The sequence below is a fragment of the Camellia sinensis genome, chromosome 11 (assembly GCF_055761805.1).
Source record: "Camellia sinensis isolate YWXY chromosome 11, ASM5576180v1, whole genome shotgun sequence".
Taxonomy (NCBI): domain Eukaryota; kingdom Viridiplantae; phylum Streptophyta; class Magnoliopsida; order Ericales; family Theaceae; genus Camellia; species Camellia sinensis.
In genome coordinates this window covers 138,133,862-138,205,950 of record NC_138971.1, presented here as the reverse complement: position 1 = coordinate 138,205,950, position 72,089 = coordinate 138,133,862, and the positions used below count along the sequence as shown (strand labels likewise).

General features: G+C 40.4%; 1 protein-coding gene and 2 long non-coding RNA genes across 14 annotated transcripts; 1 reads left to right on the top strand and 2 right to left on the bottom strand.

Annotated features, from left to right (window-relative positions):
• Positions 1 to 52,627: 52,627 nt before the first annotated feature.
• LOC114289585 (uncharacterized) lies at positions 52,628 to 59,675 on the top strand. Of its 4 annotated transcripts, none has more exons than XR_014344649.1 (3): positions 52,628 to 52,990; positions 55,439 to 55,486; positions 59,263 to 59,675. It is a non-coding gene; the product is annotated as an uncharacterized LOC114289585 (long non-coding RNA). The 4 variants fall into 4 exon arrangements; XR_014344651.1 differs by having other exon boundaries at positions 52,629 to 52,973; positions 59,430 to 59,675; XR_014344650.1 differs by having other exon boundaries at positions 52,629 to 52,973.
• Positions 59,676 to 60,638: 963 nt separating this feature from the next.
• Positions 60,639 to 63,287, bottom strand: LOC145802846 (uncharacterized). The gene is made up of 4 exons (XM_082895635.1): positions 62,485 to 63,287; positions 61,407 to 61,516; positions 61,125 to 61,221; positions 60,639 to 60,815 (listed from the first exon to the last, which is right to left on the bottom strand). Exons 1-4 carry the CDS (start codon positions 62,559 to 62,561, stop codon positions 60,737 to 60,739), a joined length of 363 nt encoding a protein of 120 aa, XP_082751761.1. The 5' UTR covers positions 62,562 to 63,287; the 3' UTR covers positions 60,639 to 60,736.
• Positions 63,288 to 63,306: 19 nt separating this feature from the next.
• LOC145802847 (uncharacterized) lies at positions 63,307 to 66,813 on the bottom strand. 9 transcript variants are annotated; one of them, XR_014344646.1, is made up of 5 exons: positions 66,655 to 66,813; positions 66,455 to 66,496; positions 66,217 to 66,302; positions 65,294 to 65,354; positions 63,307 to 64,006 (listed from the first exon to the last, which is right to left on the bottom strand). It is a non-coding gene; the product is annotated as an uncharacterized LOC145802847 (long non-coding RNA). The 9 variants fall into 9 exon arrangements; XR_014344640.1 differs by lacking the exon at positions 65,294 to 65,354; XR_014344642.1 differs by lacking the exon at positions 66,455 to 66,496.
• Positions 66,814 to 72,089: the final 5,276 nt, after the last annotated feature.

The window sequence follows — 72,089 nt, the reverse complement described above, 5'->3', positions numbered from 1 at the left end:
GTCCTAATTTCGTCAGGAGCTAGGGGTTTGCTATGCAAGCAAACGGTTTCAAACAACCTACATTCGGGTGAGCAACCTGTCCTAGTTTCGAATGGTCTCTATGGCTTCCGATATACAACTAGTCGATTGGTCAAAAAGGGTGCCTCGGTGGTGATCCTAATCCGAAGTTTGTGTTCCCATCGAGGCAGAGCCCACAACCGGTCAGCCTTGTGGCACGCTTTTCGAAGCAAGCCTTCGACAAACCGTTCATGAATGACAGATGGCAAACACTGTGTCTTAGGTGCATCAATGCACATGCAATGCAAAGAAACACATAAGTGTAGATAAAACAACATATCATGAGTTCGAGTCAAGTTCTCTAAATCCCCAGCAGAGTCACTAGAAACTATAGACCCGACTTTCTCCGCGCACCCCCCTTTTTGGAGAGGGCGCGAATTGGTTCATGCTACTACAGTTCGGACTCCTGTCACGGTTCTGTATCTAATCTCACAAAGTGCAATGTAAGACTGATAAATCACCAAAGAGTCCAAATCCGGCAAATCGTTTTGAAAAATTGATTTTAATCAAAAAGCACCAAATATGAACTGCTTTGCCAGCTAACAGAGTCGACACGTAAATATTTTATTTTTGGAAAATTTAGGAAACTCTAACTCATGCCAAAGGCCACGTGTTCGTCATCACCAAAGTTGTCTCGGCTCAGGAACTTGGTATGAGGGGGGAAGGTCATAAAATGAGCACCCCCGCTCGCCCGATCAAAGGATCGGCCTCTACTAAGCATGATATGTTGTTTTTGAAAGCACATGTGTCCTTATTCCGGTTATTAGCTATATTACTATGTGATGCGCACAGCATACAAGTATAGACTAGATCGCCTAAATTAGAACAAAACAATTCAATGTTTGTTTTCGAAAATGGTTTGAATTTGCCACCCTCAAGTGGGCTTAGAAATGCGGATTTGCCACCAAACAAGGTGGACTTAGAACATTATGATTTGCCACACCAAGTGGCCTTAAAACTCACATTTCGATGAATTGTTCCAATTCAAGTAATGAAGCCTTCATCCACAGGCATTCAAATAGTTAATCACTTAAGCAAGTAGCCTCGTGGCAAGCATGCTGTCATGGCAACACTTACACTCATGCAAGTATGCTAAAGCGTAACACTTACAGTATACTCTAAGCCAAAATAGAAGCTAGTTAGAAATCAATGCATGATCCTAATTATGTAGAATGCCTAATGCAACACATGCAAAATGCAACTAAATAGGCTCGGCTATCTAAGATGGCATGTGAATGCAACACTTGATAACATGCTTTGAAATACGTATTCAAGTAAGTGTATTGAAATACAATGCAGTTTGAATAATGCGCCGAGCCCGGTGCATGCAATACAAATGAATGATGCAAACATGCAAAGCATAAGGTATGCTAATTGAAACATGCCCTAAAACTAACCATTGAAAGCGGTTAAGTAAAAGGGAGAAAAAAGTGGGGTTGGAAGACATGCACACACACATACACGCTTATTACAATAATACGCCCTCTCAAGGAGGGTCCGAATAAATAAGCTAAGCTAATCAAAGCTAAGCTACTTATTACAAGTAAACTAATTAACTAACTCTAGCTAATTAAATATTACAATCCAAATTGAAACAAATAGCTATGCTAAGCTAATTAGAATATTACAAAACAAATCAAATGACTAGTTACATGAACTAAACATAAGAAATGAAATGGCCTCGCGGGCGAGGGAGAGATGCATGCTCGGTTGGCGCCATCCCGGAAATCCATTGCTTTGCCGTCAATTACCTCTGTTTGCACTCACCTCGGTTTTTGAACATTGAACCAACTTCCATATTGTGGTTGTTCCAAAACAAGGTCACTTCTGCACAAAATTGAACTGGTGGCCAGTCGGCCACAAAAAGTGGATGCCGACCACCTTAACTGGCCAATCGGCTAGTGAAAGTGGCCAGTCGGCTACTTGAACTGGCCGGTCGGCCACCTGTTGTTCCAGGCTTTTGGTTTTGCTACAACAGAGGACAATAGAGGCACAACAATGTATTTGCAAGAAAATGTATGTACTGCCACACTCCTCATCATGTCTCAAACTCAAAGGAGCGTGGCACTTGGTTCTCAAGCCACCAATAAAGCATCTCAATGCATGATGGCCAAAGGACCAAGCTTGCACAAGCTTAGTGAATGCGCACATAAGACTCAAAGTGCCTCCACCCCATCATGCATGTATGAAACGTGATGAGTTTCATCACTTCAAGTATGAAACATCCCACATTCCTTGTGTTTGGATTAACGTCCGATCCAAACACGTGCAATGCAACATGCATGTTATCTTGCTCATGTTTTACTTGGTCCAATTTTGTTTACACGTTTTAGCTTACCAATTAATCCCTTAACTGCTTAAGTCCAATGTGAAAAAGTCCTTTAATTGGAGAAGATGGCCTAAGCCACAAGCACCTTGAGCATGAAAGAAGCCTCATGCTTTTGGTTAGTAGAAACCCTCAAGAGAAGGCTAAAACCATTAGGCATGAGAGCCTCAATTCCATGCTCATGCCAACAAAGGGCTAAAGACCTCTTTCAAAGAGAATGAAAGAGCGAAACAACGGAGTGCAATGGCATATATTTCAGCATTGAAATGACATGCCAAATGACTTAAAATCATGCAAACAAACCATACACAACATGTTAAGAGTCATAAAGCATCGAAGCTAGTGAAGTGTATTACACTAGAAGCATGCAATATCAATTTCAAGGGATTAAACCAACTCTGGACAGACCTCAAACATGTCAAAATAAAGGCCAAAACATGCTGAGATACAAGCCCATGAGGCAACAAAATCATGCTCAAGTAGTGGCTCACAAACAAGGCATAAGGCACAACTCACAAAAGCTATGAAAGAGTGGAAAATGTGAGAATGTGACTATGCTATATACACTGAAATCATGTGAGAAATGAGGCTAAAGCATGCAAACAACTCAAGCAAAGCATGCTAGAGACTTTGAAACACAAAACTAGTGAAGCTACCTTCACAATGGCAATACAAAGCAAGGCTCAAGAGACCAAGACCACTCAAAACGGTCCTCAAGCATGCTAAATTAGAGCCAAAAGCATGCTAGAATCAAGCTAACTCATGGTAGAATGATAGGCTAAATCATCACACATGCTAGGCTAATAAGCAAGATTACACTACAAGTGCAATAAGCATGCAAGAGGTGACCCAAACCAGCCAAAAACAGAGTTATAACATGGAAAATCAGTGACAAAAACATGCTTAAACCAAGCTTCAAAATGGTATAAAAGCAAGCTCACTTTGTAGGCCATCAACACATGTACACAAGAGATGAAGAGGGGGGGACCACCTCCTCCTATTTTGGACCTCAAAACCACCTTTCCACCACTGAATTCCAATTCCTCTGGAATTCAGTGGTTTAACGGCCAAGAAAAGATTGTTTTAAAGGCTTTAAAAGATGGCAAAAAACTTAGAGAGAGAGACTGGAAGAGAGAGAGGTAGGGGTGCATGGTCTAGGGTCTCTTTGCAAGAGTGTAGGAAATTCTCACTTCTAAGCACAATATAGAAAGAGAGAGAGGCTGGAATTTTGCTCACAAAATTATAGAGAGAGAGAGAGGTGTTTCCAAACTTGTTAAGCTTTCAAAATGTTCTACCCTTGCAATATGAGAGATATTGCCTTCATATATAGCCAAAAAGAGAGCATTTGGTCGAAATATCTAATTATAGAGACAGCTTGAGCATTTGGATGACAGCTGGAGCAAAAGATTTGCAAATTCTGAGTTTTCTGGGCATTTTTGGTCGACCGGCCACTTCCGTGGCCGACTGCAAATTCTGCTCTGTAGGTCCAACTTCAAACGGGCATGACTCTTTCATTTGGACTCCTTTTAGGTCATTCTTGTGTCCAAATTGAAGCCCTGGAAGTAAGCTTTCCAATGGTGGCAGCGTCATATCAAAATTCCAAGCGTGCTAAGAGATATCTTTCTTTTAGTGATGACTGCTCAGTTTCAGCTCAATCGGATTGATGCCTAACTTCAACCAACCATATCTCCCCCATCCGGACTCGGCTTTAGGAGATTCTTGAGTGCAAAATGAAGCCCCGGAAGTCCTATTTGCAACACTAGTGGCCTCATAGCTGAAATCCAAGTGTACAAAAGGGTAGGCCTGATTTAACGAGGGCCGCTCGATTCTCTCTTAATAATTCATGCCTAACTTCTTCCCCAACTTGGTTTCTTCCCTCCTCTCCTCTTTTCTTCAACTTCAAACCCCTAAACAAGGTGTTTTGAAATATTTTTTCATTAAGTTCACCTCTCTTTCATTTATTCCCACTTTGTCCTTGCTCAGTTTACCGAAAAGTGCAACATTTAACAAAATGCGAGCCTCAGAACATCATAGAAACTTTTTTTCAAAAATGTTTTGAAAGAGAGGGTTTTAGGGTCTAAAAAAACATTTTGTTCAAAAAAATTTTGGCCCAAAAATGGGGTGTAAGGTTGGGATTCGACTCTCTCCTTGCCGAAGAAATTGAACCTTTGCACTGCACACCTCATCACCAAATAAACAATCAGTGGCACCCAAGTCTTAAGGGCGATCAAAAATGAGGTGTCTACACCCCTCATCGTTCGATTTTGACCGTCTTCATTGTCTGATTTCGGCGGACACGAGTCCAGTGGCCATTTCTTCAGCTCCATTCTATAAGTCTGATTTTTTTCCTTCCAATTTCTGCCTTTTGCTTCTGAACTGTTGTATTCATATCAATTTTCCACCCATGGCTGAGAAATCATCCTTTATGTATTTTTCATTTTTATTATTCTAGATTCACTGTATTGATCATATCTGTGTTATTGAATGTGTAGCATTGTTCTTGTGTTTCTGTTTTGTTTGGATTTTGAATCTTGTTTTCTCTGTTTTTTTTTGGGGGGGTCTATTTTCTAGATTTTTGCCCTTGATTCCTGTTCTTGTAGCTTTAGGCTTGGAATTTGTTTAGAAATCACATATATAGGGAAACCAAAACAAAACCTCCATTAGATCCCCAAAACCCTTACCCTAAAGCTTGCTAGGGTTCTGCCGAGGTCTTCAAACCCACACTAACCACCTTTCGCCGTGATCCAGTATTAAATACCCCAATCCAAAGTCATGGGAATGTTCAAATGGAGGGTTGATTTCCCAACCAAGGTAGAATACTTTCGCCAGGGGTTCTCTATCCCAACCGACGTTCAACTAAGGTTGGCTGGGAAGGAGGACTCCATTATGCCGAGAGAGGACTACATGCCTTTCCTAGTTGTATCCATCATAGAGGTTGGGATTAGATTCCCACTTGACATCATTTTGTAAGAAGTCTTACACTTTTACAAACTCAACCCCATGCAATTAGCCATCAATACATTCAGGGTTATCAACGGAATTGCAGAGTTGGCACGTCGAGAAAGAGCTAGGATCACCCTCGCCAATATGCAGTTTTCTTATACCATGTGTAGCCTCAAGTCTTCTAGTGGTTACACTTACTACCTCAAGCCTAGATCCACCGCATACAAACTCATAGCCGACCTCCCAAACTCCAACAAAGGTGCTAGAGATGACTACTTGATCGTCTCAGGCAATTAGGAATTTGCACCTGATGATGATCTTCATCTCTTCCCTCTGCGCCAAGGAGTTTTTAAAGACGATGTGGGTAAGAACTTACTACAAATGCAATTCTTTTTGCACTTATGGATCTATTTCTTATATCTATTATGAAGTTTGGTACTTTTTCTTGTTTTTGCAGCTCTTCCTCAACCGAGCAAATCATTTCGGGAGTCTTACATACCTAGTAGTGATCTCAAACGGCTCTTGGACCTTCCCATCCTCAAACGAAAGGCTCCGCTACTGTTGAACTACGTGCCAACCTACCGCTCTCCTCTCCCCGACACCCCTAGACGTAGCAGGGTTACTGCATCTATCTCAAATCCACCAGCTGCCTATTCTCTATGGCCAGACTGGGCATCTAGTTCTGATCCTATAGAGCTGCCCTCTACTTCTACTGCTGCTCAGCTCATTCCACTAGTGTAATGCCAACACCAAAGCCAATGCCGCCACCGACCTCCCAATGCTCTCACCGATAGGATGCGTTGTAGAAGGCATCGAGATTTGGAGGCATTGGTCTACGATCCCACAAATCCTCTCATTGCTCTACCTGCCATCAACTTCGACACCAGAGTTACATTGCTACAACCGCCAAGGAGATGGGCCGAAAACCAGCTGTTGCCGACGATCTCCTTTTCGACATTCCTGGCGTTATGACGGTCCAGTCTTCCCCTTCTGAATCCTAGCAGAAACCCAAACAAAAAAGAGTAAAAAAGGCTATGGCAAAAGCCAAGGTCACTGCTATCGCATCTGACTAAGAAGATACACTGCCAATCTCGAAATTGGTTGAGGCTGAAAAAGGGGCTACCGATGTTGAGAAGAGGCTTGCTGAGGCTAAATCAACTGATGTGCCAACACCAAAAAAGACGAGATCCGAGGGCGCAGAAAGCCTAAATGGTTCCCATCCCGAGGAAATCTAGGCACCAACAGTAATGGTCAGGGATCGATCTATGAGAGCCAGTGACAACGCCATTGACAGCTTGGAAGTTAGCGCCGCTCTGTCTACTTGTAGCTCGAATTTTTGTGCTCCCTTCGGAAGACGACTTGCCCTACAATATCGAACTCCAGCGGTTCTGAATCTAATCCCACAAGTGCAATGTGAAACAGATAAACACCAAAGAGTCCAAATCTGACAAATCTTTTGGAAAATCATTTTTGAATCAAATTGCCAAAAATGGATTTCTTTGCCAGATACAAAGTCACCACCTAAATATTTTTTGAAAAATTTAGGAAATCCATGACCCGTGCCAAAGGCCATGTGTTCGTCATCACCAAGATTGTCTCGACTCGGGAACTTGGGTACGAGAGGGAAAGGTCATGAATTGAGCACCCCCGCTCGCCCAATCAAAGATCGGCCTCTAATAATCATAATGTGAATCTTATCTACATTATATGCTCTTGTTCCGATTTATTAGCCTAGCATTACTATGTGATGTGCACACAAGTATAGACTAATTTGCAAGAATTGAAACATTTGATTTCATGTTTGTTTGCAAAATTGTTTCGAATATGTACCACTTGAAAAAGTGATTGCATATGAACATGACTCAAATTATTCTAATTCAAGCAATTAGCCTTCATCCACAAGCATTTAGGCAATTTATCACTTAAGCAATTAGCCTCATGGCAAGCATGCTCGACATGGCAACAATCACACGGATGCGATATGCTAAAGCAAAAAAATGCTCACCTCGTACTCCAAGGCAAGCCAAATGAAACAAAAGAGTTAGAAAAATGCACGATCCTAACTATGCAATGTGACTAATGCAATGCATGCGACATGCAAGTACTAGGTTCGACTACTAATATGGCACATGAAGCAATTTGATAGCATGCAGTTGTAGACACCCCATTTTTGACCGACCTTAAGACTTAGAAGTCATCAATCGAGCGCTCGGTGATAGTGCATGTTGTGCTCATTTCGAGTTTCCGGAGTTTTGGCCGAGTGCCTTGCCTCCGGGCCTCTGAACTCTTTGTGCCTCGGCTCGGTTTGCAGACCAAGCCTTGTTTTCCTTACCTGAGGGAAGGAGAGGTCTTGTAAACCCCTTCTTGTGGTCATAGACCACTTTTCATGGACGTAGGCCACTTTTCCCGTTTGGAGACTAGTTTCTAGTTTTCGGAGCCTTCGGCTGCACACCTTGTCTCGGGATCGCTTAACGTTCTCCGTTTGGCGTGGTTTTTGAACCACACCTTGTTTCCTTGGCCTAGAGGCCCACTGTGGTTTAGGAGACCACTTTTGTGGTCGTAAACCACTTTTGGAGCTTGTCAGCTAGTTTTCGAGGCTCCCAGCTGTGCGCTTTGCCTTCCGAACTTTTGTATTGCATCCATTTTGGTTTGTTTTTGGTACAAACCTTGTTTTCCTTGTTTGGAAGGTGGTACAAGGGTAGGAGACCAGTTTTTCTCCCTGCAAACCACTTTTTTTCCTGCCAACCAGTTTTCTGGTCTGACAACTGGTCTCCTTGGTCTTTGGGCCATTTTTTCTGGTCGGCCACCACACCATTGCATTGTTTTCATGCTACTAACCATCTCCCACCATGGCCGACCAGTTGTCTTCTTAGAAGACCACTTAAAGTAGCTAGCGACCACTTGAGCTTCAAGTGGTCGGCTACTTTTTGTCACCTTTTTGGAAACATTTTTGGCCAGCTGGCACAGTTGGAGAGCACAAGAACCATCCTCCATACATGTGTATGGAGGGATGGCCTTGAGCCTTAGCTTCTTCAAGAAGCTTGTACTTTTGCTTTCTATAAGAGGGAGGCTCCCCCTCCCTCCTCCAGGTTCAGCTTTTTATGTTAGGGAGTGATAGATACACCTTTATCTCTATATCTCTCTCTTTGCTTCATTTTTGTGCCTTAAAGTGCCCTTTTGTCATACTTTAACACACAAACACACACTCAAACACCATCTCTTTGTTGATGAGGTGCTTAGGAGCTAGTTTTGGAGTTTTTGGTTTGGTTTAAGCTTGAAAAAGTTGCTGGAGTTGCAGCATTGAAGGTGGTCTTCAAGGGTGAGTCTCTAACTCCTTAAACCCCTATTTTTGCTTAAGCTTTTAGCCTTACTTGCATGCTATTTTAAGCTTAACTCTTAACTACAAAAAGTTCTAAATTTTTGTGCTTAAGATCTTTGTTTAAGGTCACTTTTGTGTTTGGGGTTGTTTACCCCCTCTTAGGCCTTGTTTGGCCTTGCTTTTGTGCCTTCTTTGTGAGCCTTTGGGACCACCTTGTTTTAGCCTTCTCACCACTGAAACTCAGAGGAATTTCAATGGTAGGAAGGGTGTTTTGAGGTCCCAAAAAGGAGAGGGTCATCCCCTCTCCTTGTGTCTTCAATACTTGTCTTGAATGCCTCATGTGTGAGCATGTTTGTTAAGTTTATGTTGGCCATAACTTAGCTTGTATTTGAGCTTATTTTAGCATGGCATGCCACTGTTTTTACTTGGTTTTGTCACTCCATGCAGGCCTAATACACTTGTAGTGTAAATCACACAAACTAGCTTTGTATGCTTCATGAAGTAGCATGTCATTCTAGCTTGTTTTGTTTCCATTTCAGCATGTTTTTGGTGATGTTTTGCCATGTCATACCTTTGTTAGGGTTTGGTTTGCTCACCTCTTGCATGCCTCATGCACTTGTAGTGCAATTCCATGAAATAGCCTAACGTGCATCATGCTTTAACATGTCATTCTAGCATGCTTTTGGCTTAACTTCAAGAAGCTTTTGTCCATGTTTTAACATTCTTTAGCTCTGATTTGTGTCTTTTTGGCCATGCAAGACTTGCTTTGTATAGCTATAATGCATTCTAGCTCGTTAGCTTTGTGCATCAAGTCCACTAGAACATGTCAAAGCATAACGCATATGGCAATGGCAACCCAAAACAGTCCTAGAACATGTCAAAATGATACTAAAACATGTATGGAAGGAAGCCAAAACAAGCTAACATGAAGGGCATAAGGCATGATGTATACAAGGAAAATAAGGTGGATTACACTACACCTATTAAGACCAAGCATGGGATGACTTAATCAACAAAAATCAGAGTTATATCATGGCAAAATAACCCCAAAAACACATTGAAAGAGTGAAAGATGTGAGTGTATGACCATGAAAAATGAACTGAAATCACATAATAAATGATGTCAAATCATTCAAATAGTCCAGGTAATGCATGCTAGTTTAAGCTTTGGTTTGTATCTAATTAGTTAATGCGTTAACTATTCAATTTGTTTTGTAATAGTTAGTTAACTAGGGTTAGTTAATTAGCTTATTCGTTGTGTAATAATTAGTTTAATTAGTTTAGATTATCTAGTTAGCTTCTTATTCGAACCCTCCGTCGAGAGGGTCAACTGTTGTAATAAGCGTACATGTGTGTGATACATGTCTTCCAAACCCCATTTATTTCTCCCTTTTACTTAACCGCTTACGATGGTTAGTTTTAGGGCATATTTCATTTAAGCATACCTTATGCCTACATGCGTGCATTCATTCATCTGTGTTGTATGCATCGGGCTTGGCGCATCATGCTAACTACATTGTATTTCAATTCCTATTTGAATACATGTACCAAGTTGCATTTCACATGCCATTTTAGGATAACCGAGCCTGTCTAAGTTGCATTTTCTCATGTGTTGCATTAGCTATCATAACATGAACTAGGATCATGCATGATTTCTAACTAGTTCTTTGTTTGGGCTCGGAGTACACCGTGAGTGTTTATGGTTTAGCATACTGCATGTGTGTTATTGATTACCATGAAAGCATGCTTGCCATGAGGCTAACTACTTATGTGATTAACCGCCTGAATACCTGTGGGTGAAGGTTGGATTATTTGAATTAGAACAAATCATTAAATCCCCGATTTAGCCTACTTGCGAGTAGCAAACTCCAAATCATTTTTACAAACAAATAGGCAATGTTTGTTCCAAATAAGGCGATCTAGTTTATACTTGTATGCTGTGCGCATCACGTAGTAAGATTAGCTAATTAACCGAAATAAGAGCACATGTGTTTTCAAAAACAAAATATCATGCTTAGTACAGGCCGATCTTTGATCGGGCCAGCGGGGGTGCTCATTGCATGACCATCCCCTCTTGTACCCAAGTTCCCGAGCCGAGGCAACTTTGGTGATGACGGGCACGTGGCCTTAGGCACGAGTCAGGGTTTCCTAAATTCCCCCAAAATAAAATATTTAGGTGGCGACTCTGTATCTGGCCAAGCAATCCATGTTTGGCACTTCTTTATAAAAATTAGTTTTCCAAAACGATTTGCCAGATTTGGACTCTTTGGTGATTTATCGGTCTCACATCGCACATTGTAAGATCAGATTCAGAACCGTGACATTGAGTTTGAACTGTAGTATCCTAGAGAACAAAACAAGATTCGCGCCCCCATTCGCGCGCGGATATCGGGGAGTTCTCGCGGGGCCCGTCTACAGTTTCTGGCGACTCCGCTGGAGAGTTAGAGAACTTGACTCGAACTCTGATATCTTGTTTTGTTTACGCTTATGTGTCTCTTTGCATTGCATTTGCATTGGTGCGCCTATGACACCGTGTTTGCTGTATGCTATTTTTGAACGGTTTGCCGAAGGCTCGCTTGGAAAAGCGTGCCATAAGGCTGATCGGTTACGAGCTCTGCCATGACGGGAACAAAAACTTCGATTTTTACCAGGGCACCCTTTTTGACCATTCGACCTAGTGCATATCGGAATCCATAGTGACCATTCCAAGCAAGGACAGGTTACTTACCCGATGATAGGTTGTTTGAAACCGCTGCGTGCGTAGTAAAACCCTAGCTCCTGACAAAATAGGACAAGGAAACCCTACCCCAACATAGGGGTGTTTTGGCTCTCATTTGCTTGATATTTGCTGTCAGAGTGTGTCTCTACAGGGTTGCGCATATCAGTTTGCAAGTCTGGGTATCAGGCCTGAGGGCATCAGTGTTTGGGAATCAGTTTTATCCGAGGATATCAGATTTGGGGCACCCATTTGGGCACAGTAAACATCGTTTGAGAACAGTGTACTCAGTTCACAAATGCCAACTACGTGTTGTCATGTCAACTGTGTGTTGTCTTTAATTAAGCCGTTATGCTGTCTGTTTTGCTAGTTGTATGTTTCCTTATTATGCTTTATTTATCTTTTTGCAAGGTAGTTTAGCACAATTGCATCTGACCAGGCAGACATTTCCCAAGCACTCTGGGTTAGAGGCCATAGACTTCATCGATCCGAGGATCAGATAGACGGACAATCAATGTACCACTTATTACCCCCGGTTACTAGACGGAGGGCAGTTAGGCAGAGGATATCTGTTCAGTAGTCAGTTCAGAGGGCTTTGTCTACTCCATCAGAGTACAGTAGGAATCTGAGTTCTGTTTCTCCTGTATAGAGGGAACATATACCGGTTATTCAAATAGATCAATACAGTATGGTAGGCATGGAAGAGATGATGTGTCAGCTCCAGGAAAGTAAGCAAGGCATGCAGCAAGATGCTGCCCGTCAGGCAGAAGTATATGCACGTCAAGCAGAAGTAGTGACCCAACAGGCAGAGTTAATTGTCAGGCTACAACAGCAAACCGGAGCATCTGCTTCACACCCAGCTCCTCCCCCACCAAGAGTTCCAATACTCGGAGAGACACCAAACGCCCAGGAAAATACGAACATTCCAACGGGGCCAGCTCCGCCCTCAATCCTACCCCAGCTATCTAAAGCGCCCACCAATCTAGTTGATTCACCATTTGAGTTCGAGGTGGATCCAACGGCGCTAAAAGTGAGCAAGCTAGAAAAGCTTTTCAGGAAGTCTCAAGGTGTGAAATCCATTCCGGATATAGAGGATGGATATACCGACTCGGCCGTGACGCTGCCAGACCAGTTTAAAATACCGCACATAGACTGCTTCGATGGGTCTGGAGATCCTATGGTGCACTTGCAGCTGTTTTCAGACATCTTAAGGCTAATAGGCCTCACTAGGTTGCAGAAGCTTTCCCTGTTTGGCCGGACCCTATCAGGTATAGTGGCCATTTGGTTTACAAAACTAGAGGACTCCGTTAAGAGAAGTTGGGAGGAGATGGCTGAGGCCTTCATAGCTCAATACTCCTATAACACTCAAATCGAGGTCACAACTCGTGATCTCGAGACCACCAAGCAAGAGCTGAAGGAGAGCTTCTCCAATTTTGTGACCCGCTGGAGGGCTAAAGCCTCGATGATGACCATCAAGCCCGTTGACAAAGATTAGATTCAGATGGTTGTGCGCAACCTCCAGCCCAAGCTCATGCAAAAGATGATCGTTCTTCCCCTCCCCACCTTTGCAGATCTACATGAGATTGGGGTGCAGATTGAGGACGCAAGGAAACAAGGTCTGATTGACCATGAAAGGGAGCAGCCCAAGAGGACGTTCAACCGCAGTACAAATGCAGGCACAAGCAGTGCTGCAGCTGCTAGATCTTCAAACGTGGAAATGGTCACCACCACCCCTCCCAAAACCCTTGCAGCTACACCCTTTACTGGTATGTCCGGAAGTAGCTCGCAAACAACCAGATATGTGCCCAGAGGCCAAAGAACCTTCACCCACTATACATGCCCATGTCCAAAGCTTTGGGGGTTTTAATCAAGAAAGGACACTTGAAGCCCCTAGAGCCGCGGCCCTTACCAGAAAAACTTCCTCCCTCACATAACCCGGCGAAGTACTGCGCCTATCACCAACAGTATGGTCACGAAACCGACCAGTGCTTTCGATTGCGTCATGAGATTCAGGATCTCATTGACAACCGGGTGATCGTACCTTCGGAAAAATCGAATGTCACAACCAACCCACTCCCACCACATAACCAAGCTCCACCTCCCAAACGCATTAACTTAATCCAAACTGGGGTTATGTCATACAACCCTAGCATATATGTCATCCATTCTCACCTACCCAAGCCGGAGGTGTTCATTCCTAATAGCACTGACTTATGCGTGTTGGACATCTCCTAAACCCAACCAGAACCGGTGGTGGTGACTACCGAAGGTAGAGCAGGGATCATTGTGGGAGCAGAGGAGAATGTGGATTCAGAGCCTGAGGGAACTGTGAGTTTTAAGTACAACCCGAGCGGTTATATCACACCAACGGATCAGCCTAAACCAAAGGTGGAAATGCCGGTGGGGAGGAAGATTTGTGTAGTTCGAGAGGATGGACCTAATTAGGGGCTAGATGACCTAGCGGAACTGGAGGAGGATATCGCAAATCTGTAATTTTTCAATGAAAAGGACTTAGGGGACGTGACTGTGAACTGGTTTGATCTGGAAGGGTCAGCAAAAGCTACTGGGTGGCTCAGCGATGAGCCGGATGTTGTTGAGCAGTCTCAGCTGAAACAGGGTCCGTTAGAAACAGGGACATTAGTAGTGGCCGGATTGGCCGAAGAACAGAGAGAACAACCATCAGAGAGCACCGGTGTTAAGAATTTTGCTTGGGATCAGAGTACTATGAGTGCAGAGGATACTGAGCAGCAGGCTACACTAAAACAGTTTGAGCAGGAAAAGATCGAAGAATTGGAAAGGGCTAGAAAGGCCAAAGCCCCTGTGGGGACAGAATGTGATGTAGGCACAGGAACAATTGTAATAGAACCAGATAGCTACTTGTCGATGGTCGACGGAATGTGGTGGGAGAACGATGGCTTATGTCTTGCCCACACAGACGAAGATTGGGGGAACAACCAACCGGATGATACTTGGTATCTTGGAGAGGTGGATTACATGACCAGGAGTGGGCGGTACTTCAAGCCCCCACACCTAGATCAACCAGAGGCGTCCGGGAAGGATAAGGAGGTAGAAAGGCAGAAGGAAAAACTGCTCGAGGACGAGGCTGTGCTGAGACAGCTTAAGAAGATACAAGCAGACATCTCCATTTGGGGACTGCTTATGGCCTCAAGAGTTCATAGACAGGCTGTCCTTTCTGCGATGGACAGGGCCAAGCTATCAATTGACACCACGCCTGAACAGCTGGTAGGGTTAGTCTTTCCGAGAGGAGCTTCCCAGATGTTAACCTTCACTGACAAGGAGTAGCCGCCTGAGGGTGCAAACCATAACAAACCTCTCTACATCTCTGTGAAGTGTAAAGACAAATGGATACCAGTAATTCTTGTCGATACAGGATTCACCATCAACATATGTCCATCAAGGATGGCATATGCAATCGGGTTAAAGCCCACAGACTTCGTACCCACTGCCCAGGTGATTCGGGCATATGACAATACTAGCAGAGAAGTGATAGAGACTGTGTAGATTCAAACTAAGGTCGGTCCAGGACAACACGATATCGAATTTCATGTCTTGGACATTCCCGCGACCTTCAATCTACTCTTAGGGAGGCCGTGGCTGCACCAGGTGAAGGCGGTCTCTTCTACCCTGCACCAGATGCTTAAGTACCCCCACGGGAAGGGGGTGGCTATCGTTTTTGGGAATTCGTCAATCCATCCGCCGCCAGAGGTGTCTACACCGGTTCTGGAGATCGAGCATGGTACGGAGGATGTGTTCCTATCAAGATTTACCCTAGCCGAGGCCCGGGTTGTACAGAACATTTTAGCCATTGATGAGGGGCTGTACGTCAGCGCACAATCAGTCTACCTTATGAACAAGCTCCAGCGCATCCCAGGGATGGGATTAGGGCGCAGTGGCTAAAAAGGCGTTATAATATCGGCCGAAGTGCCACATAACCCACATACCTTTGGTTTAGGTTATCTGCCTACCAAGGACGACTGGATGAGGAAAGGAAAAGAGATGGTCGGAAGGGCCAGAGCTAAGCAGGCTGGGAAGCCTTATAAGTTGGAGCATCGGCCCATCCAGGGCACCCTGAATGGACGCTTTGTTCGGGAGGGAGAAGACTTTCTATTCTGCGGCTTCCCAGAGCCATGGCTAAACACAGAGAGGCGGCGGTTACCGGGATTCGAGATATTCTTTGACTTGCAATTGTCTGGGGATAATGTTGCCGAGGAGCAGACAGACCCACTGGCTGAGGCTGAACAGTGCAAGAAGGAGGATTCTGAGGGTGCAGAGATTGAAATGGGGGTAGCACTGGCTTGTCTACTCTCAGATCCTCAAATCGTACATGAGTGCTTAGGGGATAACCTCTCAGTGTCCATGATTGGGAATGAAACGGTTATGAGCCCATCTTCAAACATTCTGGATGCATCCATCGCACCCTCCCTCATTTGGCAATACGAGGAGGGATTCTTATCGAGCAACATCGGGTTAGGTAGTGAGCCGGAATCTGATTCCACTGAGTCCGTAGAGTCGGAATCAGGTTCCAACTCGTCTGAGTCTGAGTCCGGTATTCTTGAAGGTGACAACCCAGATACCACAGTCCTGTCTAGGTTATCTTTTTCTTTTTCCTTTGAGTCTGTTGTAACAGAGGAATCAGGCGACTTGGAAGTGATTAATGAGAATTGTGCGGCTGTGGCCTTCAAGTACTTTTCTGTGCCCTTAATCTATTGCATTAATCAGGACTTTCAAAATTTTGATGAAAACGACGAGGAAGAAATCCCTCCGATTTTGAAATTTTTGCTTGATAAAGAGCAGGAGAGGTTCATAAAACCCTTGGTTGATGAAATCACCCAAATTAACGTTGGTACTAAGAAGGACCCGCGGCTGGTCCAGATTGGGTCCACATTGTCTTCGGAGGAGCGCGAGCGCTTAGTCACTTTGTTAAAAGATTTCAAAGATGTTTTTGTGTGGTCCTACGAAGACATGCCTGGAATCAATCTTGAGATTGTACAGCACCGGATCCCTCTTGACCCAGAGGCCTGACCTGTTAAGCACAAGCTCAGAAGGATCCGCCCTAACTGGGCTCTCAAGATCAAAGAAGAGGTCACTAAGCAAATTGACACAGGGTTCCTGCTAGTATCTGAATACCCAACTTGGTTGGCCAATATAGTTCCAGTGCCAAAGAAAGACGGTAGAATTCGGGTATGTGTGGACTTCAGGGATTTGAACAAAGCCAGTCCGAAGGACGACTTTCCTCTGCCACATATCGACGAGTTAGTGGACTTCACTGTGGGGCATGCATTGCTTTTGTTCATGGATGGGCTTTCAGGCTACAATCAGATATTGATGGCACTCGAAGACCGGGAGAAGACCACTTTCACCACCCCGCGGGGAACCTATTGTTATAGGGTGATGCCGTTTGGGCTGAAGAACACTGGGGCTACATATCAACGGGCTGCGACCATAATATTGCATGACATGATCCATAAAGAGGTGGAGGTGTACGTGGACGACATGATTGTCAAGCCCAAGGAGAGAGAGGGCCACTACACCGCCTTGTAGAAATTATTCCAACGGATCAGAGAGTATCGGCTGCGGCTGAATCCTCAGAAGTGTACGTTTGGTGTTACAGCAGGGAAAATGCTGGGGTTCTTGATTACACAGAGAGGTATCGAAGTCGACCCTTCCAAAATCAAGGCCATCTTAGAATTGCCACCACCGAGGACTGAAAAGGAGGTGAGAGGCTTTCTGGGTAAAGTGCAATTCATAAGACGATTTATTGCTAAATTAACCTTGACTTGTGAACCACTCTGTGGTCTCCTGAAGAAAGGAACGAAGTTCCAATGGGACGGCCGATGCCAAGCTGCTTTTGAATAGATCAAACAATATTTACAGAACCCACCTGTGTTGTCACCGCCTGAGCTAGGGAAACCGTTGATTCTGTATCTTTCAGTGACTGAAACTACAATGGGCTGCATGCTCGCACAGGAGTCTGAGGACAAAGTGGAGAGAGCTATCTACTACCTGAGCAAGAAAATGCTGGAGTACGAGACCAGCTACACTCCGCTGGAGAAGGCTTGTTTGGCCTTGGTATGGGCTACCAGGAAGCTGTGGCACTACCTGTTAGCTCACTCTGTAATACTGGTTTCGAGATTAGATCCCATCAAATATCTCTTCGAGAAACCAGCACTTACGGGTAGGCTAGCCCGTTGGTTGCTTTTGCTTTCTAAATTCGATCTGAAATATGTGATGCGCAAGTTAGTGAAAGGGAGAGCGGTAGTGGAGTTTCTACCCGATCACCCAGTTGAAGGGGATGAAGCAGTTGAGTACCTATTCCCAGACGAGGCCATTCTGCATATTGAAGAAGAGACATGGACGATGTACTTTGACGGAGCATCAAACCAATACGGGTATGGGATAGGGGTCTTGCTGATAGCACCCGACAATTCTCGCATACCTCTGGCATTCAAACTCTGGTTCAGAGTATCGAACAATGAGGCAGAATATGAGGCATGTATTGCCGGTTTAGAAGCCTCCCTAGAACTAGGGGCAAAACGGTTGGACGTCATCGAGGACTCAAACCTTGTTGTATCTCAAGCTAAAGGAGATTGAAAAGTGAAAGAAGAAAAGATGAGAATCTATCACCAAACCTTGGACGTGCTAATTCCTCGATTTGAAAAACTGAACTTCGCCCATCTGTTAAGAGAGAACAACAGGTTCGCAGATTCATTAGCAACTCTATCTTCCATAATAGACATCCCTTTCGGAGTCCGGATGCGTCCGATCATCATCGAACAGAAATTTGTGCCGGCTTACGAGCTGAGCGCCGCCATAGATGAAGTACAAGATGAGAATCCTTGGTATTACGGCGTTTGGAACTTCTTGGAGAAGGAAGCGTATCCACCAGGGGCAAATGCCAAAGATAAGAGGGCAATTAGAAGAATGGCTACTCAGTTCATCGTCTGCGGAGGTAAACTGTACAAAAGAGGTCATCTCGGGATGCATAAGCTGTGTATTGATGCTGAAGAATCCAAGCGCCTGATGGAAGCCATCCATGGAGGAGAGTGCGGAGCGCACATAAACGGGGTGATGCTAGCCCGGAAGATCCTTAGACAGTATTATTACTGGTCCACCATGGAGGAGGATTGTATTGGCTTTGTCCGGCGATGCCATAAATGTCAGATCCATGCAAACCGCATGAACATTCTGCCGTCGAAACTGTACAACATGACTTCGCCATGGCCATTTTCAGTCTGGGGGATTGATGTGATTGGGGCTGTCACTCCAAAGGGGTCCAATGGGCATGAGTACATTCTGGTAGCAATAGACTACTTCATGAAGTGGGTTGAGGCCCAATCTTACACGGTGTTGAAAGCATCGCACGTTGCCAAGTTCATCAGGAACAACATCATCTGTCGTTATGGGGTTCCGAATGAGATCATTTCAGATAATGGTTCCCACTTCAAGAAGGAGGTGGTCGACTTGTTGGAGAAGTACAACGTGGCTTTTCATAAGTCATCTACATATCAGCCGCAGACCAACGGAGCAGTTGAGGCCGCCAACAAGAACGTCAAGCACATTCTGCAGAAGGTGGTGGAAACCTACCGGGACTGGCCAAATAAGTTGCCATTCGCTCTGTGGGGCTACCAGACTTCAATTCAAACTTCTACTGGGGCGACTCCGTATTCTTTGGTCTATGGGATGGAGGTCGTTTTGCCTATCGAAGTTAAGGTTCCGTCGTTACGGGTATTGACTGAGTGTCAGATAGCTGAGGCAGATTGGCAGCAAAGTAGGTTCGAAGAACTCATGCTCTTTGACGAGAGGAGGCTGAAAGCACTGTATCGTGTTCAGGGTTATCAACGAAGAATTGCTAGGGCTTTCAATAAGAAAGTTAAGTCCAGGAATTTGAAAGAAGGGGATCTTGTGCTCAAAGACAACAGAGCTCCCATTCACGACCCTAGGGGCAAGTCCAGACCCAATTGGACTGGTCCCTACATCATCAAGTCTATCTGGTCGGGTGGAGCTATCGTTCTGATAGACCTAGATGGCCTAGAGTTCTCCCAACCGATCAACATGGACAAGTTGAAGAAATACTATCCCTGAGTGGCTCGCTAGGCCAAAAATCTGAAAGGGCGACCTAGGCAAAAGTTAGAGCACAGTAAATTTGAAATTATAAAAACTGAGCTCGCAAGGTTGAAAACCCAAAAAGGGCGGCCTTGGCAAAAGTTAGAGCGCAAAAGGAGAGAGTCAATACACGAGTGAACCCGAGCCGAACTACGTAAGGCTTGATTCCCATCTTTGGGATACGTAGGCAACTTCATTTCAACGTCCAGCCATAAACACTTCCCCGATCAACTTTGTCCGTGTGATCATGTTGGTCATCTTTGTCTATTCAGCATCCAAGAGCTCGGTTGTGATCTCCAGTGCAGTGCTATTCAAACTAGAGGCAACTTTCCAGTTGCCGGAATCTGGGGTTGTACATCTTAGTGATAGATCTCGGGCATGTCCAGTTTTTTATCCATATTGAAAATGGTTTTGAAAAGTTTTAGTAAAAGTTCATTTTGCTCAAATTAATCTTTTTACAACTTAGACCATTTTTGGACCAAACGGGAAATTTTCAGTACCCACAACCTTCAATTTCATTGATTTCAATACAGAGTTCTCCTACTCTTGAATACAAATTGAAGTTGTTTTTTATTACATTCATAGAGAAAACTTAAAAGTACTGATAAAGCAATAAATTCGGGGCATGGATAAGTCAGGTGTTCCTGCGCCCCCTCCTAGAGCTGGTCGAAGCCTCTGTATCAAAGTGGCCCTGATCTGCGCCTCGTCATCAAGCCAAGCTATGCACTCATCAGAGAGGGTGCAACTGAAAATGGGAGCGGGGGCCAGAAGCTCTCTCGTCCTCCATGCCGTGGCATACCGAGCTAGCTGTGCGCCTCGGACCAAAAATGCAGTAGGGTACTCAATCCCCTCTTCCGGGCAAGTCTGATCATGTCCAAACTGGCTCCGGAGTCGGAACGGGAGGTAAAGTACACAGTGTGTCAACCCGATCAACTGAATCCTAGGCTGGTGAGTTATGTTGTAGCTCATTGCTGATAGATTAAGCCAGGGGCAGAGCCAAGCAATGTCAAGAGCAGTCAAACTGCACATCCACTCGTACCACCATCCCTCATCAAGGGCATCGACTAGACGCCGCCGGAAGAAATAGCCACGAGCTGAGTATACCGGGCATGAGCCCATAACCCTTAATTTGTCCATCAACCATATCTGGGGAGGGATGAAAAATGAGAGATTAAAGAATAGAGAGGTGTATGTGGAGAGAAAAGTGAGAAAAGGGTTTTGTGAGAAAAACTGAGCCTGAGGGCTGAGTGTTGTGAGCAATATATGTGAGATGGGATGGGAAACATTACCTGCAGCAGTAGTGGACTTCCCACGAATCTAGTCGTCTCTCGGCGATGGAAAACGTCCAAACCCATCAACGTCTCAGCTAGTGTCATGGCGATACAACTCTTGCCCTCTTTCAAATGGGCGCTAAACCCACCGGAGCCTGGGGCAAGCAAGAAATGTGGCAGCATGCACAAGCAAATCGCATGTCGCTGAAAACCTTGCCAATGATGGTCGCCATCCAAGGCTGCCAAGTAATCATTTCATACCTTATTTCAGTGCATTTAGTCACCTCGTGCATGCCTCATGCCAAGTAATCATTTCATACCTTAGGGTTTGGTTTGGTCACCTCTTGCATGCCTCAAGCACTTGTAGTACAATTCCATGAAATAACCTAACATGCATCATGCTTTTACATGTCATTCTAGCATGCTTTAGGCTTAACTTCAAGAAGCTTTTGCCCATGTTTTAACATATTTTAGCTCTGATTTGTGTTGTTTTGGCCATGCATGACTTGCTTTGTATAGCTATAATGCATTCTAGCTCGTTAGCTTTGTGCATCAAGTCCAATAGCATGCATTACTTGGACTATTTGAATGATTTGGCCTCATTTATTATATGATTTCAGTCCATGTTTCATGGTCATACACTCACATCTTTCACTCTTTCAATGCGTTGGAGGGTTTGCCCCTTTATGCCTTAACATGAATCATTGCGTATGTCTTCATGCCTTAGCTTGCGAGCCATCATTTCAATGTGTTTTTGGGTTTATTTTTCCATGATATAACTCTGATTTTTGTTCATTAAGTCATCCCATGCTTGGTCTTAATAGGTTTAGTGTAATCCACTTTATTTGCCATGTATGCATCATGCCTTATGCCCTTCATGTTAGCCTGTTTTGGCTTCCTTCCATACATGTTTTAGTATCATTTCGACATGTTCTAGGACTGTTTTGGGTTGCCTTTGCCATATGCTTTATGCTTTGTATAGCTGTAGTGCAATTGGCCTTGCTAGCTTTGTGTTTTAATGACTCGTGCATGTTATCTTTGAGCTATTTAGATGATTTGGCATCATTTAATACTTCATTTCAGAGCTTATAGCATTGTCATGTTCCCACTTCTTTCATGTTTTAAATGCCTTTGAGTATTGTGCATTGTTGCCTTGTTTATGGCCTAGTGTGTATGCTTGCATGCCTAGGTCTTTAAGCCTCCATCTTAGCATGTTTTGGTCCATGTTTTGACCTACTTGAGCTCTGTTTGTGGGTGGTTCATGCATATTTGTCATGTATTGCATGCCTCCTTTGTAGTCCTCTTTATTAGCTTTCATGCTTTAGGACCTTTGCATGCCATGCTTGCATTGTTTGAATGATTTGGCATCATTTCATACCTTATTTCAGTGCATTTAGTGTTATTACACTAGCACATTTGTCACTCTTTGAGCCTTCTTGAGGGTTGTGCTCTTGGGCCTAGTTGAATGGCCAATGCATTGTGCATGCATACCTTGCCTTTTTGTTCCTTGGTTTCATCATTATGGCCACTAATTTGGGTATGGCTGAGGTCTATCCATTTTGGTTTAAGACCATTGAGCATTGTGTATGCCATGTAGTTCATTGCATTGTGTATGCCATGTTGTTTCATTACATTTGTGTATACCATGTTCATTGCATTGTATATGCTAGTTGTCATTTAGCATTGTGTATGCTAGTTGTTGTTCTTAGCATTGTGCATTGTGCATGCCATTAGCCTTGTTAGGTTGTTCGTGTTGCATTGCATGTTTGTATGCTTAAGTTATATTGCATATTTGCATGCTTGTGTTGCATTGCATTTTTGCATACTCCATGTTACATAGCATTGTGCATGCCATGTTATGTGTTGCATTTTGTTTGGAATAGGTGTTAATCCAAACACGGGAAATGAAGGACGTTTCATACTTGAAGTGATGAAACGTGTCTTAATTCCCGGTCGCCGACGCTCTTGATCATACATGACAGAGTTTTAGGCTTTATGTGTTTACTTGTGCATTCATTTCATATTGAATTGTGCAACTTCGCCTCTTGGCCATCATGCATTCAAATGCGCGATTGGTGGCCCGAGGGTCGAAAACCACAATCCTTTGAGCTTATGAAATGATAGGGAGGGTGGTTGTGCACACATACCTTGCAAATACATTGCCATGCCCTTTCTTGCTCTCTGTTGCGGCAAAGTGGAAAAATGCAGCAACAGCTAGTCGGCTAGCCAGAAAAACTAGCTGGCCGACCACTTTTTCTGGTTTGCAGTAGCAAAAAGTGGTCGACAGGTGGCTGCAGACACCAACAACTGGTCGGCCACCCTCCCACAGGTCCCCAAGATGTGTTAGAAGCTTTCTGGAGCTTAGTGCAAGGTTCTGAGAACAAATGAAAACTGAGGCAAATCGGGGCATTGCATTGGATTTCCAAACGAGGTGACCGGGCATGCATGCATTCTTCTCGCCTCGAGGTTCCTGCTTTTATTGCTTTCCTTAGCTGCCATGCTTAGATAGCTAGTTTAAGCTTTGGTTTGTACCTAATTAGTTAATGCGTTAACTATTCAATTTGTTTTGTAATAGTTAGTTAACTAGGGTTAGTTAATTAGCGTATTCGTTGTGTAATAATTAGTTTAATTAATTTAGATTAGCTAGTTAGCTTCTTATTCGGACCCTCCATCGAGAGGGCCAATTGTTGTAATAAGCGTGCATGTGTGTGATACATGTCTTCCAACCCCCATTTCTTTCTCCCTTTTACTTAACCCCTTACGATGGTTAGTTTTAGGGCATATTTCATTTAAGCATACCTTATGCCTACATGCGTGCATTCATTCATCTGTATTGCATGCATCGGGCTTGGCGCATCATGCTAACTACATTGTATTTCAATTCCTATTTGAATACATGTACCAAGTTGCATTTCACATGCCATTTTAGGATAGCCAAGCCTATCTAAGTTGCATTTTCGCATGTGTTGCATTAGCCATCCTAACATGAACTAGGATCATGCATGATTTCTAACTAGTTCTTTGTTTCAGTTCGGAGTACACTGTGAGTGTTTATGCTTTAGCATACTGCATGTGTGTTATTGATTACCATGAAAGCATGCTTGCCATGAGGCTAATTGCTTATGTGATTAACTGCCTGAATACTTGTGGGTGAAGGTTGGATTATTTGAATTAGAACAAATCATTAAATCCCTGATTTAGCCTACTTGCGAGTAGCAAACACCAAATCATTTTTACAAACAAATAGGCAATGTTTTGTTCCAAATTAGGGATCTAGTTTATACTTGTATGTTGTGCGCATCACGTAGTAAGATTAGCTAATTAACCGAAATAAGAGCACATGTGTTTTCAAAAACAAAATATCATGCTTAGTACAGGCCGATCTTTGATCAGGCGAGCGGGGGTGCTCATCGCATGACCTTCCCCTCTCGTACCCAAGTTCCCGAGCCGAGGCAACTTTGGTGATAACGGGCACCTGGCCTTAGGCACAAGTCAAGGTTTCCTAAATTCCCTCAAAATAAAATATTTAGGTGGCGACTCTGTGTCTAGCAAAGCAGTCCATGTTTGGCACTTCTTTATAAAAATCAGTTTTCCAAAACAATTTGCTAGATTTGGACTCTTTGGTGATTTATCGGTCTCACATCGCACATTGTAAGATCAGATTCAGAACCGTGACATTGAGTCCTAACTGTAGTAGCCTTGAGAACAAAATGAGATTCACGCCTACATTTGCGCGCAGATATCGGGGAGTTCTCGCAGGGCGCGTCTACAGCAGTTTAAGCACGTATTCAAAGAAGTGTTTAACTAATAATGCAAGTTAGAATGATGCGCCGAGCCTAATGCATGCAAGACAAGTGGATGCAAACATGGAGTATGCTAAACGAAACATGATGCTCTAATCAACCCATCATAAGCAAATAAATAAAAGGGATAAAGACGTGGGGTTGGAAGACATACACATTATTACAACATTTGCGCCCTCACACAAGAGGGTCCGAATAAACTAACTAGCTAAGCTAAATACCTAGCTATTACAACACGAATGAAATAATTTAGCTAAGCAACTTAACTAATTAATTATTACAACAAATTAGAACCAAATAATGAATTACAAATTAACTAATTAAACATGAATACAAAGTAGAGAAGTATTAAGCTAACTACTCTAACTACTCCGCCTCAGTAAACAAGGAATGCTCATGCATGTGCATGGATTTCCACCCAAAAAAGGCCACTGTTCAGCAGCCAGATGCCTATATTTCATAGTAAAACACTTGCACTGTTTTTCACCTCAAAACCAACTCTATTTTGTTTCAAAAGTCCACTGCCTAGTTTTGCAAAGGTGGCCGGCAGGCTAGAAATGGTGGCCTGCCGGCCAAAAATTATGGTCTGCCGTCCACAAAAGGTAGCTTACCGGCCACTGATGCCTAGTGTTTCCTGCTGCAACAGAGAGCAAACAGAGCAAGCACAGGGTATTCTCAAGGGTTGTTTGCACAACTTACCCTTCCTTATCATCAAACAGCTCAAAGGAGTAGTAAACTTGATTCACAAACCATCAATCAATGCAATTTCATTGCATGATGGCTTGTGAACCAAAAGGTGCAAGTTCAACAAATGTAACAAATAAGACTCTTAAACCCCCTCCCTATCATAGATTGATCAAGGGAAGTGGTTGACAATGACTCTTGAACCATTTACATCACTAACAAGTATGAAACGATACAAGACTTAAGGGTTCAATTAACGTCCGATTGAACCCACACCAAGTTATTATCTTGCATCATTTTTAGTCCTAATTTTATTACTCTATTTTGATTACCAACCATTCCCTAGTAAATTAAGTCCAAAGGTGAGCTTTAACTCCTCTAATGGAAAGAAGTATCAAACCAAGAGTTGTTTTAGGCATGAGAGAAGTGACACGCCGTTGGTAATGAACCCCCAAAGGGATTAAACTATTAAGCACAAGACCTCAATCTCATGCTTTAAACAAGCAACTAGTTTGAACCAACTTTCAAAGCAAAGCAAAAGCCAAGAAATGAGGGAGGTTGCAGAAATGATTAAAGGTGAAAACAAGTATGGAAAGCCATAAACAAATGCAATCAACTCAAATAGGATTGTGGCTAAAGCCTAAAGTATCAAACCTATCAGAACAATTACACTACAAGCATGCAATACAAGGCTCAAATGCAATGAATCACTAGAAATAGTCCTAAAATAGTGCTAAAGTAGTCCTAAAACATACTGTAATTAAGACAAAAATAGCTAGAACAAGAAGCTAAAACATAGAGCTATGTAAGCTAGTAAACAAGACACAAGGAGGGGAGGCTACCCCCTCCATTTTTGGACTTTAAAACAACATTTTAGCCACTAAAAAAGCTCTAAAAATCAGTGTTTAAAAGCTCAAAAAAGATAGTGTAAAAGTGGAAAACACAAGGGAAAGGCTAGAGAAGCAAGGTGGAAAGAAAGGTGAACCACCCCTCCACCCTTTAAGGCCTTAAACCACAAGTTTCAGCCTAAAATTAGAGAGTTTATATAGCCCAAAAATAGTAGGAAAATAGTAGGAAACAAAGCAATTAAAGCAAAATAATAAGCAAAGGCTTATACCTCTTGAAGAGGGAAACACTTCTAAGCAACAATTCAACACAAATACACTCTTAAGAGCTCAAAGTAGGCTCAAAAGTACCTCAGCTCCAAGATGGTAAGGTTTGGTTTAGAGTGTATAGGAAAAGGTTCAATAACCAGAGAGAGAGAAAAAAAAAAAAAAATTTGCTCCAAAATTTCTAACCTTGAAAGCAAGAGGAGAGGTCTTCTATATATAGAAAAACATCAAACTCCCTTAGAAATATCAATACATACACGTGTAAGCAAGTGCATGCATCTGTGACAACAGTTGGCAGAAAATATCTACAAAACACACTTGTGGTTGGCAGACCACTAATTCTGACCGGCAGGCCACACAAGTGGCCGGCAGCCAATAGTGGTGGCCGGCAGCTAATAGTGGTGGCCGGCAGGTCTCAAGGTTTTCCAAGCTTGAAAAGTTTGGGTTTTGGTCCAAAACAAGGCAAAAGGTGTGTGGGTTTTGAAAGCTCAAAACTGTGGCATTCTACTGAGGACTTCAAGCAGTTAACAAGCATATTCACATTCATCATCGGGTGTGCAAGTAGTGACGTCCAAGTTGTAAGGGCGGTAAAAAATGGGATGTCTACAGTTGCCCCTCTTTGACAGAACTTGGAGTTATGAAATGACGCGAGTGAATGTCAAAGCCCGAAGATGACCCATTTTGATAAGGCCGTAAGACTTGGACAAACAATCAAGACAAAAATTAAATGGTAACGCTCGTAAGCTGCCTACATATCCCTTTGCAAGGAATCAAACCAGTGTAGTTTTGGGGCAAGATGCAAATGATATATATAAAGAAAACTTTGAAAGTTGGACTAACACGCTTCGCCAAGTCGACTATTTTAAAAACTCATGATCATACAAGATGATGTAATAAGCAATAACAGATGCAACAAGCAATAACAACATAACAACATATGAATGGACAGCTTCAAGCTTAAAACCAACACAGAAAAGAAAACACCGCTCAGGGTTACATTTCATGCATCCTAAGAAACTGAGAAACAAAAATCGCTCGAGGTCGTGTTTCACGCGTCCAGAGAAATTGAGAAAAAGGAAACCGTTCGGGGTCGCATTTCACGCGTCCTGAGATAAAACCCGCCCTAGTCTGCGCTTTATGCATCCTGAGATAAAATAAAATTGCTCGGGCTCATGTTTCACGTGTCCCAAGATAAAACCTATCCAGGACTGCCTCATGCGTCCTGAGATAAGAGAAAACTGCTTGAGCTCGCGTTTCACATGTCCTGAGATAATACTCCCCCAGGGCCGCGCTTCACGCATCTTGAGATAAGAGAAAATCACTCGAGCTCGCATTCCACGTGTCCCGAGATAAAAACAAGCCCATGGTTGCGCTTCATACATCCTGACATAAGAGAAAATTGCTTGGTCTCGCGTTTCATGCATTTCGAGATAAAACACGCCCAGGGCTGCGCTTCACGCGTCTTGAGAAACAAGCAAAAGATGCAAAACGGAATGAGCATGCACGATAGATGCACAAAGTGAGCGAGTGCGATAGATGCACAAAGTGAACGAGTGCAATAGATGCACAAAGTGAATAAGTGCGATAGATGCACAAAGTGAACAATATTACAAATCAATACAGTGACAACGCATATTCCATGCAAGATAAACAACCGACGTATGATGTTAATTGAAGGCATGTTCTGTGAACGAAACAAAAGCATATTCTATGCGACATTGAAAGCATGTTCTATGCACGAATCATGAGCGTATTCTATGCAAAATTGAAAGCATGTTCTATGCACGAATCATGAATGATGCCATACACGTGTGCAACATAAATGTCTATGAAAATGCACATTCTATGCAATAGAAGAGAACAACTACACGATTTTAACAGAATGAGCAAAAATGATATTCGGTGACAACCTCTGATTTACCTCTCGGAGACTTTGCAACATGCTCAAAAAGAATACACCTCATTCATATTGGAAAGTGGAGAACGTTTGTGTACCGAAACGCTGTTTCGAGATCCCTTAGAATCAATCTGGACCCAATAATAAACCTCACATACACTTTTCGGGGAACAGAGGCACAAAACAACATCAGGTCACAAGTGAGGAACACCGGCCACTTGCCGGCCACAAGGTGAAGCTGCCGGCCACCTGCCGACCACCGTTTGTGCTTATCGTCCACAAATGTGGCCTGCTGGCCACCAACAGTGGCCTACCGGCCACCCGTGCCAATTCGAGAAAGCTGCCATTTTGCTTTGGATCTATAAATATACACCTCAAGGCTTCACTTTTCACATACATACACATTTGAAATCTTCACCCACTATCTCTAGGTGCTTCTTCTCTCTAGATACGTGCTTTATACACGCTTTCCAACGCCCTATGCAAACTTTCTTCGTAAAACCCTCTTGATTCTCTACACTTTGAACCGATCAGATTTTGATTTCGCCATTTTTTCTTTCATTTTCACCACTTTAGGCTTGTTCCCCTCGAGTTTCTCTCGGGTTTTGCAAATTTTTTTAGGTTTTGACTTTTTCTCCCATTTTCTCTCTCCTAGGCTTGACTTTTTTCAAGTTTTCTCCTTTTCTCCATTTTTCTTCACTTTTCACCCACTTTCCAGATGGCTGATGATATACCTCATGACGGAGGTCCTCCTGAGGTTCCACCTCCATTATCACCCTATGCCGAGGTTGAAGGGCCGGTGGTTGCCAAGGCCAATGAGGCGGCAGAGGACATCACGGCTAATCTTGAGGCAGAGTTCGCTCCGGAGCTCGAGCCAGAGCCATTACCATTGAGGGTGCGCCCCTTTGATCCGATGACGTATCATCCTCGTACACATATACTGCTGCCCAGAGGCATTAGGCATTTCAGTGACTTTGCTCGTGGCATGCCAGAGGACCTCCTACTGAGGGAGCCGAACGCCAACCTTTCTTCCAGCGCTACCGAGGTATAAACTCTATTTTCATGCATTCCTGCCTTTCCTTTAACTGTATTTCTTGCACGACCTTTTATCTGAACACTCTTTTCTCACTACCTTTTATTTGATTCACCTTTTTCTACTACAGGGGGACTCTCGTGCCTACAAGGGGTATGGAGCGACGACGGCGAGGGATTGGTATGATGAGCACCCCGCCGGGGTCCGCCATATTGTTGACGAGGTTAGTTTCGGCCTTTTCTACTCTGGACTTTCATGCCTCATAACGAGCCGGCCCCTTCTCAGCACGTTGGTGGAGAGGTAGTGGGACCCCACCAACTATTTCCACCTCTCTTCTGCAGAGAGATGACGATGACTTCCTACGACTTTACCATGCTCACAGGCTTAGGAGTAGGGGGTGATCCGATCCCCTTCGATGATGATATGGGTGAGTAGGAGGCCGTATGGACATATCTGTTGGGTGCACGCCCACCTCTGTACCGACTAACCACAGTGAGATACAGTTGGTTTGCCGAGCAGTTCTGTGGAAGCGAGCCCAAGACACCAGAGGAGATGGAACAGTACGCCTGGGGCTTCCTGATGTATCTCCTTGGTACCATCTTGTTTTTGAACAGGTGGAATACCGTAGGCATATATCTGCTGAGCGCCCTAGTGACCCTACATCGGGTCAGCTTGGATTTTCTTAAGCTGTGTCAATACTGCCTCTTCTTCCAGCTGTTTCTCTTTTTGTTTCTCAACCTCTCTGTCTTTTCCTGACGCCTTTGTTTGATCCAGGTGCGGCGGCTTAAAATACCATCCACTTCTTGTTAGATGTTCAATTTCTTCCACATACCACGTGTTGTCCAGAAGGCACTTGCCCCAGTCTTCGTCAGTGTGGGCTAGATGCAGATCATCATCGGCCCACCATTCCCCTTTAGCAGCTGACAAATAGTTGTTCGACTCCGCTTATATCACTTTCACATTATAAGTATCCCTCACAGGATGTTGAGTCATTACGGCTTCTTGGTTATCTTTAACCCTTTCTAATTCAAACTGCCTCAATGCAGCTTCCTGTTCTATATCCACAGTGCTCACAGCGCCCACTTCCTGGGCTGAATTTTCCATGCCAGCATTCTCCGACAGCTTTTCTTTCTCATCAGCTCTTCCGGCCACTACAGTGATCCCTGCTTCCTTTCCTTCTGATTTCATTTCAGTCCCTTCTTCCTTGTCTGGCTCATCACTTAGCCATCTAGTGTTGTTAGTCGATCCGTTCAAGTCGAACCAGCCGATTTGTACATCCCCCAGATCCTGCTCATCAAAGAACTACAAATTGCCTAAGTCCTCCTCGAGTTCTGCTAGATCATCCAACCCTTGGCTCGAGCCATCCTCTCTGACGACATTGATGTCGACAAAGGCTGGCAGCACCAATTTAGGCTTGATTTGATTAGTTGGCACGATGCAGCAGCTTAGGTCATACACCCCATCAGTTAAGTCCTCAGAACACTCTGACAACCGACTAGTACCTATCTCCAAGGTAGACTTCCCTTCCACTATAAACATCACCATAGAATTGGGTTGGGGGTTGGACATGTCCATCATGAACAGATCTGTGCTTTTAGGAATGAACACCGTCTGTCTTGGTAGGTGGGAGGGGGTAATATATACGCTAGGGTCGTAAGGGGTGGCGAGTGTATGGATCAGGTTGAGATTTCGAGGTGGGGCGACTTGATTATGGGCTAGGAGTGGATTTGTGGTCATGTCGAATTTTTGAGGTGGAGCGATCACCTTGTTGTTAATGAGATCTTGAATCTCATGACACAATCGAAAGCACTAGTCAGTATCATGACCATGTTGTTGGTGAAATGTGCTGTACTTTGCGGGGTTGTGTTTGGCTGGAAGAGGATTAGGCAATGGGTGGGGTTCTAATGGTTTGAGGTGCCCTTTCTTGATTAGCACCTTCATGGCTTAAGACAGGGTCATGTACAGCTGGTTGAAAGTCCTCTGGGATCGGACAAGGTTGGACGGTGTTTGTGAGCTTGTATTGGCAAAGGGGTCGGCAGTCTTGGTTGTGGTGACAACACTTACTTCTGATGGCCTCGCAGTTGTGCTACTACTGGTAGCATTGGAACTGTGGATGAATGGCCTTTTTCCCAGCTCCTTCTCATCTGTAATCAGCCCCTGTTTCATGGCGTCTTCAATTTGCACCCGCATCTCATGGAGTTTTGTAAAGGTAAACAGAGGTAGGATGATCATCTTCTACAGCAGCTTGCCGTGCAGATTCCGGAAAACCATCCTAATCTGATCCTTCTTAGAAGGCCTTGTAGTCATTATCGAGGCTTTAGTCCTCCACCTCGTCACAAATTCAAAGAAGCCCTCATTCAGCTCTTGGCACGTTGCTTTGAGATCACGAGTTGTGATCTCGATCTATGTATTGTACGAATATTGCGCAATGAAGGCCTCAGCCATCTCCTCTCAATTCTACTTGACAAAGTACTCCAACTTTGCATACCATATAGCCACTATACCTGACATGGTTCAGCCAAAGAGAGACAACTTTTGTAATCTAGTCAGGCCCATCGACCACAAGATGTCCGAAAACAGCCGTAGATGAACCATAGGATCTCCGAAACCATCGAATTGATCGATGTGCGGCATTTTGAATCAATCTGGCAATGTCACTGCAGAATCGGTATACGCATCCTCTATATCCAGGATAGAGTTAACCCCTTGTGCTCTCTTGAACAATTTTTCCATTTTATTGACCTGAGTGTAGTTGGGTCAACCTCAAACTCAAACGGAACCTTAGCCTGATAAACAAGTGTTTTGGAGGCTTGTGCTGGGATTGGCTCTGCTGGATTGCCCTGATTTTCTTGGACATAGCAATATGAGTAGTGGCTTTGGGTACTGGATACCTATAGGAGGTGCATGGGATGCAGAGGCCGCAGCCGGCTGTGGTTGCTGTTGTTGTAGCCTATTTATAACCTTGGCCTAACAGGCCGTGACCTCAGCCTGACGGGCCGCATCTTGCTGTAGGGTTTCAATTGTCTGCTACAAATGATGTATCAATTCTTCCATATTGACTGGGGGATACTGTGCCATCGAAATAGGCGAGTGATCTCGTGTTGGACTAGAAGTAGAAGACCGTCCCTGAACCTGATTGGACACAGGTGAATTGTGGGGTGACTGTTGTAAAAACTAAACCGGTGAATTCTACTTGATTCTCCTTCGTCTTGTAGCCAGTGGGAGTGAGATAAACACGGGTTGTCCCTAAACAAGATCCTCGGCTTTGCAAAGTCTTTTGACTCAAGTCCAGAGTACTTGGGGGATATCCAAACTTTCTAAAGCTATAGTGGTAAACTACCTAGCAAAAAGAAATAAAGCAAAAAGAAAGCAGTAATCAGAAATCGCAAAGCACCCTAGCTAATGATGTTATGATCATAGCTGTAGGACTACACTCCACAATGGATTTCACACCCCAAAACAGATACCAAACTTGCAACTGCTATGCACATTCCTATACAGTTTCACTGTAAAGCACATACCAATTAAGCGAGAGCTAAAACACCCCTATGAGGGGATAGGGTTACCCTATCCTAGTTTCGTCAGGAATTAGGGTTCACTATTCAAACAAAGAGGTTTTCACGTAATCCTGCATTTCGAGTGAGCATCATATCGTAGTTTGGAACAATCTCTATGGCTTTTCGATACGCAACTAGGTCGAATGGTCAAAAGGGTACCTCTATAAGACTACCTAATATACCTCTCACACCTAATACCGAAAAGTGATAGGAGGATCAAACAGTACAGCGGTAGTCCAGATCCAAGGATTGTGTTCCTATCATGGCAGAGCCCATGATTGGTCAACCTTTTCGCAAGTTTTTAGGCAAGCCTCCGACAAACCGTCTAGGAATAGCAGATGGCAAACAAAGTGACTTAACCGCACCAATGCAAATGCAATGCAAAGAAACATATAAGTGTAGGTAAAATTTCACATCATGAAGTTCAAGTCAAGTTCTCCAAATTCCCCAACATAGTCGCCAGAAACTGTAGCTTGACTTTTCGTGCTCCCTTTTGGAAGACGACTAGCCCTACAGTATCGGACTCCCGCAGTTCTGAATCTGATCCCACAAGTGAAATGTGAAATAGATAAACACCAAAGAGTCCAAATCTGGAAAATCTTTTGGAAAATCGATTTTGAATCAAATTATAAAAAATGGGCTGTTTTGCTAGATACAGAGTCGCCACCTAAATATTTTTTTGGGAAATTTAGGAAACCCATGACTCATGCCAAAGGCTACGTGTCCGTCATCACCAAGATTGTCTCGGCTCGAGAACTTGGGTACAAGAGAGGAAGGTCATGAATTGAGCACCCCCGCTCGCCCGATCAAAGATCGGCCTCTACTAATCATGAAGTAAATCTTATCCACATTATACACTCTTGTTCAGATTTATTAGGCTAGCATTACAATGCAATGCGCACACAAGTATAGACTAATTTGCAAGAATTGAAACATTTGATTTCATGTTTGTTTGCAAAATTGTTTTAAATATGTACCACTTGAAAAAGTGATTGTATATGAACATTACTCAAATTATTTCAATTCAAGCAATTAGCCTTCATCCATAGGCATTCAGACAATTTATCACTTAAACAATTAGTCTTATGGCAAGCATGCTAGACATGGAAACAATCACACGCATGTGATATGCTAAAGAAAAAAAATGCTCACCTCATACTCCAAGGCAAGCCAAATGAAACAAAAGAGTTAGAAAAATGTATGATCCTAACTATGCCACCATGACTAATGCAATGCATGCGACATGCGAGTACTAGACTCAACTACTAGTATGGCACATGAAGCAATTTGATAGCATACAGTCTAAGCACGTATTCAAAGAAGTGTTTACCTAACAATGCAAGTTAGAATGATGCGCCGAGCCCAATGATTGCAAGACAAGTGGATGCAAACACGGAGTGTGCTAAACAAAACATGATACTCTAATCTACCCATCATAAGCAAGTAAATAAAAGGGAGAAAGACGTGGGTTGGAAGACATACACATTATTACAACATTTGCGCCCTCATGTAGGAGGGTCCGAATAAACTAACTAGCTAAGCTAATTACCTAGCTATTACAACACGAATGAAATAATTTAGCTAAGCTACTTAACTAATTAATTATTACAACAAATTAGAACTAAATAATGAATTACAAATTAACTAATTAAACATGAATACAAGGTAGAGAAGTATTAAGCTAACTACTCTAACTACTCCCCCTGGGTAAACGAGGAATGCTCATGCATGCGCGCAGATTTTCACCCAAAAAAAGCCACTGTTCTGCTGCCAGATGTCTCTGTTACACAGTAGAACACTTGCACTATTTTCACCTCAAAACCAACTCTATTCTGTTTCAAAAGTCCACTGCCTGGTTTTGCAAAGGTCGTCGGCAGGCTAGAGTGGCCTGCCGGCCACAAATTATGGTCTGCCGTTCACAAAAGGTGGCCTGCAGGCCATTGATGCCTGGTTTTTCCTGTTACAATAGAGAGCAAACAGAGCAAGCACAGGGTATTCTCAAGGGTTGTTTGCACAATTTACCCCTCCTTAACATCAAACATCTCAAATGAATAGTAAACTTGATTCACAAACCATCAATCGATGCAATTTCATTGCATGATGGCCAATGAACCAAAAGGTGCAAGTTCAATAAATACAACAAATAAGACTCTCAAACCCCCTCCCTATCATGGATTGATCAAGGGAAGTAGTTGACAATGACTCTTGGACCGTTTACATCACTAACAAGTATGAAATGATTCAAGACTCAAGGGTTCAATTAACGTCCAATTGAACCTAAACCAAGTTATTATCTTGCACCATTTTTAGTCCTCATTTTATTACTCCATTTTAATTACCAACCATTCCTTATTAAATTAAGTCCAAAACTGAGCTTTAAGTCCTCTAATGGAAAGAAGCATCAAACCAAGAGTTGTTTTAGGCATAAGAGAAGTGGCATGCCATTGGTAATGAATCCCCAAAGGGATTAAACCATTAAGCACAAGACCTCAATCTCATGCTTTAAACAAGCAACTAGTTTGAACCAACTTTCAAAGCAAAGCAAAAGCCAAGAAATGAGGGAGGTTGTAGAAGTGATTAAAGGTAAAAGCAAGTATGGAAAGCCATAAACAAATGCTATCAACTCAAATAGGATGGTGGCTAAGGCCTAAACCACCAAACCTATGAGGACAATTACACTACAAGCATGTAATACAAGACTCAAATGCAATGAATCACTATAAATAGTCCTAAAATAGTGCTAAAGTAGTCCTAAAACATGCTGAAATTAAGACAAAAATAGCTAGAACAATAAGTTAAAACATAGAGCTATGTAAGCTAGTAAACAAGACACAAGGAGGGGAGGCTACCCCCTCCATTTTTGGACTTTAAAACAACATTTTAGCCACTAAAAAAGCTCTAAAAATCAGTGTTTAAAAGCTCAAAAAAGATAGTGTAAAGGTGGAAAACACAAGAGAAAGGCTAGAGAAGCAAGGTGGAAAGAAAGGTGAACCATCCCTCCACCCTTTAAGGCCTTAAACCACAAGTTTCAGCCTAAAATTAGAGAGTTTATATAGCCCAAAAATAGTAGGAAAATAGTAGGAAACAAAGCAATTAAAGCAAAATAATAAGCAAAGGCGTATACCTCTTGAAGATGAGAACACTTCTAAGAAACAATTCAACACAAATACACTCTCAAGAGCTCAAAGTAGGCTCAAAAGTACCTTAGCTCCAAGATGGTAAGGTTTGGTATAGAGTGTACAGGCAAAGGTTCAATAACTAGCAAGAGAGGGAGAGAGAGAGAGAGAGAGAGAGAGAGAGAGAGAGAGAGAGAATTGTAGAGAGAAAATAATTTTGCTCCAAAATTTCTAACCTTGAAAGCAAGAGAGGAGGTCTTCTATATATAGAAAAACATCAAACTTCCTCAAAAATATCAATACATACACGTGTAAGCAAGTGCATGCATCTGTGACAACAGCTAGCAGAAAATATCTACAAAACACACTTGTGGCCGGTAGGCCACACAAGTAGCTGGTAGCCAAGAACAGTGGCCGGCAGCCAATAGTGGTGGCCGGCAGGCCTCATGGTTTTTCAAGCCTGAAAAGTTAGGGTTTTGGTCCAAAACAAGGCAAAAGGTGTGTGGGATTTGAAGGCTCAAAACTATGGCATTCTGCTGAGGACTTCAAGTACTTAACAAGCATATTCAAATTCATTATCGGGTGTGCAGGTGGTGACGTCCAAGTCGTAAGGGCGGTCAAAAATGGGGTGTCTACACTACTGCGGTGCTTCTGCTGGCCAACATGAACCGCATATCCGAGCTCAATCAATATGAGAATTTTGCTCTGATGATGCAGCACTCTGTCTTGGTAAGACTTTATGTTTTCTTTATTCAATTTCTGTTTCAGTTGCCTACCCTTAGTGTTATTTTTGAACTTGTTTGTTTCTTCTTTTCCAGGCCATCCAACATGCGCACTCCCATACGTTTAAGACCGATTTAATGAAGAAGGACCTAACAAAGAAAACTTAAGAGGCCGCTGGTTACCTGGCCTCACTCAATCAAGCCGAGGCTCGCATTCGCAGAATGCTGGACAAGGCCAAAGCTGTCCATAATTCCCAGGACCTAACCGAGGAAAAGGCCGGGGTTATGGAAGTCATGGTCGAGGTGGCCAAAGCTGAGGGCAATGAAGCAAAGGTGAAAGCGGCTAAAGTCGAGGCATAACTAAAGGAGGCCTCAGAGGCCAAAGAAGCCGAAATCAAGGCAGCCGATGAAAAGGCCTATGCTGAAGGGTAGGCTGACGTATGAGATGCGTACAAAAAACAAGTTAACATGGCCTACAACAAGGGCTACTATCTTGGCAGAATGGCAGCCCTCAAAAAACTGTCTGTCCCCGAGGACTCTTCCCTTCGTGACATCAACCAACTCAACGTTCCTTTCCCTCTTTCTTCTAACCAATCTAAGAATGAGGCTAAGGAAGCAGAAGAGGCCGATGAGCAGGGGGCCAAAGACAAGAACGAAGCGGAGGCCGAGGCTACAAAGGAAATATCTAAAGCTACTGTTGGGGCCAAGTCCCCTACTCTGAATGACTAAGTGCTGGACCTGACTAGAGAGGATGAGGATAGGGCTCCCAAAGGCACCTCTCCATAGAAGGCTACTTCTGAAGTCGAAATCCTCTCTATCGAGAATAGCCTGGGCCAGACCCTACTTGAGATTGATGCCGAGATCGCGGCCGAGATATTTGTAATACTGTCTGCCGAGGCTGAGACAATGCCAACAGCCAAGGTTGACCAGTCTGAGACTAAAGCCCAAGATCCTAGCACTTAGGTATTTTTCTTTCCCTTGCTTGTTTTGAGCACTTTCTTCTTTCCTGTTTTGAATAGTTTGTCATCTTTCTTTAGAACAATATTTGTTTTGTCAGGCCGATATGCCTATTTATGTACTTGAACAAGTCTTTTCTTCTAAATGAAAGTCTTTCTCCTTTCTTCCAAGTGTTGAATGTTGCTTTCATGTATTCTCACTGCTTTTTCTTTATGCCTTGCATATTGTTTTATTCTTAGAATTTTTCTTGTTTTTCCAAGTCTGACAACTTGGTTCCTCACCTCGGATACATCCACATCTCGGATATACGCACTTTGGGTACAGTACAATATAATTATCTCGAATTGACTTATCTCAGATAATATCTCTTGTCTGTGATCTCGGTCGAATTGCACCAGCCAACCTTTTTACAAGTGTTGTTTCTTCACTTGTACTAACTGTCTTCTGGCAAGACTTCATCCTTCCAAATCTAACAACCTAGTTGGTTATCTTGGGTAGAAATACCTTGGGTGTCAATTTGTTCAATTACCTTGGATAACTTTAACTGTGAAAATTTTCAAAAATTTTCACAAGTGTTATGCCCATTCCTATTTCCTACCCCCTAATGTGAACCTAAGTACCGCTTATGTTCACATTAAGGATGCATTGTTTTGCTCTCGTCTCAGTTTTACATAGACACTCCTAACCGAGGTCTTCATGTTTGGCTCGTCCAAACGAAGCACTTAAGGCTCAACCTTAGTGCACAGAGAGTGCCATTCTCCTCAACTTTCCTTTCAAAATGACCAAGTCCTGGCCAGTTTCACCTTGTTTCATAGTGAAACATCGTAGACTTAGTTCAACTCTACTATCATGGCAAGTCTAAGTTAATCGTCATGTTTCATGCTGAAACATCGTAGATTTAGTTTAACTCCACCATCATAGCAAGTCTAAGTTAATCGTCATGCTCACCATAGGAATATTGTCTTAAGACTTTTTGGTCTTATCGCATAAATTTCAACAACATTTCATAAAAACAAAATCGAGCTAGTACTTTATTAATACTTTGACTAATAAATCCTTATATAAAACTCGAAAAACAGAAATTAATGGTAGAAAAACTTCAAATTGCTTGTGTTCCAAAGTCTTGGTAGCTCTTTGTCATCAGTGTCCTCAAGCCGATAAACTACATTGCCTGCAACCAAGATGATGCAATATGGTCCTTCCCAGTTTGGGCTAAACTTGCCCTCCCTAGGATCTTTCTTATTGCCGAAAACCTTTCTAAGGATGAGGTCCCCAATCTGAAACTCTCAGGGATTGACCTTTTTGTTGTATGCCCTAGCAAGCTACTATATGTATGTGTAGACACCCCATTTTTGACCGACCTTAAGACTCAGACGTCACCGATTGAGCGCTTGGTGATATTGCATAATGTGCTCATTCAGAAGTCTCAGAGTCGCGGCCGTGAGCCCTGCCTCCGAACTTCCGAACCCTTTTCTGTGCCTTGTCTCGGTTTGCGAGCCAGACTCGGTTTTCTCTGTTTCTTTTCCCGAGGGAAGGGAGAGGTCCCGTAGACCGTCTCTCAATTGTCCGTAGGCTACATTTGGTGGCCGTAGGCCATTTTGCCCATTTCGGAGTCCGGTTCCCGGTTTTCGGAGCCGTCAGGCCATGTGCCTCGGTTTGGGACCGCTTAACCATCTCCTATTGCTCTGATTTTTGGCATACATCTTATTTCATCCCTTTTGAGGGACACTGGGGGCTAAGAAACCCACTTCGAGGTCGAATACCATTTTCGATGCTTAACAGCCCATTTTCGGGACCCCGAACTGCGTGTTTTGGCCCCGGAACGTCCGTTTTGCAACGGTTTTCGTTCATTTTTGGCAGGTACCTCTGTTTTATCACAGGGAAGGTCACTGAAGGGTGAGAGGCCAGCAATTGTTGCAGCAACCAGTTATCTCTCTTCCGGAGCCTCCCGGCGCCCGTTTTTCGCACTTCCGGGCTAATGTTGAATACCTTGGAGCTAGTGTTGTCAACTTTCAACCACATATCTGTGATCTACACATCTGAGAGGCCCCTAAAAGTTCATGGCCGGCCATTAAGGTCACCTGACCCTTTTGACCCCTTTCTTCCGGGCTAATGTTGAACCCCTTGGACCTTTTTTCTTGAACTTTGAACCACATATCTGTGATCTACACATCTGAGAGGCCCCTAAAAGTTCATGGCCGGCCAGTAAGTCAACTTGACCCTTTTGACCCCCTCTTTCCGAGCCATTGTTGAACCCCTTGGGCTCACTTTCTTGGAATTTCAACTACATGGTTGTGTTGTACACACATAGAGGTACCTCTCCAATATCTGGCCGGCCAGAAAAGCTCCTTGACCCTTTTGACCCCTAGCCGGCCGGCTAGGGGGTGTGGCCGGCCGGCCACCTCCAGCAAAAGTGAGAGGTCGGCCGTGTTCCTCGCACTGTGCACTTTCCAGCTGTTAGGCAATATCCCCCAGATATTTTCTATATCCGGGGGATATTTTGAGGGGGAGTTTTCCTCTCCATCTCCCCCACCTTTTACACCCCCTTTTGGCCCTTTTAACCAGCTGATGGCCTCCTCTACAAGGGTTAGAAAAATTATCCTTCAAAGCTCCATAGCCATCTCCATCTTCTTCTCTCTCAATTCTCCAAAAAACCCTAACCCCCTAACCATCATTCCTTCTACACCACCAAGCTCTACCACCACCATCTCATTTCCAGCAACAAGGGAGGATTCTTGAAGGCTAAAGAAGCTGCAAATCAACCCAAGAAGCAACAAAAGCTTGGATCTTCAAGGGTAAGTTACACTTTGATCTTTTTGACCCTTTTCTTTGATCTATTTCTAAGCCTCATTTCTTTTTGGTTTCAAGCTTCGGCCCTAACTGAAAAGGGCCATATTTTGAGCTCATCTTCACTTCTCATTAAGGGCTCAACCCTGTTTGAGCCCTCCATAATGTACTTGCTTCATTGATCATCTTGTATGTCATGATTTTGCATGCTATCTTTGGCCCATGAGCAATCTGTTTTTGAGCATGTTATAAACTGATATAAGGCTTATTTTGAGCCCCTCTTCAATATTGGAGAAGGGCTCAACATTGTTTGGTGACTCCATGTGTCACTTGTAGTTATACCCCTCTTTTCTTCCCCTTTCTTACATGCAATGGCAGCCTACCATGCTTAGGTTTTTGGCCATTTTACAGTTCTGAAAAGGTCCTTGTTTTGGTCCATTCTTCATGTTTTGTTTAGGGTCTTTCATGTTTTGGGACCTCCATAAGCCACTTCATGTTATATCTCACTTTCGGTTCGTTTTCTTGCATGTTTTGTTAGCCTACCATGCTTAGGTTTTTGGCCATTTTACAGTTCTGGAAAAGTTCTTATTTTGGTCCATTCTACATAGTTTGTCAAGGGTCTTTGGCTGTTTGGTGATTATTTTGCATACTTCATGTTATGGCACCTTTTGAGCGTTGTTTTGCATCATATTTTTAGCATATTTGTATACTGATTTTGAGGCTGCCATATACTGTAAATGTTCATATTTTTGGTCCATCTTCAGTGTTGTAGAAGGAAATTTTCCATTTTGGGTTTTGTTTATAACACTTGCTTCATTACCTCTTGAAAATACCGTATTCTTGCATACTATTTTTCCCCTACCTATATTTGCTGTTTGGCCATGTTTATAACTGTGAAAGTGCATCTTTTGGGACTGTCTAGCTTCTGTCTTTGCATTACATGTCCATATTGTGCATGTTTGGCATAGCTATAGGCCATTTCGGGTGCCTAATGTAGCATTTCGGGGGATTTCTTTGCATTTCATGTCATTTCGCTTCATTTCGGGATTGTTTTCCCCCATATTTTGTTGCTGGAATTCCATTAGCATGCTTGTATATCATTTTTGCCATGTTTCATATTATTTTATCATTGCCTCGGTTTGCGTGCCCGTGTGCACGCATTTCGAGGCACTCCGTTTTTATCCGCCGGCATCCTATGTGAGTGTGGCTGAGGCTCACTCATGTTGGTATAAGTCCACTTGTCATTTCCATGTCATTTCGTTACATTTCATGATTGCCTCGGTTTGCGTGCCCGTGTGCACGCATTTCGAGGCACTCTTTTTTATCCGTCGGCATCCTATGCGAGTGTGGCTGAGGCTCACTCATGTTGGTATAAGTCCATATCATGTTTCCATGTCATTTGCATTGCGTATGCATCGCCTCGGTTTGCGTGTCCGTGTGCACGCATTTCGAGGCACCTCATTTTCTGCCATCGGCATCCCATGTGAGTGTGGCTGAGGCTCTCTCATGTTGGTATAAGTCCATATCATGTTTCCATGTCATTTGCATTGCGTATGCATCGCCTCGGTTTGCGTGCCCGTGTGCACGCATTTCGAGGCACCTCATTTTCTGCCATCGGCATCTTATGTGAGTGCGGCTGAGGCTCTCTCATGTTAGTATAAGTCCATATTACATTCTGTATGTCATTTCATTGCATTCTGTCACCGCCTCGGTTTGCGTGCCCGTGTGCACGCATTTCGAGGCACTCCATTTTTATCCGCAGGCATCCTATGTGAGTGTGGCTGAGGCTCACTCATGTTGGTGTAAGCCCATTTGTCATTTCCATGTCATTTCATTTCATTCTGTCACCGCCTCGGTTTGCGTGCCCGTGTGCACGCATTTCGAGGCACTCCATTTTTATCCGTAGGCATCCTATGTGAGTGTGGCTGAGGCTCACTCATGTTGGTATAAGCCCATTTGTCATTCCCATATCATTTCATCATATCATATCATTGCCTCGGTTTGCGTGCCCGCGTGCACGTACTTGGAGACACATATCATCGCCTCGGTTCGCGTGCCCGCGTGCACGCATTTCGGGACAACATATCATTCTCTCGGTTCACGTGCCCGTGTGCGCGCACTCCGAGGCATCTCATTTTTATTGCATTCTGTCATTTTCTCGATTTGCGTGCCTGCATACACGTATTTCGAGGCATGTCATTTCCATAGCATTGTGTACGTTAGGATTGTATCTTAGTTGAATTTCATGCATATCATGCATATTGCATCGTGTCCGGAATAAGAGTTAGCCCGGGCACGGGAAACGAGGTACATTTCGTACTCCGAGTGACGGAATGTGCCTCAATTCCCCAGTCGCCGATACTCCGGATTATCCATGATGGAGCTAGGTTTTAGCTGTAGTTTCATGTGCATTCATCCTATATTGAGTTGTGCATTTCGACTCCTCGGCCATCATGCCTCGGTACGCGTGATTGGTGGCACGAGGATCGAGACATGCATATATTTGTGCAAATACATTGCTATGCCCCTTTTCTGCTCTCTGTCGCAGCAAAACGAGGAATCAGCAACTTTTTGGAACTTGGCACGCATTTCAAGAATAGGTGTAAACAGAGGCTAATCGGGGCATTCCGGTGGATTTCCGCGCAAGACAATCCGGACATGCATCATCCATCAGAAGCAAGGCAGTCCCTGGCTTGCACGCCAGTTTATTTGCTTTCTAGTTGATTCATTAATTAATTAGAATTCTGTAATATTTTGGACTGTAATATTCTTTTATTTTCGGGACTGTAATATTTGGACTGTATTATTTATTCGGACCCTCCGAGTGAGGGCACAATTGTAATAAGTGTGCGTGAGTGTGTTGTATGTCTTCCAACCCCACGTCTTTCTCCCTTTTATTTATCTGCTTATGATGGTTAGATTAGGGCATGTTTAAATTAGCATACAGTATGACAGCATGTTTGCATCATTCATCTGTATTGCATGCACCGGGCTTGGCGCATCATACTAACTGCATTGTACTTTCAATTCCAAATTGAATACATGTTAGCTGTAGCATTCCATATGCCATGTTTAGAATAGCCAAGCCTGCTATAGTTGCATTTTGCATGTGTTGCATTAGGCATTTCTGTATACTTAGGGTCATGCATGATTTCTAATACAGTTTTTTGTTTTGGCTTGGAGTACTCGGTAAGTTCTATGCTTTAGCATCCTTGCATGCGTGTGAGTGAATGCCATGAATAACATGCTTACCATGAGGCTATGTGCTTATGTGATATAACTGCCCGAATGCCTGTGGGTGAAGGTTAGGTTATCTGAATTGGAATAGATCATCAAATGTTTCAAGCCTACCTGCGGGTAGCAAAACCTCTTTCAAAAATAAACATGAAATATTTCGTTCCAATTCAGACGATCCGGTCTATATTTGTATGCTGTGCGCATCACATAGTAACCTAGGCTAATAACCGGAATAAGAACTCACAATGTTTTCAAAAATTGATATCATGGTTAGTAGAGGCCGGTCTATGACCGGGCGAGCGGGGGTGCTCACGAAGTGACCTTCCCCAATCGTACCCAAGTTCCCGAGCCGAGGCAACTTTGGTGATGACGGACACGTGGCCTTTTTGGCACCGAGTCAGGGTTTCCTAAATTTCCCAAAATAAAATATTTAGGTGGCGACTCTGTATCTGGCAAAGCAGTCCATGTTTGGCACTTCTTTCAAAAAATCTGTTTTCTAAAAAAACGATTTGCCAGATTTGGACTCTTTGGTTCAGACTTAGAACCGTGACTAAAAAAAAAGTCGAGTCCGAGCTGTAGCGAGGTCCCCCCCCGCGGGACTTGTTACAGTATGCCCCCAATTGCTCCTCTCTCACTTCTTTCTTCTATCAAATCAAGATCTCGGGCAAGGAAAGCCTCATTCGTTCTATTCTCCACTCACTGTGTTCTGATTCAGAGATGCCGATCTCTAGTGGGATGACTGCTTCAGTTCCATATGTCATGGCAAAAAGAGATTCTCCAATAGATCTTCACGACGTAGTCCGATATGCCTATAGGACATTGGGCAACTCCTCCACCCACTTGCCCTTGGCAGCTTCTAACATTTTCTTGATTCCATCTAAGATAGTCTTATTGGATGCCTCCGCTTGTCCATTGCTTTGGGGAAAGCTAGGAGTAGAATAATAGTTCTTGATCTTGTATTTCGCATAGAAGTTTTAGTTCAACTTGCTATCGAATTGAGTGCCATTATCTGCTACTGTAGCTCTTGGGATTCCAAATCTGGTGATTATGTTTTTCCAAATGAAATTCTTTACGTCCACATCTTGGATTTTAGCTAAGGGTTCAGCTTCTACCCACTTCGTAAAGTAGTCAGTTGCTACCAGTAAGAACTTCCTTTATCTAGTTACCTGCGGCAATTGCCTAACAAGATGCATACCCTACTGGGCAAATGGCCAAGGACTGGACACTGGATTCAGATTTGTAGCTGGTTGGTGTATCAAAGGTGCAAACCTTTAACACTTTTTGCATTTCTTTATATAGGCTTCAGTATTTTTCTGTATGTACGACCACTAATATCCCTGAGAAATACCCTATGAGCAAGTGATCTGCTTCTAGCATGGCTTCCACATACTCCCTCATGGATCTTGTACAGTCTGCTCCTAGCATGGCTTCCACATACTCCCTCATGGATCTTGTACAAAAAATCCTCTACACGGGATGGGTATGCACATCACAGAAGTAGTCCGGTGAAGGATCTCCTGTATAGATGGCCTTCTGCTGACAGGCAAAACCTAGTCTATTTCAATCTGGTCTTGTGCGCTTCTTTTTAGTCTGCTGGCAGCCTACCATCCCAAAGGAACACAACTATGGCGTCTATCCAGCTTGGACCCATCTCTATGTATATTTCTTCGTACTCTATTATCAGGGGCTCTATACTTGGGCTTGATAGATAATCTACCACTATTGTCCTTGCCTCACTTGATTTCATCGCGCTGGTCAAGTTAGCTAGGGTGTCAGCATGGCTGTTATCATCTCGACTAACCTGCTGTAGCCAATAGCTTTCGAACCGTGTTAGCAGCTTGACAACCTCCTTGACATAGGCTATCATCCTCTCATCCTGGGCTGCGTACTAGCTCATTGCTTGATTTACAATGAGCTGGGAGTCACAAAAGACTACCACCTCGTCAGCTTCCATAGCTGCTACTAGCCTCAGTCTAGCAATCAGTGCCTCGCACTCTACTTCGTTATTGGAAGCCTTGAACCCTAAACGGATGGACTATTTTATCATTTACCCATCCAACAATACCAAAACTACTCCTACCCCCGCTCCTTGTCGATTTGAGCTACCATCGACTAAGAAGCGGAAGGAGTCACCGATGTAAATGTCGCAAGGTTTTAGTCTTTCTTCTATATTCTTCTATTCTGGCAACGTGGGGTTCCGTGGCCCCAATTGGTTTTCCTCTTCCTCTCTTGGACATCCTAGGCCTTGGCTTACTGGTGCCCCCCTTGGGATGGCGCTAGGAGAAAATTTTGCCACAAAGTCGGCCAAAACTTGGCCCTTGATTACTATTCTTGGCCTGAATTCTAAGTCATACTGACCTAGAACTACAACCCATCAAGCTACTCTGTCTGTCAGGTCTCTATGCTACAACAAGGACTTTAGTGGATGTTCAGTTTGCACTACAATCTTGTGGGCTTGAAAGTAGTGGTTCAACTTTTTCAAGACCATTACCAGGGGCCAATGTTAACTTCTCCACAGATAGGTACCTGGTTCTGCATTTGCCAGGGTCTTGCTCACATAGTACACTACCTTATGATCACCTTCTTCTTCGCGGATTACCACAGCACTCACGGCGTGGTCTAAAGCTACCAAGTATAAGAACAATTCTTCTCCTGGTACTGGGTTCGATAACACTAGTGGGGTTGTCAAGCACTTCTTCAAGTCAGCCAAAGCGACTTCACATTCTTTTGTCCACAGAAATTATGTGGCCTTCTTCAATAAGCCAAAAAACTGTTGCATTTATCTGAACTTCGGTTAATGAACCTGTTCAGGGCCACTGCCCTTCTAGTCAAAATCTAGACTTCTTGGGCTATTGTTGGGCTTTTCAAGTCAAGGATGGCCCTGATCTGATCTGGGCTCACTTCAATACCCCTCCTAGTAACCAAGTACCCTGGAATTTACCGGATCCAATTCCAAATGTGCACTTCGAGGCATTGAGTCGAAGCTGGTATGTTCTTAATATGTCAAAAACTGCCTTTAGGTCAGTTAGATGGTTCCCAAGTTCCTTGGTTTTAACAACCATATCATCTATGTAGACCTATACTGTCCTCCCAATCACATGTTTGAACATCTTGGTGACCAGTCTCTGGTATGTCGCTCCTGCATTCTTCAATCCCAAAAGGCATTACTCTATAGCAATAAAGTTCTTTAGGGGTGATGAATGCTATCTTTTCTTCATCTAGGGCATACATTGCTATATGGTGATAACCTCTATATGCGTCCAGAAAACTTATCCTTCCATGCCTCGATGTGGCATCTACTAGTTGATCAATCTTGGGCAATGGAAAACTGTCCTTGGGGTAAGCCTTGTTCAAGCTTGTGAAGTCCATGCAGACCCTTCACTTCTCATTCTTCTTCTTCACCACCACTATATTGGACAACCAGGTGGGATAATTCATTTCTCTGATGGCATGTGCCTCTAGTAGCTTTTCTATTTCTTTCTTAACTGCCTGCACATGTATTAATGTCGGTCTTCTTGCTCTCTAGACGACTGGTTTTGCAGACCTGTCCACGTCAAGTTTGTGACAAGTGATCTCGAGGTTGATCCCTAGCATCTCATAAGGTGTCCAAGCAAACACCTCTATGTTCTCTCTCACGAAAGCCTCCAGTTCTCTTTCTTCTTCCTCGGCTAAGCCAGAGCCAAGGAGGAAGAATTGTTCATCATCTCCTTCTTGCACCAGAACCTTTTTCGATGGTTCTTCACTCTTCTCAACAGGTGCTTTGCTGACATCATCTAAGACCATGTGGTCTTTACTTTCAATCTTTGCACTCTCTGCTTCCCCTATATTATAGGTGTACTTTATTGCTGCCATAGAGCAATTTTTTGCATGTACTTGGTCCCCCTTTACTTTTTCAATTCCCTACTTAGTTGGGAATCGCAACAGTTAGTGCAGTGTTGAGGGAACAACCCTCATTGCATGTAACCACAGTCCTTCCAGAATAATGTTGTATGGGAAAGGAGTATCTATCACAGTAAACTCCATTATTATATTCTTGCTCCCTGCCTACATCTCTAGATTTGTGGCTCCGAGAGGCCATGTCGACATCCTGTTGAATTCGACCATAAGGTTGTTAGACTGCACTAAATTATCCAGATGAAGGCCAAGCTCCTTATAAAATCTGACATACATGATGTCACAAGAGCTGCCCTTATCAATCAGTATGCATCTCACCTGGCAATCTCAAATCTTCAAAGTTACCACTAGGGCAACATTATGCAAATGCTGCACCATATCCAAGTCGACCACAGTGAAAGAAATCATTGGTGCCTGATATTCATTTATTCTAGGCTTCTTTTGTTGGACCTGATATACATGTTATAGGTGCCTTACTCTCTGGGTCTCTCCTTGAATTTCATTCTCATTGACATTTGAGTAAATCACGTTGATTACCCGAGGTCCATCCGCCTGCTGCGGTAGTGGTGGTGGAGGTGGTACTATTGGTGCCTGAGGCAGCCTTGCATGCTCTTCCCTTGTTCTCGCCTCATCTACTAGGTCTCTCAGGTGACCCTGTCTAACCAGATCCTCCTAATGTGACTTCAGAGCCCTGCATCCCTAAGTCATATGTCCGTTTTCGTTATGGTAGGCGCAATGCTTTCCAGTGCTTCTACCCATGAACTCACCAAGGACCCTCTCCAATGCTCTGTTGTATAACTGGTTTTGGATCCTCTCTAAAACCTTATAGATCAAAATCCTGAATACCGTACTCACTGCCTGCATAGCCCTCGTTCTTGTTTCTGGCCTGTCAACATTGGTATTTCCTCGGTCTCGCTTTGGCAAGCCGTTTCTCTTTTCTTGCTTTGGTATCTTCATTCCTTGTGTATCTTCCTCTACTCTGGCATACTTCTCAATCTGTGCCATGAGCTCTTCCATGCTCTTCGGTAGGATTTTTGCAAGTGATTTTCAAAGCGGACAATTATCATTTAGGCTGTTTTTGAAAGACACAACAGCCAGTTCCTAGTTACAAGTCGGAATTCGATTATACACCTCATAGTATCTCTTAGCATAAGCCCTGAGGCCTTCGCCATCGCTAATCTTCAAAGCCAATAGGGAGTCTACCCTTAGTGGTCGTACTTGTATGTACCAAACCTAGCCACAAACATTTCGGCTAGGCCTTCCCAACTCTTTACACTTCCTTTTAGCAACTTATGGAACCAATCTGATGCTATCTCCTTGAACGATGATTGGAATACCTTGCACAACAATTACTCGTTCCTGCTCCACAAAGCCATTTAATTCAAATACAAACCAACATGAAAGTTTGGATCAAACTTATTGTCATAGATCTGAAACCTCAGCATGTTTGAATCTCTTCGGTGCCTCAAACATATCTAACTCCACCAAGAATGGTGTCCTCGGTTGGACGTTGGACGTGATCTCAGTGTTAAGTCTCTTTCTTTGGAGGTAATCTCTCAGATCCTCCTTCGTTCTACCTAGAGCTCGATTATCAATAAACTTCAGCCTCTTCGGCGTGCTACACCCGATGTAATTGTGCATCCTCTTGGACTTCCTTTTGTCTACTGCATCAAAACAGAGGCCTTGCCCTTGGATTTGTCGAGATCCTTTGACATAAGTCCCCTTGGTCCGCAATGTGCTTTGTGACTCACCTCGTATTGACTCTGTACACCCACATCGTTTGATGGCCGATGTGAGTTTCCTTGACCCTTGCCATGTTGTCGAACAAGTGGGACTGCCTTCTATCCTCCTTTCAAGGCATCAGTCTTGGCTGCTGGTGCCGGTGTCTCCTGCAACGAGAATGATAGTTACATCACGTTGTTTTGCATCATGAAGTTGACCACAGTCTGCAAGTCTGTCAACTTGTTTGCCATGTCCTTCATCTCCTCATCCCTCCTCAGGCATCTATCCTTCCATATCTAGAGGTCACTTTCATTGTAGTATTCATCTCGGCATCTCTTCTTCGAAACATTGCTCCCCTTGCCAACATTATTCACCCCAAGATTTGGTTCATGTACTCCTTCATTATGGTTCTCTTCTCTGGCAGTAGGATCCATATGTTCCTCCTCCTCACTGTGGATGTCGTGCCCAATTTCCTCTTCCTGCTCGTTATTGGCAATCTATTCTCCTTAAGTTCCCAAAGACGACGCCAAATTGTGAGTGTTAATTTCTGACCACACAACTAATCAATGAACTTAGTTGTAGAGTACCGGCAAAATAGATTGAGCCAACTACATGCTAACAAGAAGATGAGAATACCGCGGTGGTTCATCTACCTGGGGGTACTCTGACGATCAAGTCAATAAATCTTATTTCTCACAGATATCAAAACAATACTTAAACTCCCAAGTAAAAACTTACCTCCGTCCCACTAGGGTGCCTCACTTTTATATCCAGTAGTGACCTAGTCCCCTAGAAGCCTCACTTCATTGGACTAAAGCTCAATACTCATCCTGGACTATCAGCTAGATAGGGATAAACTCCTCATAAGCCTTATCTTTATCCAGACTGAGAGCCTCTTCTATTCTAGGACTCTTGTCCCTTATCTGGATACCTTGGGATTATGGCATTACCACAGAACATCTCGGCAATGCCGTGGTCACCTCAACAACATGACTCATCTACGTGGCACCTTAGCTAACATCTCAGGGCTATGCCACGTGGCGTCATTCGCAAAATACTTCCCCACATAAACATATTTTTAATATCATTAAAAACTTTTAATTGACTTAATAATTTATTTATAAAATGGGCAATTTGTTATGAAATTAGAAACCTCAGGGAGTGGAATGTAATTTCCAAAACTACAAGGAGTAATTCATATTTTAATCAAACCTCAAGGTATGTATTTGTAATTTACCCATTATTTTTTCTTCATCTTTTTCCTTACTCCAAAACTCCAATTTAGTTTATCAAAACTCACAATTATTATCAACATTATTGTTTTTTATTGTTATTACTAGCAAGATTCGAGGATGCCTTACCCTGTCTTGCTTTCTGAGTTTGCTCAATTCGATTCGGTGACCTGTGGCCATGTTATTGGGTTAGAAACCAGATATATGTAGTCTTCGTTTGTGAAGAGCTAAAATAGCCTGGCTTTTTGGAGTGTTGATTTATGATCACACAACCAATCAGTGAACTTAGCTGTAGAGCACCAGCGGAATAGATTGAGCCAACTACATGCCAACAAGAAGATGAGAATACCGCGGTGGTTTATCTACCTGGAGGCACTCAGACGATCAAGTCAATAAATCTTATTTCTCACAGCTATCAAAACAGTACTTAAACTCCCAAGTAAAAACTTACCTTCGTCCCACTAGGGTGCCTCACTTTATATCCAGTAGTGACCTAGTCCCCTAAAAGTCTCACTTCATTGGACTCAAGCTCAATAGTCATCCCGGACTCTTAGCTAAATAGGGATAAACTCCTCATAAGCCTTATCTTTATCCAGACTGAGAGCCTCTTCTGTTCTAGGACTCTTGTCCCTTATTCGGATACCTCATGATTCTAGCATTACCACAGAACATCTCGGCAATGCCGTGGTCACCTCAGCAACATGACTCATCCATGTGGCACCTTAGCAGACATCTCAGGGCTATGCCACGTGGCGTCATTCGCAAAATACTTCCCCACAGAAACATGCTTTTAATATAATTAAAAACTTTTAATTGACTTGATAATTTATTAATAAAATGGGCAATTTGTTATGAAATTAGAAACCTCAGGGAGTGGAATGTAATTTCCAGAACTACAAGGAGCATTTCATATTTTAATCAAACCTCAAGGTATGTATTTGTAATTTACCCATTATTTTTTCTTTATCTTTTTCCTTACTCCAAAACTCCAATTTAGTTTATCAAAACTCACAATTATTATCAACATTATTGTTTTTTATTGTTATTACTAGCAAGATTCGAGGATGCCTTACCCTGTCTTGCTTTCTGAGTTTGCTCAATTTGATTCGATGACTCACGGCCATGTTATTGGGTTAGAAACAAGATATATGTAGTCCTCGTTTGTGAAGAGCTAAAATAGCCTGACTTTTTGACTATTTTGGCCTAGCTTTTTTAGTCTCGTTTGGTTTTTGTTTTTGGCTTTTGTGGCTTTTGTGAGAGAAAAAATATAATAATTATGATTTAAATGTAACATTTTATCTTATTAACTTATATAATCAATTTTATTTTTTATACTTTTCTGATCAAAAAGTCAAAACCAAACATAGTTGTATGTATATATACCATATGGAGCCAATTTATACCAGTACTATATGCAACCATATAGAGCACGTGATATGATGTTTGTGATCTGCAAAACAGGCCCATGTACATGATATGATTTTTGTGATCTACAAAACAAGCACTATCTTCTTCTACAATCTTTTTATTTCTTATCTTTATCAATAATATATGTATATATAAATAAATTATATTGATAATCTCTATTTTAATCATTATATTATTTTGATTCTTATAATTTTAATGCGCTTCACTATAAAGTTCAAAAAATCATTTGTTACATGTAAACTGAACATGTTTTATTGAAATTGCAATCATTCTTACAAAAAGTCATATTAAAAAGTTCAAATTTTAATCAGTCAAAGATGGATTAGTCATGTTGTTTTGTTACGCAACTTTAAGTCTATTTTTGGTTTCTTTTTTTTTTTTTTTTTTTAAATAGCAAGCAAATCAAATTTATTAAAATATAGAATGATACAAATGGCTTAAGAAAAAATTACATCATTGTCCAAACTAAGCATTTTAATTAGGTTGACACCTAAAGTATGACTAATAATGTGCATCTCTAAAACCCCAAAACCGAGTTAGAGAGGTTTCAACTCAATACAACTTACACTACTAGAAATATAATTTTTTGCGTCTATTTTTTTACAACTAATTTTTTAACCATCGCAAAAAATCACTTTTACATAACAATCTCGTTTTACATAACCCCCAATTGTGTTCTTAACAGAAAACAAAAAATAAAAAATAAAAAAAACAAATCATGTAAAACTATCCTTATCCCCTTTCACTCTTATTTCCCAACTCTCTCTCTCTGTCTCAAATCTCACAAATCATACTGGTAATCTCTCAAATTCTCTTCTCTCTCAAAATCTCACAAATCATACTAGTAATCTCTCAAATTCTCCTCTCTCAAACTCAACTCTCCACTCTCTCTCTCGCTCAAATCTCACTGTCCACTCTCCACTCTCTCTCGCTCGACTCTCTCTTTGATAAAGATATGAAGATTTTGATCAATTGTTGATGAAGATTTGAAGATTTCAATCTGCTGTTGATGAAGATTTGGATCGATTCATAATCGGTATGCCTAATTTCTATGTATGAATCCAACTCTCTGTCTCTGTAATCCCTATATCTTTCTTTCAACTCCCAAATTCTCTATGACTCATAGCTTTGTTCGATTTTGAAGATCAACATCAACGGTAACAACATGAAATTTTTTCAATTCAATTTATTTTTATCAATGCGGTGCAGATTCTGATTTCGAAACATCTTTTTTATTCGAAAATTCATTTTATTTTTTTATTTTTTAAAATTATTAAATCTTGATTTGCTTTGTCTTTAAAACTTGATCTGAACATTTCTCTAGATTGTTTGCTAAATTTTATTTAGTTTTTGAACCTCTTGTTTGTATGCTGAGAAAATTTTAGGAACCAACCGAATTTCAAACTTTTACTATTATGCTTTTATGTTTGTTTGGCTAGAAAGCTCTGCTTTCTTGTTCTTCTGGACTACTCATTGAGGAGTTGGATGTTTCTTCAATGGCAACTTTATCTAACCACCTACGTTTAGGAAGCGTGATAGAAAACAAATTACAAATTTTGTACTCAATAATATGGGTAACTAATTTTGAATACCTCACCAATTGTATTGGTTTAGTAGCCTCATTATTTTTCATGCTTTACATTAATGTATTGGTAATGAATAATGGAGATTGTTTTTGATAGCTAGGGGTGGGAAGACTAGACGGAGGTGGGAAGAAGGAATGAAAAATTGATTACAAAACATTGGAAATCATCTTTTTTTTCTAGAATTTAGTAAATTATATATGAATACTAGTTTTCATTTTTATAACAAAAATAGACTCTACAAACAAGTTTGGTTTCTAGTTTTCAGAACTAGTTTCCATTTTTAATGTTTCATTCTGTTTTATTGTATTCACCATATTTAATCCTAATTTAATCCCAAAAAAGAAATCATAAAAATTCAAGAACTTTCTATGATTAAGACTATATTCTTGATCATGAATCATCTTGTGATGTAGAATTAATATAAAATAAACTACAAATGTCCATCAATATATAGAATCTGTGAATCATAGACAAGAAAGTAATTCACTCACTCATCACCCTTCATGTCACTCTCTCCATGAGCATCTAGAATTTATTGATCATATAAAGAGACCTATGGTTGATTCATATTTAATAGCAACATTACATTACTAATCCATTTGTCTAATTACTACATTAGTATTTACAAATTAATCTTCCAAAAGGGTGTTGGCGTTTGATGCTATTATTGTCTCAGTTGTTGAGGTCTTGGGTTCATCCATCTTACAGATGGATTACGTTTGTTGTGCTTTTTCTATATTTTTTAAAATGTATTGTTAGACTATAATATGTTTGGTGTAACTTTTTTTCAAACTGACAGATCAAAATAAAAAATTAGGATCTAAAAGTCTCCCCTTTCTCAGGTTCTAGATTACTAATTTTTTTCTAACTATTTATACTATTTCCATCTCATAAGCTACAAAACAAAGTTGCATCAAAACAAAGTGATTAAAATATCTATTAATTGGTTAGAACCTCTATACTTTCCGTATACTTGTTGAGATTTCTCTTTTTCATGTTTGGAAGTTTTTTTATATTAATTATGTATTGTATTTAGTTCAAGGACTTCTAAATTATGCTGTCCTTGTTATGATTATTGTGCATATTTGAATGTCCAATTCAATAGATTTCTCTAAAATGTCCAAAAAAATAAAATGAGCCGACTAATGAACAAATTAAAGGTACAAATGATACAATGAAGTTGTAACAAATGAACAAATTCAATAGATTTCTCTCATGTTTCGGCATAAAGCAATGTTGGAGTATTCAAGTTCGATTTTGATTCAAGAGGTTAGAAGAAGTTACATGCTATCCACCTTGTTGTTTCACCAAACTTTTTTTGAGTTCTTACAATGACTTTATTTTTCATGATCTCACAGTTGGATCCATACACAAGGGGTGTTTTTTGACCAAGGGGTGTGATTTAATCATTTTAGGAAACTAATTTTATTTTTTAAAAGGAAGACCATAAATTAATAGAAGCCATGTTTTTGGCATATTGGCATTGAGGAACATGAGTTTAATTTAGACTTGAGTTGTTCAAGTGAGCGTTGTGAAGGAAAATATAATGTTTACTCACACAACTAAATGATTTGGATTACTTTAAACTTGGGTCTGGTGGAGCAATCCTCTACCATATGATGTCAGTTGAACTCTTTTGACATGGCTCTATTGATCTATCAACTCTCTTGAATTGATCTCATAACTAAATGTGTTGTTCTGATTTTGAGGTATGACTAAGGTTTTAGCATGTATAAGGATATATGTATATTTTTTTCTCATTAGTTTCTTAATAATCTATGGGGACTTCATAGAAGGGCGATAGATTTGCTAAAAGCTCCACCATTGGATGCAGAAGATATGTGTAACAATGTAGTGCATGTTTCCTTGTCTAACATAAAATCAATTTGTGATTGTTGTCTTTTTGATTCCGTAGGTGCAGAAGCAACGTTCTTCAGAAAGGACATATTGGCCCTTGAAAGAGGTATAGTTTACCATCCCATTTTTTTGATACTGCATTATTTAGAGAATAAGTTTAAGTTAATTTGTACCCATATGGAGCAATTATATCTCAGTAATGACTTATCGAACTTGGTTCTTGTCTACAAAATTTGTTGTGCCTATATTGTGGCAGTCATGTGATAGCATAGCAATAGCAGACTTGAACATCACTTATTGACCTTTGATTGCATAACTTTTTTGAATAATGAGAATATTGAGCATTCAACTGCATAAAGTATATGTTCTTCTGCACCTCCTTTTGGCCCTCTTGTGAATTTCTACCACTAACAAAAGTATATGTTCTTTTATTTTCATATTTTGATTATGAAAAGGATATTTTGAGTCAACTTTTGCCTACCAAACTAAGTTTCCTTACAACGTTGAAATTTACTCACTGCACAAGATAAAAGTATTATATGTTTCCCGTTAATGATGTTTTCGTAATTTCATTATTAAATGATTATTTTTTTTTTTTTTGGTCATTTAAGTACATAATTCCTTATGATTAGGAAAAGATTCTATGCACACAGTATTCCATCCATTGAAGTAGAAAACTTGGTAATGCTAAGTGTACAAAATTAAAAAATAAAACATATATTATTTGGTTGACATTTATATTTTGAATGTGACGTGAGTCATACTTCAAATAATATCTCAGCTACACATTACATTTATGTTTTCGTAATTTCATTATTCAACATTAAATTTATTCAAGATGTCTCTTACACAATGCCAATTATGTTAGAATCTATCTTGAACACTAGGAAACTCAAAGAAACCTGAAAGCTAGTCAATGCTTGGTTTTGTGAAACTCCACTAGATCTTTTAAATCTGACCCAAACAACATTCCATTAAATTGAAGATGAGAACCCAATTCTTAGGGTGTGTTTGGTAACGTTTATGTTTTCAGTTTATATTTACAAAAATTTTATAAACTGGTTTTTGTTTATTTTTAGAAAAATATAAACTACAAACGCGTTTGGTAATTGACAAAATGTTTTAAAAAATTTAAAAATATAAAAAAGAGCTAGAAATGGCAAGTGGTGACAAGTGGTGGTGGAAGACGGTGGTGGAAAGTGGTGACGGTGGGTAGTGGGTAGCTGGTGGTGGTGGGTGGTGGCGGCTGGGTGGTGGTGGTGGGTGAGTTGGTGGGTGACGGTGGCGGGTGGTAGGTGGTAGCGAGTGGGTGGTGGTGGTGGTGGTGGCAGGTGGGTGGCAGATGGCGGGTGGTGGGTAGTGGGTGGCCGATGGCGGGTGGTGGTGGGTGGCGGGTCGGTGGCGGGTGGTGGGTGGGTGGGTGGGTGACGGTGGCGGGTGGTGGGTGGTAACGAGTGAGTGGTGGTGGTGGTGGTGGTGGTGGCGGCGATGGCGGATGGCGGGTGGTAGTGGGTGGTGGCGGGTGGGTGATGAGTGGTGATGGTGGGTGGATGGGTAGGTGACGGTAGCGGGTGATGGGTGGTAGCGAGTGGGTGGTGGTGGTGGCGGGTGGTGGTAGCAGGTGGGTGGCGGATGGCGGGTGGTGGCGGGTAAGTGGCGGGTGGTGGTAATGGTGGTGGGTGGGTGGGTGACGGTGGCGGGTGGTAGGTGGTAGCGAGTGGTTGGTGGTGGTGGTGGTGGTGGTGGTGGTGGTGGGTGGGTGGGTGAGTGACGGTGGCTGGTGGTAGGTGGTAGCGAGTGGGTGGTGGTGGCAGGTGGGTGGTGGTGGCGGTGGTGGTGGGTGGTGGTGGCGGTGGTGGTGGGTGGGTGGCAGGTGGCTGGTGGTGGTGGGTGGTTCGTGGTGGCAGGTGGTGAATGGTGGTGGCAGGTGGGTGGTGGTGGCAAGTAAGTGGTGGGTGGTGGTAGCGGGCAGTAAATGGTAGTGGCAGGTGGTGGATGGTGGCAGGTGAATGATAGGTGGGTGGTGGTGGTGGCGGTGGTGGCGGCAGCGAGGTGTGGGTGGTGGTGGCGAGTGGGTGGCAGGTGGGTGGTGATGGCGGGTGGTGGCCGGTGGTAGCAGGTAGGTGGTGAGTGGTGGTGGAGGGTGGGTGGTAGTGACGGAAGACGGTGGTGGACAATAGTGGCGAGTGGTAGCTAATGTTGGGTGATAAAAAAAAAAAAAAAAACTCAAAACTCAAAATGGAAACACATTTTTTGTGTTTTCATTTTTTGGCCAAATTTATAAACTGAGACCACTGATTTATAAATCAAAAATTTTACCAAACAAGTTTTTATTTGAGTTTTTTAAAATTTTGTAAATATAAATAGAAAACTGAAAATATAAGTGTTACCAAACGGCACCTTAGCTTTGAAGGACTTGAATTAATGTTGGAGCATAATAGATATATTAACTCATGTTATGACAATTTTTTAAGCAGTTTCTAATCCTTGATGTGTTCTACTAATTGTTTGCTCATCTTTGAGCCCTTAAAATTATGAACATTGAACTGCAGTCTGATGTAGAAGAAGTGAAGAGGGGCGATAGTTTTGTAATTACGAATGCCATATCTACAAATACAATGGACCTTTCCAAGCTAGGTTTGTAAAAACATATTTCAATCTAGAAAGAAGTGAAGAGGGGAGATAGAAGTTAGTAACTTGAATCCTATTAGAAAGATTTTGCCTCATCGAATTAAGTACTAGTGATGTTTAGGATTTCCCTCTGGGAGTGATACAGCCACCATCTTTCATGTCTCAACTTATGAGGAAGAAAGCACTAATGAGTTTATTTCTTGACATTATTTTAGGTGGTGCAAACTTTGGTCCTCCTAAAATGATAGACTTTAATTTATGTCGATAAATACATGGGCGTACAGGTAGCAACATTAAGGTGAAGGAATGCACCAAGGATCCTCTAGAGTGAAATTTCCCTAAAGTTTCCTAGAGTGCTATATTGTGTGGTTGAGATTTATTGGCAAGTCACATAAAAAAAATTGATGTGACTTGCCAGTAAATCTCAACCATACACTGTAGCACTTTAGAAAATTTTAGGGAAAAATCACTTTAGAGGATCCTTGCTCGAAGGAATGTAGTTTTCGTTTGTTTTGCTTTGATAGACATCATTTACGCACATGTGACGACCGTTTGGCACTATTATGGGCATTGATTTAAACCCCCTTAAAATACCTACCCCCACAACCCCCTCACATACATGGAGGTTGGGGATTGGGTGAGAAGAAAAAAAAAAAAAAAAAGTTGACCAATCAAAACTAAAAGGGGTCAAGAGGGTGACCCCCAAAGGGGGTCTCAACCTTTATTCCACTATTATATAGTTTTCTTTTACATCTTAGAAAACCCTTAAAGTATGGTCCCATGATTTTGAATTGGCCAAATTAGCTATAGCTATTAGTGGTCAAATGACTTCTTTTGGGCATGACTTCAATTTGACTTTTCATTCTGTCAAGAACTTGTTTCTCTTGCCAAACAGAAGGACAAATATTGTTGTGTGGCATGTGCAATGCGTGTAGGCTGGATTGTCATGGTACTGTGATTTACACTGTTCAATATGGAATTGAATAGCTTTTCTCCTCTAAACAATGAAAGTCAAATATTTTGATCATGGTTTGTTGTTTTAGAACTTCTGGAATAGATATAATAACAGATATAACAGATATAATAACTGGCCTGTTAAACCCATTCAACATGGTGCAACCATGTGAAATCCAGTTAATTCAATGTGAATTAGAACTTCCAAAAGCTTTGCTAACCACCCAATCTAGAGTATTTGTATTAAGATGTTTTGGCCTCAAATATCTCCGTAACATCCTCTGTTTTTTTTGGCAGGGTTTTTGTTATGAAAAATCATAATGACAAATCTATCCTTTGTAACCATTTTGATGTATATAATCGTTTTTTTATTATTGTAAAACCAAATAATAGTAAAGGCAACTCATTTAGTATAGGTTCTGAAATTGTCTTTTATTTTTTGCTTGTTGCATTAATTACTGTAGATTAAGAAGTGGAATGAACAGCGAGGGAATGAAATTTTCGCAGGGCCTCTTTAATCAAACATCTTCACTTGGCATGGAGTTTTTTAGATAGAATTTTGTGATTTGTTTGAAACTAGTTATTTGGTTTTATTTGAAGCTTAATGGTTTAATAAGGCTCCTAAGACACTCTTCTCGAACATTGACACTTGATTATTGGTTGTGAGCAAGTTACTTAAGAGCTCGAAAGGGGCTTGGTGTGTTTCTTTCTTTCTTTCTTTCTTTTTTTTCTTTTTTTTTTTTTCTTTTTTTCTTTCTGTTATGTTTTCATTTTCATTGTTTTTTTTTTTTTGCCAAGTCCCATTTCATCTCCTGAACGAACATTACATTGTTATGTTTCTTGTTGGTACTTAATGGATATTGTTTTGGCCATGGCTATTCCCAGAGTGCTTAACCGTACACCTTTTTTTTTTTTTTTTTTTTTTTTTGCGACAGTAACAAGATGGTCGCTAATACATTGAAGGCATTTTTTAAACTTTTTGCGATAGTAAAACATTAGTCGCCATAAGTAGATTAGGCGGTCGCAAATAGTTTGCGACTGTTGTTTTGCGGTCACAAAAAGTATTTGTCACCCCCACATTTGCAACCCTCATTTGTCATCGCATGGGCCGTCGCAAAAGATCTTTTACAACTATATTTCTATTATTTGCGATGGCGGTCGCAAAAAGTATTTTTTTTACTACAAATACAGATAAAGATCACACTTTTTTGATGTGATATATGTGTTTTAATCACACATTTTAAGTTTTATTAAAGTGTGGTCTTTGGGAGTGATTAAAAAGGATCATTTTTAATCACACTTTTTAAGTGTCATTAAAAATGATTTTATCACATCTTTTAAGTGTGATTAATAATATTTAGATCACATCTTTTAAGTGTGATTAAAAACATTTAGATCACATCTTTTAAGTGTGGTCTTTAAGAGTGTGATTAAAAGGGGTCATTTTTAATCACACTTTTTAAGTGTCATTAAAAATGATTTCATCACATCTTTTAAGTGTGATGAATAATATTTAAATCACATCTTTTAAGTGTGATTAATAACTAATAAAACCTGTGATAAAAAAAAGAATTTGACATATTTGAAGAATAATCAATATTATTTTTATACGCGCATTTCAAGAATGTAATACACACTATATACTATACTTTGAATCACAATCACATATTGAATGAAATAACGTCATATATTTCATAAATGAAAGTTAAATATGTTCAAAAATATATACAGAGGGATTAAATAAAAAGTTTTTACACTGTGCTTACATATATTAAAAAATGAAAAAACTTGCAAAATTAAGTTCTTGAATTCTTTGACCATATTTTGCATCTCTCCAAGAAATTTCTAACCTGAAAAATGAAAACACAAATTAATTCAGAAACCGCTAGAAGCATATGAATAAACTAACTAGTTTTAGAGATTGTTCTAGTCTCACAAAAGATAAAATTCGACTGATCACACCCCTTCAAATGTCTTAACATTAAATACCTCTAGCATGACATGAAGCGTGTAAAAATAAAATGTCACTTTATCCACATAAATTGCAAGTTTAACAGAAATTTTACTATAACCAACAACTTAGTTTAAGAGGCTCTACCAATCTCAAATATTTAATGTTCTACAAAAGAAATGCAATTGAATATTAATTGTGCAAATACCTTGAGTGCATTTCAGATATCAGCGACCATTCTTCATCATCTTCTCTATTTGAGCTCCTAGAAACTTCTAAACGCTTGGGAGGTTGGCCAGAGTTTCCTCATAAAGAAGAAAAACAACTCAACTCCATAGGTATACACATACTGGTAATTGCACATTCGTAAAAAATATTCTAGATACCATCATATACAAAGTCACATTGAGATATAATCCTAAAGTATAACTTGGGAGGTTCAAAATTCCCATATTAGAATTGACTGCCATTTGCAAATTAGCACAATTACCTTCCATGAAGAACATTGACATTATCTTTTGTGGAATTCGCCCAGATATCCAGTTCAAATTAACACCTCTCTGCAATGCTTGAATGATCGGGACATCACTGCAGTCACTCCTTAGTTGATTTCCCGTTGGATACAAATTATGGCCCGTTTATACAAAATAATGAGATAAATGAGCTGTCGTATCATGATAAATCTGAAAATATTTACAAATAAAAGGCAAACAATAACTATTTAGTCTCTAAATGAAAATTAAATATAGAATACACAGTGATATAATGGCATGTCCAACCCTTGACTGAAACCTATATCAAATTTAAATTTGGGTAAAAATCACTCAAAAATCTCTCCACTCAGACTCAAACTTATTTTGAGTAAGAGAGATCGTAAAATGTTCTAGGACAAGGAGATGGTCTTGTTCACCTGCAGGACCAGAAAGCAAAATTCTTGGGCTTACAGCGGAATCCTTGGACTCACTATGCTTTATGTGTAGAACAAAGGATGCCAACAAATAATATTTTGTCCTATCACTGAAAGAAATGAAAAATTGAAATTTCCATTACTAGCTTGCAATGAAGTATTAAAACCCATGGAAAACCATAGCAGCCCCTATAAATGAGACTAACATAGTCAAGTAAATGAGCTTAAATTAGAACTACAAAGTACAATTGTCGATCAAACTGTTGCATAGGCAGAAAAGGGAGCATGTAACCGTAACTGGAGAGCATGTAACCATAACTGGAGAACACTTACGTTAAACAAGCTCTTAAAGATGAACAAGCACATTCAGTACACTATAAGGGTATAATGGCATCTCAACACTCCAAGAAAGTTTGCAATAGTCCCACGTAGTGAAACCACTACATAGATCAAATGACTGAAGTAAAATAAGTAAAATGCCTTTTTGACACTACATGTTTCCATTTTGTCTCACATAATATATTAAAAATAATATAAAAAAAAATTGACCTTTTTTTGCGGAGTTTGCATACCTTAAATTTGAGATTTGTTGGGTCCGGCATTTTGATATGCATTGCACCCAAGTTCATGTAATAGAGGTCTAAACTAGAAGTACACATACCTTATGCAGTTTTGTCTCAGATGAAGCAGAGTCAACATTTCCCCCAGTCGATGTGGTGGAGCTCCGAGAAGAACCATGAACCATTCTTTTCTTCAGCATCTTTTTCATAAGGTGTATGACTGATTTATCTGTCTCCTTTTCTATCCGTTTTTCTCCCCTCTCGCTTTTGGCTACATAATTTTCCTCTGCTATTTTTGTCCTCTGAAACAGCTCCCCAAGCGATGTTCTATGTTCCTTCTTTACCACTGTGGTTGTTTCTGGCAACTCAATTGCTGATCCAAACAGATAGCTCTGGAGTGGACAGATTGTTGTTCCATTCCCACTGGTCTCTGTGCCTTCCAATGGCTTTCCTCTAAGTGTAATGGTGCTACCATGGCAGCTTCTTCCAATGCTAACATAAATGTTTCTTCCAGTACTAACATGACTGTTTCTCCCAGATGAGTCATTGCAACCGTCTCCTTCAGCCCCTATCACCTTCTCCTACTCATCATTAATAAGCTTCAGTTCATTCTCTGTTACTTCTGTTTCTTTTTTAGTTATGTTCTCAACTGATATGGCAAATGTTGGCGTTGATGGGTCTGTGCTGACTGGGTCTGAACCAAGAGTACCTATGGTAAGGAAGCCATGCAAGAGCTCGGAAATCACAACTGAAGATTCTTCTTCAAAGTCGTCTGCTTCTATTCTTGCTGCTTCTAGGCTGGCAAATGATTTTCACAGATGGTTGTCTCTTTGTGCTTTGCCTAAGGATTTAGTGCCAAAATTTGACTTTGGGTAGTACTGTTGGTCATCCAGTGATGGCTGCCCTGAAAGACAAGTACAAGAATTCCCTGACAGAAGAAATGTTAAATAATTGGGATAATGGTGAGGTTAGTTGGGAGGGATGTCATGTAGGTTTGTGTTTTCAAATGCATCTCAAAAGAATTAATGGCATATTATGCTTTGCTGTTGTTTTAAATATTATGGATCATGACTCATGGGCTTGTTGATGCTTACCATTATCTCAATTTTTAGTACAGGAATCGGGACGTGTAGAAATAGCAATGGAGGAATATTGATTGGGAAAACAATTAGCTTTATACTCAAAGGGAATGTCAAGTGTAACAATCTTACAGTATGTAGTTCATTCAGTTGAACTTGAAGCTGTACTCCAGCTATAAATAAGCATGCGGCATGGAGAGTTGCTAAGTACACAGGTCTTATGCGGTTAATTATTTCCAGGTATGTAACAGCTACTTTGCTTTGAAGCTGTCTTTCCTAAACAACACCTGACTTATCGAATTTCCAGTGATCTACTGATTATGCTACTAGATTATATTGGTCTTACCACAAATATTATAATGACTACTCATGATTATGTTTAATACTGCACTTACAGTCTGACTCTAATATGTGCACCAATCTTTTCATTATTGCTTTAGCAAAGCGTTAGCAGAAAAATATGTAAGGGTATACATGACTTAGCTACACTAAAATCCTTCAGTGGTTCATTGGCCCGGAACTTGCGATGCATCCAACCAAGTAACTGCAATCAAGATATATGAAAATATGAACTCAGAAAATATTAAGAACAGTTTTCATCATCCAAATTCAACATATATTGGAGTTACATTCATTTTTTTTATCTTTCTTCAGAGTGCTTGATTTAGATCACTTCGGCAGTAGGAGGAAGTGAGAGACGATGTGCTTTTCGTATTAAGGACTATGACTATTTAATGAATGTGACGCCAAAAATGTGTCCTGAAAGGCTCCAAGGACCTCAGATTAAGGCAGGTAGAGAGAAACATTGAGAAAGTTACAAGATTTGGTTTGCTATTTTGTGTCAAAATCGAATAATGTGGCCTAATGGGAAATGGGGTCAAAGGACCCCATGAGCTCATGATTTTATCTGGCTGTGCACTTGTGAGGTTGGTCTCCTGGTTTAGTACATGGTTAGCGGTTTGGTCTGCACCTATCAGAACACATGCCTTCTTATAGTTATGTCATTGGACTTCCCAATTTGAGTGGAGTCCAGAGCTGTTACATTGATTATTATCATGCTTTATTATAACATTCTTAGTTAGTTATGATATGGTAAATTGTAACATTACTAGATTGCTATAAAAACAATTTCATAGCATTAACAAAATGTTATCCTTTGGTATTTTTAGTAACTTTTAACTATTTCATAGCATTCAAAAATTGTTATAATATATTTACGATAGCGTTCAACGATAACATTCGATAAATGTTATTAAAAATGATACACTTTTAATAACATGGGCAAACATAGCATTCCAACGAATGCTATTGCTTACTTTTGATAGCATTCATCAAATGCTATAAAATGTGTTTTTTGTTGTAGTGTGATGAAAAGAAAAATGTTTCTCATCCAATCCAATGTCTACAAGCAAACTGATCAATTGAACTTTTATCAATTTCAGTGTAAATGTGTGCTTCCATTTAGATCATTATATTACCTATCTTGCAGAAGAAGGGAACTAGTCAACATCTTATATAAGAACTAGTTATCAAGTTCAAAAGTACTGTCGAATATGCTAACATACTCAAAAGCTGAATTATGATAAGAGATCTGCAGTGGATGTTAGAACATAGAATAAGTACATAAAATGACTATACAGGAAAGATTACAGTTGTGCGGAAGGCTTCTACCATAAATAATATGGAAAATTGTCAAATGAGATCTGTAGTTCTCTACCATCAATAATGGGATCAAATAGGAAAATGCAAATAAATAAACAATGCTCAAATTCAAAGTGGACCCACCAAATCAAATCAATTGGTTCATGCAATTAGAAGAATATAGAAGTACCTCTTAATTTGTGCAGGAGCAATTAATAATACTTGTCTGGTTGAATAGAGTACAAAAGGAACTGCAAACAAGCAAAATGATCTAATTTTTTTTGCTTAAATAGACAAAAAGTAATTAAAAAAGACAACCAAACAATTCCTAAGTTAGGAAAGGCAAAAAGATAACATGGATAATTGTATACCTCAAGAACCATGATCACAAATTCCTGAATGCTCCCACTAATGCCAGAAGATACCAAATTACAAAATGTCTATCATAGGTGGGTTTGGGAAGATTCATTACTCATAAATACTTGAGTCAATAAGCCAACTATAATGAAACATTACTTATTAGAGAACACACAAAAAGCTTTCTGACATGGACAACACAATAAAATGAATAATATATTAGCATGACATAATATTTATTCTACTTTGCAGAAAATTTATACACAACTGAGATTAGAAGAAAAATATAACCAGAAAGGCCTTTCTTCCATATAAAATAAACAACAAAATTAAAACTCTCCCCAACTTCAACAACCATGTACTTTCTTTAATTTAAAGGGAAAAAGAAAAAAAGAAAAGACAAAAACAGAGTAGCACTTTGTATCACATCCTTAAACCACATGCATTGTTCAGCAGACATTTATGTTATACAAAATCTTTAACAGCAGAAATTAATTATTAACAGCAGAAATTAATTACTAAGACTCTCTGTTGTTTATTAAAATTTTGATCAATGAAAACCACTTAAAATTCCACTCTAGTAAACCATATAGTAATAAAAATAACAAAATGACTCTTAACAACATGTATAGCCACAGCTGAAGCTAATGGATCATACGCAACTACAATTTTTGAAAACAAGAAAATCAAAATCAAGCAAAAACATATATACAAATCAAAACTGAAGCTTTTGAAAAAGGACCAAGGTGTGTTTACCTCCAAATAAAATGAACACAAGAAATAACAGAACTGAGATGACAAATCTCATCTTTGCAATGCCATTGTGACATTTTGTCGAGCACCTTGCAGACACAAAAAAGTATATAGCATGACTCATCTTTGCTATACACAGAGAAACTATATAGATGAGAGAAAAAACAATCCAAAATCAGCAAATAAAGATCATTTCGAAACCCCTTTCAGAAAATAAAATCAGCAAATACAGATGACAAACCATTTTTGAAACGGTGCAATGATAGAAACCATTCCGAAACCCCTTTCAGAAAATAAAGATCATTTCAGAAACCTATTTCAATCATGAAAGAAATTTAAAAATCAAACCATTTCAGAACTGAATTCAAACCTATTTCACTCATCAGATCAGAGAAGAACCAGATTTCAGAAAAATAGAGAGAGAAATGGAAGTTTTCTTACCTGTGATAATGGTGGCCCAGAGCAAGAGCTACGAAACCTAAGTCCAAGACCTGGACTGCGGCTGTTCTTCTCCTTCCCCCTCATTCTCACGGCTGCGGAGGCTGTGTTAACAAGAACTTAGGTTTTTATTTATTTATGTATTTATATTATTAACCCTAAAATAATTACTCTCCTTGTTTTATTATTATTATTATTATTATTAGCCTTGTGGACTTTCATAATAAATTTATTTAAAGTTTAAGATTAATTAAATTATCTTTTAACAATATTTAATTTAGAGATGAAAGATTATTTTCTTCATTAAAAGGTACGTCTTTTGTGATAAAATTTATTTTCATCATTAGTTAAAGACTCTTTTTGTTGTATGTTCAAGAGATTGATGGCGAGCTTGAGGCCCTCAGTGACTAAAGAGGAGAATAGGAAGAAGCTGAAGGAGACAATTTCGAAGACTAGAAGCTTCTTGCCGGCGACGATGCCGACGTCGCAAACGGAGGGCTTTTCGAGGCGATGATGGTTTGGGGTGATAAGAGAGATGCCTCTGAAAATGGCGATCGTAAGAAACACTCTGCCCCCAACAGTATTGAACGCACTCCATCTAGGAATGGCAACGGGGCGGGGCGGGGCCGAGGAACACACTCCTCGTTCCCAATCCCCGATGGTCGAATTTCCCCCGACCCGACCCCGATCCCCGACGGGGAACCTATCACTACCCCCACCCCCGCCCCCAACGGGGATCGGGTTTCCCCAACCCCGAGCATTCCCCGGCTAAAAAAAAAAATTCAAAAAATACAACAACAACATCATCATCCGACAGATCTGAAATAGATCTAAAAACAAAAAAAAAAAATTGTGAAACAGATCTATCTGATCTGAAACAAATCTGAAAACAAGAAAAAAAAAATTCAGAAAATACAACAAAATCATCATCATCCAAGGCAGATCTAAAACAAACATAAAAAGAAAAACAAAAAATTATGAAACAGATCTGAGACAGATCTGAAACATATCTGAAAACAAAAACAAAAAAAAGATCTGATCTGATGAGAGACGCGGTGGTGGTGGTGGTGGTAGTGCGAGCTGGATGGCGGTGGTGGTCGGCGATGTCAAGAAGAGAGGGAATGGATGAAAGACGCGATGGTGGTGGTGGTGGTGGTACGAGCTAGACAGCAGTGGTGGTCGGCGACGTCAAGAAGAGAGAGAGTGGATGAGATGAGAGACGCGGTGTGGTGGCGGTAGATCTGAGAGAGAGAGAGAGAGAAGTCAGTGAGCTAGAGAGAGATGAGAGATGGAGACGGGGTGTAGAGAGAGATGAGATCTGAGGTGAAATAAGGGTAAAGTCAGTGGTTTATATATATATATATATATGTATAAGGGTAAAATTGTAATTTAACATCAGGGATAAACCGGGTCGGGGATCGGGGACGGGGCCGGCCGGGTACAGGGCTGGGACACTGATCCCCGTCCCCTGCCCAAATCTGTTCGAGGATTGATTTTTAAATACCATCCCCGTCCCGTCGGAGGTATTTTTCGGAGAAAACCCGCTCAATTCGAGGTCGGGGGGTCGAGTCCCTATCGGGCCAGTTTCAAATTGCCATCCATAACTCCATCTCTCTCTCTCTCTCTTGCGCCTTGTGATGAGCCATAACCTTCTACTTTCCTTTTGATTAGAAGTAGCCAACGAGTTAAATGTATTTTGAATTTTTTTTTTTAATTTGTGTTTTGGTATTGGGACTCTTTTTTTTAAAAAAAAAAAAATTGGGAATTGTATATTTTATATACAAATCAAATTGGAATAGTTTATACAAACACACCTATTTGGGGAGTGTGAATAAATATATATATATATATATATATATATATAATCACACTTATTTAAAAAGTGTGATTAAAAAGTAATAATGTATATAATCACACTTTAATTAGAAGGTGTGATTAAAAAATATATAAATAATCACACTTTAATTAGAATGTTTGATTAAAAAATATATATATAATCATACTAATTTAAAAAGTGTGATTAAAAAGTAGTAATGTATATATAATCATACTTTAATTAGAAGGTGTGATTAAAAAATATATAAATAATCACACTTTAATTAGAATGTGTGATTAAAAAATATATATATAATCACACTAATTTAAAAAGTATGATTAAAAAGTAGTAATGTATATATAATCACACTTCAATTAGAAGGTGTGATTAAAAAATATATAAATAATCACACTTTAATTAGAATGTGTGATTAAAAAATATATATATAATCACATTTATTTAAAAAGTGTGATTAAAAAGTAATAGTGTATATATAATCACACTTTAATTAGAATGTGTGATTAAAAAATATATAAATAATCACACTTTAATTAGAATGTGTGATTAAAAAATATATATATATATAATCACACTTATTTAAAAAGTGTGATTAAAAAGTAGTAGTGTATATATATAATCACACTTTAATTAGAAGATGTGATAAAAAATATATATATATAATCACACTTAATTGAAAAGTGACATAAAAAATAAATATTATCACACTCAATCAAATTAAATGTGATTAAAATATCAATCTAATTTTTTTGATCACACTTCCAATAAAAGTGAGATATATTTTTTTGTCAAAGTGCGATCTTTAACTATCTTTGTAGTAGTGGTAGTAGTAGGAGTTTGGGGAAGTGGCTATTTTTAGGATTTTTGCCTTTTTGACTATTTTTAGTAGGCTATTTTAGTTTTTATATTTGGAAAGATATGATAGATTTTTATTTGAATTGTTGTATTGAAAAATATATTTGAAATGATATTTAAGGCTGAAATGACAATTTTGTCGCTAACCTTACTTTTTTCAAATTTGGTCTAAAGGGGCAAAATTATCATTTACCAACAATGGGACAGCCTGCCAATGTGACAGTGGTAAGCTGTGCCTACACTGTCACTGCCAAGCTACTTTCTTCTTCTTTTATTTTATTTTATTTTATTTTTATTTAATATAAATCATTGGTTTAGGGGCAATTTGGCTCTTTTTTTTTTTTTTTTTTGAGGTTATTTTAGCTTCAAACTCAGGTTCCCAAACAACCCCTTAAAACAACCCAAGATCATACACACAACTCACACCCTTCCTCCCATACAACTTCTAATCTGTAGAATATTGAACAAAAAATCATTGATAGAGTAGCGTAGATCCTTGGATGAAGCTTTTGGCCAAATAGCTAATTTAAGGATGATTGATTCCTGCAATTCCTCCATCTTTGATTGAATACCATTAAACAAGCATTCATTCATGTGTTTCAGAATGGACCAAAGGGTAACTAAAGGTATGACATTCCAGATTCTTTCAGATTTCTTGAAGCAGTTGCCAGCCCACTAATGCAATAGGCACATTGAGTTTGGTTATGCACCTTATTAGGCCCATTTCAGGACTTAATTCGATAATCTGAACCGTTCATATTTTAAAGGTATTAAGTAAAATATACCTATAAAAAATCAAGTCAATCGGATATTGTTGGGCTTTTTATCGAATTACATTCGTATTTTTTTTTAAAAAAAAAAGATAAATGTAATTTGAAATATAAAACTCAATGCAAATATGCTTTGATGAAAGAGATAACGATATCCGATTGACGTAATTTTTTACAATATATTCTACTCAGTACCTTCTAAAATGTAAATAGTTTAGATTATCGAATTAGCCCCTAAAATAGGTCCAATAATATGCATAACAGTTGTTGCGCATTATGCACAGCAACAATCCCAAATTGATAGACATTCAACTGATCTAGGCACAACCATTGAGCACCCCACCACTGCATTGTTTCTTCCTTTCCGAGGAAAAAATAAAATTTAACACCATAATATAATAACACATATAACACATACAAGGAATGTTCGGTTGTAGTAACCATCTAACACGTGATGCATAATGCTGTAAAATCGATAGAATTTTTAATATATAAATTTAATTTATATAAATTAATATTATTCAAAAAATATCAACGATATATTTAAAATGAGACTAATATTTACTACATTTAATAAAAATTTAAAGTATATATATATATATATAACTTGCATAATTAAAATGATTTGAAATTAATGTAAATAATAATTATTTAGAATTACTTTTTGAATAGAATAATATTATTTTTATTTACTAAAAAATTTAGAGACTAATAAAAATTAAAATATTTACTCAAACTTAATAATAATAATAATAATAATAATAATAATAATAATAATAATAATAATATTCAAACCATATAAATGTTAACTTAGATTGTATAAATAAAAAATAATACAAATCATAATTAAACATACAAATACTAATAATATTAGTTTATTTTGATAAATATTGTATAACTTTTAAACTATAAAATTTTTTGTTATAAAATTGATACTGTTAAGAATATATTGACAATGGGATTAATATTAAATATATTTACTAAATTTAACATAATAATTTAAAATAATTTAAAAATTACACTGTTTTAAAATATTTAAATGATTAAAATGAAACGTTAGATTAAAATTGATATGAACAAAAATTGAGCTGGTTTCGAATTGACAATTTTAATTGATTTTTTTAAAATTTTTACGAAAAACTTGTAAAAAAAGAAAAAAAGAGAGGAATAATGCTAGAGACTCATAATTTGGATTCCTAAATATGGCAAGAAAGATAGATCCTATACAATTGAGTATATGATAAATCAAAAGTTGACATGTATCCTCTATTACATGATTGTGGATCAAATTGTAGGAGATTATGTGTGAGTCTTAAACATTTTTCTATAAACTATTTAAATTACTTAAACAAAAAAAAAATAATTCAATTATTAATACCTTAAACACTTATGATCACTATTTGGTCACCTTCGCAAAATTATTTTTTAAACTACAAATAAGTTTGATGAAAAAGAAGAATAAGATATTTTGTAAATATTAAAATTACATTTTTTAAAATTTAAAAATATCTTTTTTAAATTTAAATTATCAAAAGTAATTTTTTGTACCAACTTTAGCCACACATCACATTTTAATTATTCAAATATTTCAAAATAATGCAACTTTTATTTTTTTAAAATTGTTATTTTATATCTTTTATTAAATATTTTTAATATTATTGTTGTTTTAAACGTATGGTCCATATCATCTCAATGTTATTAATTTATAAAAAATGAGATTTGTATTTTAAAATTTATACATAGTTTATAAAAATAACAATAAAGAAGTCACTAAAATTATAAAAAAAAAAAATAGTTATCAACAAAAAATAAGATTGAAACATAAAAATATTAACACAAATCATATACTAGAAATTGTTACAAAAATTAGTTTAAAACAATTAATCACATAGTATATTTCAATATTATAAATAGTTATAAAAATAGCAAAAAATAGTCACGGAAAAATAATTCACATAATATATTTTAGCTTTAAAAAT

Bases quoted from the DNA above. Each gene is read 5' to 3' on its own strand.
- LOC145802846 (XM_082895635.1), bottom strand. From the start codon at position 62,561: ATGGTTCTTCTCGGAGCTCCACCACATCGACTGGGGGAAATGTTGACT. The intron at 61,222-61,406 runs GTAATTGTGCTA...CTTCTTTATGAG, and splicing joins GTCAATGTTCTTCATGGAAG to GAAACTCTGGCCAACCTCCC. The intron at 60,816-61,124 runs GTATTTGCACAA...TTCATTTTTCAG, and splicing joins ATATCTGAAATGCACTCAAG to GTTAGAAATTTCTTGGAGAG.